A 60,948-nucleotide genomic window follows, 5' to 3' on the forward strand; every position below is an offset into this window, starting at 1 on the left:
TTTTTTAAATGAAAAAAACCCAACAAAACCACCTAAATTTTATTTTGCGTAAAGATCACACTGAATAACAAGAGCAACCTTTTAACTTTGGAGCAACTGACTGCCCTTCTGGAGAATTTGCCCCGGCCCATATAAACCCACCTGACCTGCTGGTCTCCAGTTATCCCACCTGATTCTTTCTAAATATCGGCAGAATGTTTGCTTTTTCCCCATTCCTTTGAAATCATCAGATACTGAGATCACCAGATCAGAGTTTCAGTTGATTATTTTAATATTCCTGAATACCAGCTCTCCAAACCTACTGAGATTTAAATGTTGAGGTTGTCCGCTGCTTTTAACCTGCTTCTTTCTTATGAAAGACTGGGGTTCACCATCCCACCCTATCACCTTTCTCCATGTGCCTGTTGATCCCCAAAGGACAGAATGGGCACATGAAGTCTGCTTTCTCTAGAGAGATGTCACAACCTCCAGGCTGCCTCATGAGCCCTCTGAAATGCCACATCACCAGGGTGTACAAATCCACAACCCACCTTGAAGACCAGGTGGCGTCACCCGCAGGAGCGGGCCAAAGATGCTCCCGTGATAAAGGGATAAAGCTCATGAACCAGACAGGCAGCGGCTGTGCCCACCGCACAGTCCAGCCCTGCCCAGCCCACCAACCTCTCCAGCACTTTGGAAAGTGTCCCCCAGGTACTTGAGGGGCTGCAGGCACGGCTGCAGGCACGTCCATGGCAGGAGCTGCAAGCGCTTCTGGGGTGGGGTGGCTGCACTCCTGGCTGCCTGCCATCCCAACGATGGCTTCATCTTCAGTTCTTCCAGGCTACACATTCTGCACGTGGCAGTCTCCAGCACCAGAGGGGACAACAATACAGAACCAAGAGCAATCATACACAGAGGAAATTTTCCTCTCCGGGGGCTGAACGTCAGAGCTCGGATCTCCCTGAGCAGAGGGCTTCTTACAGGCAGGGCTAGCAGGAGCCAGAGCCTAGTGCCCAAGCCAGACTGCACCCCAAACTCACATGGAAGATCAGCTGCCCGATTCTCCAGCCCTGTAAACCTCAGCTGTTCACCAAAGGCAACGGACAAAGGTCCCCAGGCTGGGCTCTCTCCACTGCATGACCTGAGCACACTCACAGGAACAAGGAAAAGCGGTACAAGCTGAGAAAGCTCCTTTGTAGGAGCCTTTGAGGGGTCTGCCTCCCTCTGGTGGAGGGCAACACACAGAAGAGGGTTTTTTAACCACCTCAACTGCACAGCTGCAACCACCTCCATCATGCAGGGGTGAGCCCTGCCTGCCTCCCTCGCATGCGGCTGCTGTCCCAGGTCACCAGCGGCAGGACCCAGGCTCCAGTGCTGCAGCCAGCCAAACCCTGACGTGCTTGAGACAGGGAAGAGACACACAAGCAGCAAGGGAGATGTCAGGGGCTGAGGTCCAAAACCATTTATTGAAATGAAAAGTACAGAAAGTTCACATGAAACCAAAGCTGGATACTCAGGAAGACGGATGCTGCTTTGTCAGGTTTTTTAAAGGGTTGCTGTATTTCTGCTCTTTTGAACAGCCTCTTTGTCCTATCCCATGGGATGCTACTTTGGGAAGGTAAGACATTTTTTTTCCTCCACTGGAGTGGCATAAAAATAAATGGGTCAACTCATATTATATACATAAGTCTAGACTGTATTTATTTTCTGTGGGAAAATATCACTCTATCAGTACTTAAAATTAAGTAATCATTATACTTATTTTCTTCATTTTACTGATTTTTTTTTTCCCAGTAAATCTGAAATCTTCTCCTTAGGTTAGGCAGCTCCACTACTTATCTGCAATCTTTTTAGGCACAGATGGAAGCCATGGCTTATATGCCAGCCTGCTCTTGCTGTTTGAGAATGACCCCCACTGCCTGTTCAGGTACTTCAGACACCATCACCCAGGAGAAAACCTGTTTATCAGCCAACCTGGGCACGTCGTACGCAGCGTGTTCGCTACAGGAGGTCTAATCTAGATCCTAACAAATGCGAACACCTGGGACACAGGGAAACCTGGTGGTGGGGAAGGACCAGTGCAACACAAGAACACAAGTCAGGGTTTACTTTCTTTATAAAACAGGTAATATCTGTACAACATGGCCACAGCCACAGGTGCCTGACTGGGATGGCAGGAAATTTAATACCAGAGGTGAAAACCTTTCCTGTCTCTCTCTTTTTTTTTTTTTTTTTTTGGACACACGAGTCTTGCATCTGTGCTGGATCATGCATGTAATTGCAAAGCTTTGGTGAAGCTTCACGACGTTAGCCATCAGAAACCCATCTGTCCTTCAGGGTGAGGGCTGCCGGCTGCCTTCCACACACTCTGTCAGGGACTACCAAACCATGGCAGCCGAGTGACGGCCATGGAAGCAGCCTAGGTTTCCAAAAGCCTGGCAAAATGCACCAAAAAATGCACTCTGTTAACAGCAGAACTGCAAAGACTGGTGTGATGGAGAGCTCGCTCCCTGGCTTCTTGGCAAACTGCGGGATTTGCCACAAACGTCACACCTTCAACTCAGTAGCCTGGCTGCCGATAGAGAGCAATCCTTTTTTTCTTTCCAGAACCACAGTTAGTCTCGAAATGCCATTTAAAAGACAGCAGTGACCATAAAAGGCCCAAACATTTCAAAGTTGACTCTCAGTAAGATATGCAGGCAGGATGGGCAGACACTCACCACCAGGGAAACAAGAGCAAGGAGGTTGGGTGGGTAGGATGAGAGATGGCAAGTGACAAATGTGCTCTGAGATCCTCCAACTGAACTAGAGCCACGCGAGTCTTGGACACCACGAGATACAGACGAGGCTACACACACCGGCTGACCCGCATCGCAGCCCAGCTCGCTCCTGTGCCCTGTGGAAACCTGCCCTCCAGCCCTGCTGCCTGCTACTGCCCTCCCCAGGCCAGGGACATCTCCACGGGACTGGCACATGGAGCCTTGGCAGGGGCAGCATGGTGGGGAAGTTGATAAGAAAATTTAAAAAAAAAAAAAAAAAAAAAAAAAGCAAGCAAACACAGCCCAGCCAAAGCAACCAACATCAAGAGCATGGCAGGGGGAAGGTTCATTATCTGCAACTCGAAGGCAGCTCCTTCCCCAGGGAATAGTCCTGCTTTGTCCAGTCTGATCTTTCTCTCCTAGAGACAGAAGTTGCTGCTGGAGGCGTCAGGGTGATCTGGCAGCACTTCTGCCTGGGGGTGCGGCTGGCAGGGGGGAGCTGAGCTCTCCCTCAGCACCGGGCAGTCTCTGGGGAGTCCCATGGGAGTGCTGGGCAAAACACAGCTGCTTTCGGGCTAGGAGAAGAGAGAGAAAACAGAGTGTTGAGGCATTTTGCAGCATTTTGCTTGTACTGATTGGGCTGGTGCCCAGAGGAGGCTGGCAAGAGGGGGAGCAGGTCTGCTCCTGCCCTACCACCCTCAGTGATACAGGGGTTTAGCAGCGACCCCATACACATCCCCACACCTTCCCCCATGTCCCCTCTTGCAAATGGCAACCCACCACTTCATTGACAACAGGCTGAAAGCACATAGAGGGCAAGTGCAGCTGGCACTAATTTTCACCTGCTGACCTGCTAATTGACCTTTGCAGAGCCTGAGCAGGTATCACAGCCCTGCAGCTCACTCATGAAACCTGTCTGTGAATCACGGGCACGTGGACTGCCTCTGAAGCAAGCACCTGGGTCTTGCACCCTTACTGCACTCCTCCTGGCAAGCCAAAAACATGCCAGCCACATGAGGTGGCCACTGAGCTCTAGAGATGTGTCGGGGCTGTTCTTCACTGGTCCTACAAGCTCCCAAATCCCTAGGCAGGACCAGAGTCAAGGTCTTCAACAGAGCCAGAAGCCGCCTGGTGTATCGATTTGGAGGAGATGGAGAATGGGAGGACCTGAGGTGCAAGGTATGGCCTTCAGGAAGAAGCAGAAGATGCTTTGACAGCATCTAATGGCCCCAGAGGTTAATACAGAGATCCCTGTGAGACAGCAGGGCATCCTTCCAGTAGCAGAAGATGCTTGGCAGCAAGGAACAAGCTGCCCTGGGGACAGTAATCACCAGGGCAGACCTGGGTAAGCAGGGAGGCAGGACAGACCCACCCCTGACATCTCACCCTGCCTGGTTGTGCCACAGGCTGGGGAAGCATCACTGCAGAGACAGGCTCCTCCAGGACCTAGACCAGCTCTCCAAGCTATCAGCCCCAGCCCAGAAAGATCATGGCCCTTACAGACATGCATGGCGTCTGCATCAGGGAGAGGGAAAAGGGCCAGGCAGTTTTCACTCCCTATGCCCTCCCCAAGCAGCCCTGGTTTGGGCTGTCGGCACCAATCCCAGGAGAGTCGCTTTAAGGACAGCCCTGAAGGGCACCGTGATGCTCAGGTCCAGTGCTGCAGACCTTGCATTGTGATGCTGGAGGGCTAGCAGCAGCCAGATGGGCTCTCGATAGGGGTTGTGTACAGGCCAGTGGACACTTCCACAAGGGAAAGACACTGATACAGCAGATCTTTATCTCACACATGCTTTGTACCACCCTTCAAAGCTTACCAGTGCATAGCTGGAATTACTCCCTGTACAGAAATGGCAATTAAACAAACCATATGGAAATCAGACCCAGAGACAGACACCTTTTAAAAGGAAGAACTCATACTCTGCTCTTTTGCTCTTCAACTCTTCGTGCAAAGAAAAGTCCCTGAAGTCTTCCTTTCTGGCCATGCACCAGCTAGAGCAAGGTGATTCCTGTCTACTGCCCAGGCAGTGCATACCTCCCTGTGCTGAGACCCCCAGGAAATTCCAGCACAGAAAAAACTGAGCACGAAAGCAGAGAAGCCCTTACCCTGTGCCTGCTCTCCTGGCTCAGTGTGAAGGCGTATGTCCCATAGGAGTTCACAGGAGTCTCCAGCAGGCTGAAGCGCTCTGCAGATGAGCTCGGAAAAGGGTGCTGGGGCATGGAGGGAACAGGGCTCGGCTGCTTCTCAGGATTAAGCTGGTATAAGGACGGGGGGGAAAACCCAGAGTATGGAGCCATCTCTTCCTGGGACCCCCTGCTGCCCGTAGTTTCCATGCTGCATAATCTGTTCAGGTTAAAGCGCACCACCGGCGCGCCAGGCCCTGGACTTAAGCATCCCTGATGCTGGGAGATCAAGTCTTGGCTGATGCCATAAAAACCAGGCTGAGCTGGGGACCCCAGGAGCGGGCAAACATAGTCCTGCCATGGGCTGGGGCTGCTGCTGGGAAGGAGGTGCAGAGCGGAGCCAGGGCTGTGGCCGCGCAACCCATTCATTGGCAAGTGACAGTGTTTCAGCTGGCTGGGTGGTCGCATGTGGCCCTGGCACTGGCTGGGCAGGGAGAAGGACCGGCAAGCATCCTCTTGGGTGGGACGCGTGGCCAGGAAGTCACCCTCCAGCTGCGGAGCCCTGGGTGGCTTCTGCAGGCAGGGGGCTCCCGGAGGTAAGCCAGGTGCCTTGTCCCACGGCGGGGTGCCCCGCGCCAGCTGGAGGAAGCGGAGCAGACCCTCCTCCCCAGCTGGCCTACACTGTGAGCCATCAGACAGCTCTTCCTCCTCCTCAGCTGGCTCTGGCAGCAGCAGGGGCGGCTGCCCTGGCACAGCGTGGAGGGGCTGTTCCCACAGTGGAGCAGGGGGCTGGCCTGGGGCAATGCTGGGCTGTACCATGTGCTGGGGCAGGTACTGCGAGTCCTCGTCCTCCACATAGGCCTGGTACGTAGCAGTGCCTCCACGTGGGCTTGGGGATGTGCCTAGCAGGGGACAGACCTGTTGTCCTCCCCCGTGCTTGTTCACCAGAGTGGTGTGGATGTAGGAGAGAATCTTGTTGCTGGCAAGACAGTCGTTCAGGGATGGGGTGCAGTCAGGGTCCATATTGACCATCACCATTTTCTCATCCAGGAGCAGGAGCTCCAGGTCTTCAGCATTCAACCCCAGGCCCTCCAGTGCACTGAACAGCTCATTGTTGGAACAGCTCTCATCACTCTTAATTGAGAGCGAGTCCAGGGTGGCCAAGAGAGGGTCCTCCTGCTGCAAATCCACCAGCTCCTCTTTGAGTCTGTGCCCGCTTGAAGAACCTGGAGTAGCGTCCATACTCCAGGCATCTCCTCCTGCATCCAGCAAGGATGTGTCCTTGAGGTGGTCCATGAAACTTCTGCTGAAAGAGTGGTTAGGTGCGGGAGCTGGATGGGAGATGTACACCGCCTTGTCCTGTTGCATCACGGCGCCCAGCAGAGAACTGGGGTCAACGCCATCCTTCTGGGAGCACCCTCCGTGGCTCTGGGAGGTCTTCTTGGACTTGCTGGTTTTCCCTTTGCTCTGGAAAGGGTCAGGGAAGCCCGGGAGAGGGTAAGCACTTTGGTATAAGACCGCCTCTCCTGTAGCAAAGGTAAAGGGAAGATGCGTGGACCGTTTCCGAAGGTGCTCTCCTCCTTCTTCATCTCTGCAGGGTAGAAAGAGGAAACTGGGGCTTGTGTATGCACAAACACACGCTGTGAACTGCTTCTGCAATGGATAATTGTGATTCCTCCAAGCCAAAGCCCCTTTGCTATGACCAGCATCCATGTACCGAGCAGAACCACACACATATACATTTATGTATGCATTTACGTACACATACACATACATATTTTTATATATACAGACATCATAAAAACACACATCTGTAGCATAACCAAGAGGATAACAGAGCTCTGCCAGACAGAAGTCACACCTTTGCCCTGCTCATCTACGCTGCAGCCACCCCTTAGGACAGGGGTGTTAGGCTGCTGCCACATGGCAGCCACATTTGAGGTCCTTGCTGTTCCTGCACGCACCTGTCCCTACAGCTGCTGGAGAGCAGCCACCAGTCTCCTCAGGCTAAGTCTGGACCGGTGCCCAAGACACCAGGGCAGGGATGTGAGGTGCAGGGCACTCACTGCTCAGTGCTCTCCCGTACTTGTGGGGTGGCCTTGCAGAGAGGGATGTGGCTGAACAGCATCAAAGCACAGTATCCTATGGCTGCTCCTTTAAAACGCACAAGAAGTAATGATGAATTGAACATCCTGCCCTGCTTGGGGCATCCCAGAGCCCACACTGATGGAAAAAAGCCAGCCTGTCCCCATCGCAGCCTGGGCAGACCCAGATGGCACTTACACGAGGGGTCTCTGCGTGACAATGATGTACTCTGGCTTCCCGTTCTTGTAGACGAGCCGCGCATTGGCCTGCACCCACTTCCAGCGGTTCTCCTTTGTCAGCAGGCGGAAGACCGTCAGGCCGCTCTCACCCGTCTTCATCACTGCCAGGAGGAAGCATGCGTGCCAAGGGCTGTCAGCACGTCACCGGAGGCAGGGCTGCCTCCAGCGATGCTGTCGTTTCCAGCCGGGATAAGCAGGTGGGGTCACAGCAGTAGCATGACTGGCACAGGCAGGGGACACCATCCCAGGTAAATACCCTTCACTACACACCACCCCAAGCCCCCTGCAGTGACATGAGCATCACAGCAAAGCATAAAGCAAAGCATCCTATGGGGAAAGAGCTGCCAGGCTTGACACAGCAGCCAGTGGAGCTTCCCATATCCCAGTCCACTCATCAGCCTCAGAGGCTGGCATGAGGGACCAGGGAAGGGACTCTTACTCCTGACATGGTTCTCGGCACAGTACAGCATGTCGGCAGCGTGGATGAACTGGTAGCCGGTGCCGCGCATCCGCAGCTCCGCTTCGGTGTAGCCCAAAACGATCTTCCCCCTGTGGGAGACCGAGAATGCACCCAGCTCAGAGGCAGAGCTGGGGTGGGACATCACCCAGGCAGGGTATGGACTGGCACGCTGGAAGCCCGCAGCATCGCCCCTCAAATCAGCTCTGCTGCTTACTTGGCATCGCACGCCAAGGGGGTGAAGTCCAGCTTGTGCTTTGTCCTGAAGATCATGTTCTTGGTTCGGATCTGCAGGATGGACGGGGGCTGCAAGGGGGTGGAAATAGCGAAAAGAGCGAGCTGGGGTGGCAGTGCAGACCCGTCTTCAGACCTTTTGTTCTGCCCGTGAAGGAATTTCAGCCTGCCTTGAAGGTTTAAAGCCTGGGAAGAGAAGAAAAGCTCAGTGTCACACAGAAAAAAACTCGGCGGAGAGAGAAGGGAGGGAGGACAGCTGCACAGAAAACAAGCCATCTCACTGCAGAGTTGATGCAAATAATCCCTTGCGACTTGTCCCTTGCGATTCCAGTGCTTCCTACTAAAATAAGATGGAGGATCAAAGTGATGCTACGCTGAGCTCCCCGCAGCACCAGCCCACTGCCTTCTCCCCCTGCAGCTACTCATTGCCAGCCCTGGGCTTGGACGCACAGCAGCTGCAGGACCGAGCGCATGTTGCAGTTGCATCAGCGCATCATGCAATGCATGGGCCGCTTTGCATTTTAACTGAGCTATATCACAGCCCCATCAGGGATCATAGTGTTGCTTCTAAACAACAGACAACCAGGACTTTTTCTTCATATTGAGTTTCCAAACTGAAGCAGGATGAGAGAGAGAAACAGCATTGTTACACCTGTGGTTATGAAGGTAAGAACCCCATTAACTTGCAGCAGAGAGGAGAGGGATGGACACCACCTACTTGATCTTAAGAGATGCCTTTAACACAAAAACCTGGCAAAATGTGTGGAGGAAAAGCACTTTCGTTCAAGATTCAGCACCTCTGAGAAGAGAGGAACAAAACCCACACAGAGAGGTTGTAGGTACAGACCAAACCTATGAAAAATCAGAAATATCAGAAATACCTCAAAAAAATATATTTTCAAAAAATTTTTTGAAATATTTAAAAAAAAAAATCATAAAAAGCAGAAATATCTCCTTGTTGAGACAGGCAGGTGTTGCACATGGCATAAAGGAGCACTGGGTCTTTCAAGGCCACCTTCTATGCTCCAGCAGTGGCACGGACCCCTCGGGGTGAGCCTGCACCCCTCCTGCTGTGGAGGTCACAGCATGGGTCTGTACTCACCAGGAAGCCGGAGGAACTATCCAGGAGGCAGCGAAAGCGGCACACGAAGCTCCTTTCCAGAAAGGAGGAGTTTTCTGGGGGCAGCTGATCTGGCTTGCAGGTGATGGCAGCAGAGCCGAGACTCTTCCCCCCTGTAGGAGAAAGGGACTGGGAAAGGAGCAAGCAAGGGTGCCCAGCAAGGGCTGGAGGTCCCAAGAAAGGGCTGGAGGTCCCCAGCATCAAGGACTGTGGCAGTTTGTAGAGCATAGCAACAGAAACTCAGGGAAAGCCACAATGTTTGGATGAAGCCATGTCTTGAGCCACAAGGACGCCAGCCCCATGCAAGTGATGGCAGGGAGCTGGGCTCCCCGGCGTACATGGGGGCTACACATCTTGTGCCAACCAGGATACCTGGCTCCCAGCCTGCGTTTACCTTCTGCAGAAGGCTCACCCTCGGGAGCATGGGGTGTGTTGAGTGCCCAGTGGAGGTTGCGCCGGAATTCCTGCTGGTCTTCAGTGTGGATCAGCTCAAAGACGCTCTGGTGCATGACATCTGTCTAGAGGAAAAAGCAATGCATGAGCTCTGTGGCCTGCCCCCAGGCACCAGTTTTCACGTCCCACCTGGAAACAGCCTGTCATAGCCCCAGTGGGCCACATCTCACCCAATTTCCCTGGTGCTCAACTAGGTCCCTGGCTGAATGAGGCTTGACACCTTCCACCAGAGCGGATGTTGGTGGGAACAGACAGCACATCTAGCTCTAAGGACCCCTTGCCCATGTTGGGCCAGACCTCCCCCGCATCCTAAAGAGCCACTAGCATCAGCAATACAGCTCCCCTCTGACAAGCTCATCCCCATAACATGGTGTCCTCCAAAATTCTAGTGCTGACTTATAGAATCAGATGAAAACATGGGTTTGGGAACAAAACTGCAGCAAAGCCACCGCAGCTCTACACTGTTACTAAGAGAACGAGACACCTGCTCCAGGACTTGCTCCCTCTGCCCAGGTGGACAGTCCTAATCTACCCCAGATGCTGGGGAAAGACAGCTGTGCGGGAGCAACACCAAACCACAGTAACTAAAGGACTGTAGCTAAGTCCCACTTCCCCATAAATCTGACCTATTGCCTTCCAGGTTACCTGGGTGCTCAGATAACCACAAGCATTGGAGCCTTACAGGATTTGCCAGGGGTCACCCAGAGGAGTGGGTGCCCAAAGGCACACTGGACAGAGAACCCCAGACATCTCACCACGGCATTACACAACAGGGCCACGAACCTCATAGCCTGTCAATGTGGCTGGCGGAAAGCGTCTGTGGGCCAGCAAAACTGCTTTGACACCTCCCCACAACCGTGTGTGGCAACATGGGGTTCAAATTCACAAGACCAAGGAAAAGCCCCACACAGTCCCCCAAGAGCCTGTGATCCCTGCAGAGCTTCCTACTCACAGGGAACTTCAGCTATTCTCCACCACCAAGGAAAAATCCACTCTGCAAACCCACCACAGCAAGTCAGAGGCGTCCCACCAACCTGATGAAATCCCAGATAGTCTTGAATTGTATGTGAGGAGTAAAATATCAGTCCTTCCGATGTCACCACCAGCACGAAGCCATTGAGCGCCTAGGGGAGAGAGGAGATTGGCAGGTACATGCCACACTCGCATCACTCTTTTCTAGCTGGATGGTGAGTTTCATTCTGCTTACACACTGGTCACTCAAGTCCTGGCTGATCCCAGCTAGCAGGCAGCTGAGCCACTGCCCCACCAAGAGAAAGGTGTAGGAGAGGAAACAAAGCATGGGAAAACCTGGAAGGAAAGAAAGTTCTTCCCAATGGCATCTTGCTGTCACAACACTGGGTACTGCCCTGGCTCTCACCAAATCCACCAGTGCACTGTTCAAGCAGCTTCTTGGTTTCATACCCTTCCTGCAGGATGGGAACAGCACCAGAGACCTCCATTCTTGCAATTGCCAAGGTGCCAGAGCACATGAAGCCTAAACACAGGTTTTCGCAGACCTGACGAGTCTGCTCTACCTAGCAGTGACCTCTGCCTGCAGCTCATTCTCAGATTATCCTCCGCTCTGCCTTGCTTGGGCAAATTCCATTGAAGGCTGGACAGAGAAAATTGGGGATCAACACCGGCAGAGTTGTGCTCACCAAGAAAACAGATGGTACCTTTTGCTAGGTTTCTCTGAGGTCACGTAGCTCTTCCATACAGCTGCCCGAGCGTACCCTAATCCAAACTGATGGAAAACTTTGCTTCCATCCCAGAAGCATTTGCTCAGACTCAGACTTGGACATTTATACTCATCCTATGCGAAGAGCAAATAAAAATCTCAGAACAGCTTGCAGAACGAAACCAGACACCATCAGGAACTGGTCCATGCTGGTATTCTGGCAGAAACAAGCCTTTCTGACAACCTTGAATCAAAACAGCATTTCATGTCAGCTGCATTTAATGTTGACCTGCATCTACCTGGGTGGCTCCGCTCAGGTAGTTCCCATCTTCCCCATAGCCTGGGAGGGTCTTGGCAGCCGCACATGGCTTAGGACAGTGTGAGGCTGGAAAAGCCGGGGGATGTTCAGTGGAGCGCAAACCCACCACAGATCACTGTGTGCTGCCAGCGTTGGCTGGGCATTCCCTGCTGCTGCTTGGCCCATGTGGATGGGGATACTCCTGGTTTGGGAGAAACCTGCCCAGCTCCTGACCTCGTTTGCATCCCTCCTGTCCTGCCCAGGTGCCAGAGGAGAGGCCCGGAGAAGGACTGTGTTGTGCCTGCCTGGGCTGTCCATGGGCAAGGAACAAGGCCTGGAAAGGTGTTGTCTCCACTGCCCACTCCCTCCTCCCGCATCACTCACCCTGTGGTCGAGGTGGCCAACCCAACACTGCAAAGAGCCTTAACTAGTGAAAACGGAAAAGGTGAAAGCTAAAGCATAAGATTGGCTTTTGAAATCGTAGCAAAAACATCTGATTTCTGAAAAGCCATTTTCTTTCAAAGCAGGAGGGAGGACAGGCTGAGTCTGGTCCCTGGACTTGGGGGAAAACCACAGAATATCTGGCTGACCTTAGGGTACCTTTTTCTTTCGGCAAATAAATGATTTACCCCAAACTCACATCCAGTGACAACGTGCTGCAAGGTGCTCATCCAACCTGCGCAGCACCGTCCTTCCAAAGAACCACAGGGCAGCTAACGGACCAAGCATCAGTGTTTGTGGGGGAAAGGGATGCCTGCAGCCATCCACGCCTGGGATGCACACATTAGCCACAAGATGCTCTCAGCCACGCTCCTCTTCCTCTGGAGCTCGCTCTCTGCGTGGTGTACAGATTTACACATTGTGAACACCCCATCCTGGAGCACGTGCTTGTTTGTGCACGCCCTCCACCCAAACAGGCTGAATGCCATGCTCTGTTTTCACAAAATAAATACTCAAGCTCCTTTGCCCGTGCAGGCTCAAAGCACTAAGCCCTCTCCACAGAAAACAGCAAATGCAGCCATCAACCCAGTTTCCAATGCATTTTTAATGCTACACAACTTACATATTTTACAGTTCACCGGCCCCTTCATCCTCTCCTCAAGCTCCAGGACTGCAAAGTCAACATCCAAGGGAACACTGCATTCCCAGGCAGGAATGGGCTGAGCTGACTGGAGCCTCCGTCTTCCTCAAGAGGAGCTCATCAGCTTAACAAATTTGGGAAGTAATTTGGGTGTTTTCTCCAAGCCAGCAGCCCCAGGACTGGCAGGACAGGGCACGGGAGAAGGGACGAGGGTGCTGGCTGACAGTGTTCTTTGCACCTGGAGATCCGTGAAGATTAGAAGGTGCATAGGAGCTTCCCTACCAGTTTGGGAGTGCAGCTGCTGTTCCCAGGAGCCCTGGCTTTTCATCCCTTCTTGCTGGCACCAGGCAGGAGCTGATCTGCAGAAGAGCATTGCTAGCACAGGCACCGTCAGGATCCAGGGGAGCACCTCAAAGCGCTCCTAAGCACTGCAGGCATGCACCAGCCTTTGCCAACCATGGGGGGCAAGCCTCGGTGGTGCAGAGCCCAGTGCTTTGAAGACCATGTCATCACTTTGCCAGGGCTGGGAGCAGGCCCACAGCAGTCTCCCCTTGACCCTGAGTGGAGTCTGTGAATGCTCTGTGACTCAGCTTCCCCAGCTCTGAAATGATCCCGGTAGACTTCCAGCAAACACCTCAAGCCCACGGTGCTACCTAAGAGCAAAGGCCATGAAAACCCAAGAAAATCACCGGTTTAGCTCCCCAGAAGCCAAACAGCTTTCACAGCCGTGACAGCACCACCCAGCCACCCCTCCCTAAGGGCAACAGGTCCCTGTGGGGACACTCCTGCCAGCTCGAAGCAGGAGCCCTCTAGAAGGCAGAAGTCCTCCTGCAGTGTGGATCCCAGAAGGTCTATGGCTGTCCAGCGCCAAAGCCATCCTGTACCACTAACCTGGCTGCAGGCAAGGAAGCCACAGTAGCCAGCCCTGGCCTGCTTCCCCCACTTCGTAATGTATAGACATCAGGATTAATTAGGGTCTAGCATATAGTCTCAGCCAAGTCCAGCTATTGTTGCTGCCAACTCCTGTTTCATTGTCCAGGTCTGCGTTTCTCCCCCCTCTCCTTCCCTTTATTCCGACACAAACGGCTCTCTCTATTTACTGGGGTTGATCTCAGTGTGTGGGAATCTGCTGCAGAGGTTAATTAGTGTTGCCAAATGCACTTTAACCCTTTGAGCAGCTTCGGAGGCATTGCTTTGCCAAGTCAGCAGCAAGCAACATCTTGCAGCACTCTGTCCTTCCCTAACTGCACTGACCAGCAGGCTGATTTAACACCCTGCAGCCAGTGATGTGTACCTGCATCGCTGTGCACTTGGGCAGATGTGGTCCACCCAGTCCTCAGCCTTGCTAAGGCCTTGGCCCCTTTAGAGGGATTTTCATGCTTAACTCCAGTTTAAGATACCTTCCTCTGCTGAGATTGCTGCTGGAGAGTCTTGGCGCAAAAGGACAGGCCAAAAAAGTAAGGCTGAAAAATCAGAGGAGACGAAGGGAAGAATCAGGGTGGACCAAGAGACGAGACAAAGGAAGTCTGTACGTCAAAGGTACAGAAGTAGTTTTTTTAAACATGCAGGAGCATTTCCTTGTGGCACTGAGGCAGGTTCTGAGCCCCTGCTGTGTCCAGCATCACACAGACGGGCCCCTGGAAGAGCCAAACATAAACCCAGAGCTTTTAACAACCAGCTTGGTACCTCTACAAGGGTGGCATCAAGTTGATAACCAGGACATCAATCCCGGGTAAGCCCTGCTGAGCACACTGTTGTTATATCCACAGCAGAAAACTCCCAGTTTTTTGGTTATTAACCACCTTGGCTTTAGCATTTCTCTCACTAGACAATTGAGATCCTGGCTCCCCAGCTCTCAAGCAGGACAGTAATTATACTTACTGCTAAGAGCTGAGCAAGCTTTTGGAAATGAGCTGAGGCTGACCAGCACGCTCACCCTGCTCTGGATGACAGCCAGGCAGGGGACAGCGCTGCAGCCCATGCTTGGGTGCGAGGCGGTGAAGGAAGGGGAGACCCATGTCCTCGCAGGACCTCACGCTGCTGGAGCCTGACCTCTTCCTATTCACCGTGCATGGTTTGGAGACAGGAGGTCATCTCCCGGTGTCTCTCAATAAACCATGGAAGCAGCAGGCTCTGCCCAGCCATGCTCCAGCGTTGCCTCCAGCGTCACCAAAGGAGCCAACTATATGCCTCTTGCAGAGCTCCCAGGATACATCCATGTACCCTGTGTATATGGGCTGAGGATATGGCCCATCAGCACCTATCTATGTACTCGATGTCGTGCATCACGACCTGAAAACCAGGGAAGATTTCCATGACATTTTCCTCCCTGTTTTCACCAGTGTTTGGACAACATCCCTGAGTTGGGACCAGTGTGCCCACGTTGAAAATCACACTCAAAATGTCTTCCTCTGCTTGGCTCCTGTGTCACACCTATGGCCCATTTACACATGAGGGCAGAGAAGCAGAAGAGCTGAATCTCTGTGGTCAGAAGTTTAGCACTGCTTCCACCGAGATGGAGGGGGTTCTGACACCCAAACGATTTACAGGTGGCAATTTTCTCCAGGAAGGATGGGAAAAGGCGAGGAGAAGCAACACAGTTTCTGCCCCAGGGACCTGAAGAGGTCTTCAACCTCTGCTCAGTCAGAAGCACACCACGTGCTATGCCATGTGAAATCACTGTTTCATCAAAACATCCTGCAATCAATAACAGAACAGCCTGCTCTTTGGGCAAAATTCAAAGGAGCTGGAAAGGGGACAAGAGGAAAATCCCTTGAAGGTGTCTACCAGGGAGAGGTGGCCAGCAAGAAGCACTAACCTGTAGGAGCAGCTCGCCCTCTGGTACCGCTGCTGAGCCTGGAGCTTGTCCGTTGCTGTAGTCTCCATCCCTCTCCACTTCTTTGGCACTGTGATTCTTTAGAGCAACTGCACGAAGCAAAGGGAAGAGACTTCAGTGCTGCAGTAACACACACAAGTCACCACCATGAATGTCCAAAATGTGGACCTGGCTGCAAAGCTGGGCAATGCACTGCCAGAGGTAGCTGTGATGTACTGCCAGCCCTTTGCTTCACCCCTCAAAAGAGTTGATTTTAACAGGACATTTTTTACCCACTCAATAACCTCAACAACTTCCTCCCCCCCTTCCCCCCCCCCCCAGACCTTTAACACCCAATATCCTTAACTTCCTTCCCCCCCCCCCCCCGTCCCACCCCCAGACCTTTAAAAACCTACAAGTAAAGAGCAGTTAAAGCCAGGGATCAGACAGGCATCAGCAGAATAACTACAAGGTCCTGCATTTATCATCAATTACCTGCAACCAGTAGCACAAAAGGACATGTTTAGTGAGCTCACCAGCTGGAAATCTCTCTTATCATTTAGCAACAGCAACCACGGAGGTCCCCAGTCCTGCTATGGACACAGGGTCAACGCCTCACACCACTCCTTGCAAACAGCAAGAGCCAGCCCTTGGTGCCACACCATGCACACCCCACTGGCTCTTGGGGCACGGCAGCAGATCTGCTTTTGCTGGGGAGTCACTGCACCCAGCATTTCTTTGCAATGCTGAACCAGAACGGATCAGCCCATGCATGCCCCGACTCTGCGAAGGACAGCTGAGCAACAGCAGTGAAAGACATGTGAAAGGCATTGTGGCAAACCTCACTCTCTTCCAGGATAAGGAATGTGCCATTTTGAAGGGTACAATCTGGACAGTCCGGTCGACGATGTCTCATTACACCTCAGCAACATAGCGGGTTTATTCAATCAAATTAAGGCAAGCCACAGCTCACAGTGGGAGAAAAACAACATGGAAAAATGCACACATGGATACTAATGTAGACATCCGAGATTGCGGGCAACCTAATAGCAATTGATGCACAATAAATATGGATGAGGAAATCTGTCAGTTTAACTAAAAGATGTACCTGTAAATTTTGTACTGTGCTCCCCAAGAGAACAAATCCCAGGGATATTTTAGGGTGGATAATATTTAAAGATGACAACAAGCCTATGTATGGCAGGCCTGTCCAGGGGATCGCGGAGAATGCAGCAAAGCCAGGAAGCTTCTTGCAAGCACCATGAGGACAGAATGCAGCATTTGGCTGCTGATAAACCAGCTGCTCCCACCAGAACTTGGGAGGAAAGGTGTGAGGCACCAGCAGCAGCTACCACTGCAGCCTGCCCCTGCTCAGAGACAGCAAAAGCTCTTTTGAATTTGCTTTTCTTGGCTCCTGTGCTACATGTGTCAAGGAGCTGCCACGCTCAGATGCAACAGGAGCATCAAGTGGACCCTGGAAGTAATTTAACACCCCATAAAGCTATCAACAGGAGCAAAGCCACAAGCCAAGACAGAGTAGCAAGTCAGAAGGCATGAGGCACCAGCCACCAGCATGTAAACAAAACTAGGCTCTGTAACGCTCAGCTCACCTTGTGCTTTGCCAAAGCAGCTGCTGAAACTCAGCTCCTCCATCCACATGGAGCAGAACCTGAAGGACCTCAATGCTTGCGTGCAGAAGCTCGTAGGTGAGCAGCTTCCCAGGCGCTGTGAAAGGTGGATGCTCCAGACGCATCTCTCAGCCTTCCAGGACCACGAGGTCCGAAGCTGAACCCAGCAGCACCCATATTCACAGGGCAGCCACAAGCGGAGGGGCCGGTTCAGTCTCCAAAGTGGAGTCCCCCCATCTGTCAGCATCTCTCTGCTGGGACAGGCAAGCATGTAGCAAAGGAATGCCATCTCCTGCAGACCTGCTCTCTTCTACTGCCAGGACTCACCTTCCATCCCAAAGTCCTCTGCATCCTCTGTGGGTGTTTGCCAAGCATTGGTTCATAGGTAGGTGGGAGGGAAAAAGGATGCTGTGGTCTGCAGAGCCTCACTGGTATGTATGTGAGGCTTTTGGGACAAAATGCACTTCCACCAGACACAGGACCATTCCAAAGACCGACATTGATCCATAACCAAATGCAAAGCATGTCCTGGTTCTAATATTGCTTCTAATGAAAAGAAAAAAACTGATATGGCAGAAAAACTCCTGCTTCTGGGAGGTCTGGGAAATTCCCCTCAGGCTCAGCCTGCATAGATTATTTCAGGAGCTATCTGAATACCGAGGGGCTGACAGCCCAGGATTAAGTTTATGGCACAAGTTTGTACAACAGTGCATCGGTCCTGAGCGTGCTGGGGCAGACATGCACACACTGCTGCTGCATCCCAACTGCTCCCCCACCCTGACCGCTGTCCCGCTGCGAGCGCTGCTGCCCAGGGACCGCCCGGGGTCCCCTGCATGGGTTGGAGCCCAACAAGCCTGCACAAAGTCCCGGGCACAGTCAGGCCACTGGGCAGAGCCGTGTGCAAGCATGGCGGCCACATTGCCCAGGCAGGGTCCTGTGGTGCACATGGAGCAGGTTTCTGGCAGCGTCCTTCCAGCAACTCACTTTCCTGATCCCTGGGATCAAAACGTAGGAGCTATGAATTATTAAAGGTCTTCAGTCCTCTTCTGCTAGCTCCCAGATTGCTGCGCTGGAGATGCAAGATAAAAATAAACCTGGGTGATTGATAGAAGAGCAGCTAAAGGGTGCTGCCCTCTACTCAGAGGTCTGGTTTAATGGTTTGATATTTCCCCGCAAAAGGAAAACTTGATCACAACCGCTGCCTAAAAATAGACTTTGCTATCAGCATCTGGGCTGCTCCTAAGCTGTGGGGCCAGAGGAAACACAAGTTAAAATCAGAGGATAGCCCACTGTCCTCTGTGCAGATGCCTGACAGTAAACCCAGCCTGCTCCTGCAAACAGGATTGAACCACTGGGGCCAAAGGGCTGCTGTCGTATAAACCAGAATCCCCATGGGGATTTTCCCCATGACTTTCACCAAACAGCGTGTTTTCCATCCAAGCCACCCAAGGAACCCCAAAGATGACCTGCTCTTGGCTGCGGACTTCTCAGGCTGGCCTCCTGCCTGGTGTTCCCCAGCTTTGTCTCTCCATAAATAGCCCCGCACAGCCCCTCGGGTCAGCAATTCAGCAGAACTGTCGCAGCGCATCAGCCTGATGGAGCGGAGACAAGCCAGAGAGCCACCACAGCATCCTCCACTCCTGCCTGGCTACCCTGGGGAAGGGCAAGGCAGGAACGGGGCGAGCTCAGCACCGGGGGAAAGGTGGCCTTCCCAATACAGCACTTGCCTTCACGTTGGGCAGGGAGACAAGGTGCAGTCTTCACCCTCACTGTGTAACTGGGGACAGGCATTTGCAGGAGAAAAAAGAAAAAAAAAGAAAAAAAAAGAAAAAGAAAAAAAAGAAAAAAAAGAAAAAAAAAAAAGGAGAGAAGTGGCTTTTCCTGGGCTCCCTCACTCCAGCCACCAGCATCACCTTTGCCACTGGCAGCTGTGGAAGGAGAAAGGTGAGGAGAGAGAAGTTGGTCACCTGAAAGCAGCAAAGCTTGCACATTTTTCCTGCTATTTCTTCAAAGAAAGAAAAAATAATCTTCTGCCAGTACCCACAGGCTATTTTGCCACAAAAAAGCCTTTAGCAGAGAGGAAGAAAATCTCTCCCCACCTGGCTCCATCTCTGAGGAATGAGCTCCCTGCCTCCCCACAGGAGGAGGATGCTTTCTCAGACACAGGTGCCCATGTTGCTCGCCAGGTCTCTGCTGCCTGGCCCTGTGCTGTCACCCCCCCAGGAGCAGGAGGTCTGGGGGGCCAAAGGGGGTGGGTTTCCTCCCTCCATCTTCAGGACGACGTTTCCCCTGGTGCCCAGCCTGGGAAGCTGTTTCACGTGATGCTGAAGGGACACCTTGCCGCCTACCACGTTTGCCAGTGAACTCCTGAACCTGCCAGGGCTTTGCAGACCTGAGAAATCTCTGCACCAACAAGCGGGTATTAACATTTTTGAGAGGATATCTCCCAGCCCCCTTCCCTCCACACAGCAAAACCTCCAAGTGGGAACAGGGTTTCACATTGGCCGCTGACTGCAAAGGAGGAAAATGAGATGACTCGGTCCTAAATCTACTGCAGGTGTTGACGCAGAAGAAGTAGCAGAAGGAAACCCAACAACTTCATGGCTCTTCAAGAGCAGCGAGGGGTCGTGTCTCCCCACCACTGCTGGCACCATTTAAACAAGGCGAGGAAACACCAAACCCAGCTGCAAGTGATGGCTTATGGCACATGGCAATTATTCGTCTGCGCAGGTCTTGGACACGGAGAGAGAAGAGGGGTTTTGGTAATGGTGCTCCCTTGCAAGCATTCTGCCATAGGGCTCAATGCCCCAGTGTGTATCAGACACTCTCCAGGGGAAGGAGAGATTGGTTGATTTATTTATTAATGAAATTGCCTTCTATCCACCTCTCTCTTTCTGTCATTTCTGCTAATTCCCTGAAAAGCAGGTCTTCCACTCACATGAGAGTAAAAAACGTACCGTAAGATATCTGTAGATCTTCTTTTCCCACCCACGTCTCCAGCCCTGAGACACTTGGGCAGAGGGACTTGCAGCTCTGCTGCTCAGTACACACACCCTCACATTAAATAGCCCCTCAAAATTGTTTTCCTGCACTTTATTGAAGGAATATATTGCAGGAATAAACAGCAGAATATTGGAAACTTAGGGAAAAAAATCTCTTCAGGTTTCTTTTGAATAAACTGAGGTTGTTTCACTTTTAATCTAGAAGTCGCTTACACAGAAAAGTGTTTTCCACCCAGTAAGAATGATATTTTCCTTAAAAAAAAAAAAAAAAAAAAGAAAAAAGGGGGGGCTTCCCCCTAGCATAAGAAAAGTTTTGCTGATGACCTCACACAGGTCCCAGGTAGGAGGCAAGCAATGCCTGCCACAGCCCTCTGGCAGCATGGGAGCAGGCAAGTTCCCCTTCCTACTGCAGCAACCTAAGGTCGCATGTATCAGATGTCACCCATCTCCCTCCTCCCTTGGGTTGCATGGTCCCTCTGCTCACACGGGCTTGCATTGCCTGCCCCCCTCCCCAGGGCACTGCTGGGGAGATCCTCCAGGACGTGCCCCATCCACCCACGAGAGCAAGTGTATCCACCCAAAAAAGCCGAGGAAGAGCCCAACTCTCTCCCTCCAGCATGACGCATGAATTCTGCAATGCTCCAGTAAAACCAGCACAAGAGCTTTCGTTTCCACTGGTGGGAACCCCGCAGGTGAGACAGCCACAGCTCAGCAGGAGTGTGCAATGCAGAGAAAAACGGCATGATGCTAAGGGAGCAAAATTGGGCCCAAATGCCTTCTTGGTTGCCACGCTCAAACCGGTGGAAAGCTAAATTGCTGTTGTGAAGGCAGGTGAAGCACTGTGACCTCCTCTCTGGCTTCTCCGATGGCACCTACGCTGTCAGCATGCCAAATCTGATCATTGCTCTGTCATTTAATCCACATGTTTTACAGTAAGCTTACATGTCTCCAACTATTTTGAGAAGAACACGAACATGCACTTAGTAAAGTATATCCTATTCTGGGATTTTTTCTTGTTCTTGCTGAGCATGAACTGAGCTCTTCCTAGCCAATGCAAAATTATTCCACTTCCGCATACAAGCAAGACTTAGCGGATGCAGCCAGCAGCTCCTCCGATGTGGGGTGTTTGAAATGCATTAGAAGGAAAGAGCATCACGGAAATGTTGAGAGAAGCAGGCAGAGATTTGCTGAAACGGGGCAGCAAAGCCATCTCCTCTCTGGCCTGCTGAACCATCGGTTCATTTCTCACCACTGAGCTGTACGGAGCCCATTTTCTAGCAACCGGCAAATACTTCTTGAGTTTCCCTTTGCTTATTCATAATGGATACTACAGTTTCACTTAGTATTTCATAATACCTGCCACAGCTCCCTGTTGAAACAAATTTCATTAAATAGATGAATTATTTATCCCTTGCCTGAACAGTATGTATACACCACCTTCCATGAGCACGCGTGGTGAATAATGGATGTCCTGTTAAAAGATCTAATTGCACTTTTGCAATTGTAGGCTTTGACTACGCGTAGCCTTCTTTTGCGTCTCTGAAGGCACTTGGATCTCAAAGGGAGAAGCACATGCAGAGGTTTAAACCAAGGCAAAGAGGACAAGGACCTGCCAGGCTTTCCCTCCTTGCAGCATCAATAATGGTTTGAACGCTCCCGCTCCCACTCATCCCCCAGGAGCTTCATGTGTGTGCCCTCCCAGCCCAAAACCTTAACCTGGAGTTTCTTGCCAGCTCTGCTCCCATGCTTGCATTTGAAGAACACTTGAGAGACCCCGGTTGCTTGTAGACAGCAGAGCAGGCAGCCACCAAGAGCCCAGTGTAAACCCCAGGGACCTGTGACAGCTTCCTACCAGCTACTCTCATGAGAGCCAGGGGGAAATATTTGGCAAGGAAAGCACGCAGCAGGAAAATTGCCTACCTAAGGGAAGTCACAAGACTTTCCCAGCTTAAATTGCTCCTTCAATGCCAGCTCATTTCCTAGGCAATTAAGAGAGCAGGGTGATCACAGGACTAGGCTTTATTTTCTTAAACAGTCCCTTGGGCTTTATTGCTACAGCTATCTGCGGTAGCCGAACAGCTCAGAAGGTGGGAGAGCAGAGAAAGCAAACAAGCAACATTAGTCATCTCTAAACACCTGCACATCAATAAACGCACGTCCCAGTCTTACATCCTCAACCCTAAGCAGAGGTTTCAGGGGCATGGTTGTACGGTCTATAACAACTATATCATTTAAAGCCTTTTCCAGCCTGACCTGACAGCCAGGGAGCAGCTTACGCACTTTTTGTGCCATCACAGCTCTAGCAGTAACTGTCTGGATTCGTACCGTAGTTTAAAGGGTTAGGCTCAGCCCTGAGGCTGCACATCGATCCTGCAGGTGCCACCTGAGATTTTAAGAGGACTCTGGGAAAATCCCCAAACCCTCAACACCTGCAGGAGCATTATTTTTTTATAACACATGGGAGAGGCAAACTGCTTGGGTTTTGGATATACAACACTAACCTTCTGTATAAAGCATACTATGCATAGCTCGAAACCACATACAGCCCAAAATGAAGGCTACATGTACCCTCTGATCCACGATGACAGACTGTGGGGCTGATAATCCATCTTGAGCCAAAAATTTCTAACGCCACAATACATGCCAGGGTATTTTCCTCCTCCCAGCCGGCAATGCACCTGAGCTGCCCAGAGGCCGTGCCTTGGCTGCTGGCAAGCCCAGCTCTCCGGGTAGGATGCTGCACACGGGCAGAGGTGCATCTGCATCCCTGAGGACCCCCATTTCGAAGCAGAGTTAGCCCATTACTGGCTTACAGCAAGGCTCAGCAGTGAGGTTCAAGCGCACACCTCTTAGCACCATGGACCAAGCTTTTCTTACCCTTCATCCTATGGTTTATAAATCCCGGACTTGATTCAGAGCCCCACATGAAATGAAGGCTGCAGGTCAGTCGCTGGACGTTGGTGCCGTAGCAACCACAGACACCTCAAAAGTGTTTTTATTTAAGCCGAGTGAGCAAACATCTGTGCTCCCAGTAGCATGCTGCCCTGTGCTGCCTCCTCCCCAGCTTCAGTTTGAGGAACAGCTGGAAAAGCCGTCCAAAAACAGCCCATGAAAGCCCAGCTGAGATCAGTTCAGGCTACCACTGAGTCCTGGCAAAGCCCTGGTGTGCAGGCACCTGGGACCAGAGCCACATGGGCACAGATCCGTGACAGGCATGGGACCCTCTGGGGACACCAAGCTGGCCCCCAAGGGCAAGCGAATGCTCAGGGCAGGCTAGCTCTCACACCCCAAAAGGGCCTGGCTCACTGTAGGATGAGAAGCACAGCTTGGACAACCTTCCCAACACGCTGCAGGAGCAAACTGTGAGAGATACTTCTCCAAACTGAGCCCTTGCCCATTCTGAGGTCTGCCAATTGACTTCCTACTGGGTGTTTAAGTGGACCAAGCAACACAGATGTTATCCAACAGCCACATGACAAGGCGCCTTTGAGGCATCTTCCTTTTTGCTAACAAATAACCACGCAGGGCAAGACCCAGCAACAAACTTTCCCCTGGAGCATCTTCCCTTCTTCTCTCCCCCCTTCCAGAGGGTGAGGAAGGCAGAAGAAACAGGGGGACCCCCCCCCCAGTAAGCCAGCAGCATTTGCCAGGCCCTAGCATCAAGGGGAGGAACAGCGAGGGATTAGAGGGGAGCAGCCTGCCAGGCACCGATGGGCTAAGCTGCTGGCGCTCATCTGGTATGATACGCCGTGCAGACCCTGGCGTGGTGGTGCCGGCTGCAGGGAACAAGGCTGCTTGGTGGCTTGGCTTCACTGCACTGCTCTGAGGATGGTCCTTAGCATCAGAGGAGAGAGAGGAGGGGACTCCCGGGCTCAGGGGAGATGCAGACCACTGCGCCTGGTTCCTTGGCTCTGGCAGTGGCAGCCCTGCAGCATGCTTCCACCTCTACCAAGCCACATGCACTGAAAGAGCCTCCTGCAGAGCAGGGAGGAAGGTTAAGACGGTGAACAAGAATTAAAAATACTTGTCTCACCAAGGGGGAATAGAGAGACCTGGATAGGAAAGGAGAAGGTAGAAGCCCTTACATCAACTTGCACTGACATTTGGGTAGGACCCTCGATTTGGAAGCCAACTTCATCTCCTTTTGATCCTCCTGGTCCAGGCTAACGGTGCTGGGTTTGGGTCAGTGCTGCTTTACCCAGCAGGATGGGATGCGGGATGGGCAGGGCTGGGCTCCTCACTGGAGTCCACCTGCCTGGCAGGCTATCTCTCTCAACATCTTAAGTTGTCCCATGGCCCTGCTCCCCCACTTAAGTTCACCTCTGTCATGGTAAGCAGCATTCCCACAAACCGAAAGCATTTGTATACACTTTGAGCTGTAAAGCCAGGCAACAGGGTAAAAGAAAGGCACCTGGGCATCTCACAGAGGACAGCAGTGCTGCTCCATCACAGGAGAAGCCTATTCCACCGTACCACGGATCAAACGTGGCACACTGGGGTGTGCTTGCTGGTGGCACAGCTGGCTCCCCACCATCCTCACTGGCTCCCTGCACTATGCCACAGGAAAATCTGCTGTCCTGGGGCGGGCACTCTGCAATCCCAAGGCACTTTGCTACTTTATGTCCTGAGGGCCAGAGGGTCCTTCAGATGGTCAAAATCAGAGAGAACCGCCTGTCTGACATCAGGACATCTGTCCGCCCAACTTGCAGCCCAGTGTTCATCTAAACAGTGTTATATCGTTATTGCTGTACAAGGCAAAAAGCAGTGCCTCCTTCCAGGAGAAGACCATGGCCAAGAGCTATTATGGCCAAGTACCTTCCTTCCCCAGAGATGCTGAACACACGTGGCAAACTCCTGGCACTAAACTGCTTCCCGCTTTGTTAAACTGGAAAGATTTGCCAGATCACAAAAAAGGAACAGAATTAGTAGACAAACACACACACAGATGCTCTTGTCCTTTGGAAGAAGACAATCCGGCATCAGGGGCTTCACAGCAGAGACACCCAACCCAGTACTTGGCACGTCACCCTCAGGAAACGTTTGTTTAGATAAATAATGCTGCTTAACAAAGACAATGTTTGATGGTCTCTAAACTACTCCAAAGATTAAAGAACAAAACACTGAACGGCCTTAAGTCCTCTGATTTCTATCACCTAACAGCAGGCCTAAAGTCATGCTCCCAAACAGAGCAGAAAGGGTGCAGGGACAGTTTCAGTTTAGGCCATCTAAAATATAAAAATCTACATGCATGAAGGAAAAACATGTCTTTTTAAAAATCAAAGACCTCCTGGCAATATCTCCCCAAACCAGTGTTCAAAATTCCTCTGTTCAGATAAAAGCGCACTCAGATGCTTCTTGCATGCAGTATCTCGACCATCTCCAACAGCTAAACAGCGGGTCTGCTCCCACCGCACAGCTCAGTCAATCCACCCTGACCTGTGCAGATTGGCCAGGTATGTGTTTAAGGAGAGCTGTGAAGCCTGCTCTGCATTTCAAAGAATTTATCATGTGGCCAGAAGATGAGTGGGAGCCCAAAACAGAATGAGAGAAGCTCCCAAAGATTTTACCAGTGACCAAGACCTAGAACCCACCTGTGCTTTAGTCACTTATGCCCATACCAGTTTCCCCATACACAAGCCATGCATTAAATCAAGATGCTGAAAAAAATTTAAAAATAATTAACTTTCAAATAGCCCGAAGAAGGAGACATACAATGAATTATTTAAGAAGGGGTCTGGAGAAACAGCAGCTGGCATAAACCTGCTGGGTGAATTGATGCCAGTGATCATTCTCACCACCTCAGACCTGCTCCAGGAAGACATGCTGCGTAGGTGTTTCTCCTCACAAGGCATGGCAGCACACTCTAGTTTCTGCCCTTGCTTTTCCTTGGTCTTCTTTCAAGGAGTGCTCAAGCAGGGACACACTTGAGCGAGGGAGAGGTCAGCTCTTCCTTCCTCCCTGGTCAATAGGAGGGTTTGCACTGCCTGTTTCTGAGCTGCCTCCTGACGGCTCTGGGACAGGCTGGCTGCTTTCAATAAACACAAAAAGACCCCAAACCACTTGCATTTTCCGACCCAATCTCACACAGAACTTGTCAGCATTCAGCAGCTAAAACAGCCTTCTCGGGATCCCCTTTCACATATCCAAGGATGCTGAGCGGGAGCTGGAGCAGGTGAGCCCACCCAGCTCAGCAGTGAGCAGGCAGGCAGGCAGACCTGGCTGTCCCTCCTAACCCTGTTCCCTGACAGACCAACAGAAAAAAAAACCCTAAACATGCAGATGACCAAAAAGAGGAAAAAGAAAAAGAAAAAAATTAAAAAAAAAAAAAGAAAAAGGCAGGAAAGGAATAAGCAGGGTATTTTGAACAGCAGCAGTCCAAAGTTGAACTTCATCTCAGCTCCAGCACAGCTTGTCAGAGAGCAACATCACTCCAGCATTCACACTGAAAGGGACTAAAGTCACTTAAAATAATTTGATTTTGTAGATGGGCTTGCCCAGAGCTCCTTTTAGAGATTTTTTTTTTTTTTTTTTTAAAGCTGCAGAAGAGACTCAAGGAAGGTCTGCAATCACTATTTGCATCTGAAAGGATGAGGCTTTCCTCCTTCCCTCCCACACCTGAATTACTGTGACCTGCCTTAAATCTGACAGAGGCGGGTGCCATCCCATGGCTTCAGACACACGCACTCTGTGGTTGGGAAGTTGGCATCATGAAATCAAACCAGATGGAATGACAGAAAAAAAGAAAAAATGAGAGAGAATCTAAGAATGGGATTTCCCGGTTTCTCACAATGCAAAACCACAGTAACCCACCACGCAGGGAACGCGGGAGTGTCGGACCCCTGGAGGCACAGCCCTACCAGGATGCTCGCAGGGCGGGGGACCACCCCCCCAGTCATCCTGTGCTCACTGTTGCCCAGCCGAGCTTGGGCGGCATCCCGGCACAATCACCCTGCAAAGGATGACAAGCCCCAGAGCAGCTCCTGGTGTGATGCTTTGCAACAAGACCAGCCACTTCAAAACTGCTGTTTTAAGGAATCGCTACCACCCCTCCGCTTTTACAAATTCTTTAAGCAGAAAACTTTAAATTATTAACGTTTCAGGGGAAGAGTGAGGCCCGCACTGCGCCACGGACTTCCACCCCGCGCAAGAACAAGCATGCTTCAGAAACACCAGCACCACGCTGGTCCTCCTCTGCTTCAGAGCACCGTCACAGACGATGGGTTTCGGGCAACACATTCAGCGTCGCAAAGACTGACGCAGCAGAGCTCCATACCAGGGCAAAAACACTGTGGAAAACACAGCCGATACAGTCAAACAAATTGACCTGATGCTGCAAGGCAAACAACTCCTCTCCGAGGCCATTCATTTTTCATTTTACCCGCTTGCCAATCCTACAAGCAGGGCTTAAAAGAGAATGGAAAAGGGAAAAAAAAAAAAAGGGGGGGGGGGGCATTCAATACATTCAATGATTTGGAGTTAAAAAGAGAAATTATGGTGTTTCTGATGGCATATGCAGCATTCTCAAGCCACTGCTATTTCACCAGGAAAATCCAGGGCTGCCTAAATACCCTCCTGTGGGCTCCTATTAATTACAACAATTATAGCCCAGTAGAATATAGACATGCCTTTAACGTGGTCTATTTTAAAAGGTTCCCAAATAAACTGTAACCGCACCACAGGTAATTATTATTCATTGTCAGCACACTGAGTATTTCATCAGTCTATTATAACAGGGGAAAAAAAAGTCACTTGCATTGTGAAACTTTCCAACTGGGCTGCACAATACGCTGCTACCCTCGCAGCTCTGCTTGCCAAAGCCTCAGCCCGGGATCACGCTGAAACCCTCCAGCCTAAACCTCAATTTTCTACTCCAGCGGAACCCACAAACAAAATCAACTTCATCTGTCCAGATCCCTCCAATTCCAAACGAGTGCGAGCTCTGCTTTTGCCGAGGCACGATGCATCCTGAAGCCTCGAAGCTTGAGATTGCAAAGCAAGAAAATCCGGTGTTAGAACGGGAAAAAAAAGCACTTCTAGGGGAAGAAAAGGGGGATGCTCCCGGCGGCGGCGCCCCTTACCGCTGAAGAAGCTCTTGGCGCGGAGGTAGCCGGCGCTGAGGCGCAGGACGGACAGCTTGTCCAGCCCGGCCACCACCTCCTCGGGGAAGGGCAGCAGCGCGGCCAGCCGCTCCAGCTCCCGGTTCAGCCGCTCCCGGTGCCGCTTGGAGGGGTTGGAGGTGCCGCCTTCGGCCGGCCCCGGCCGCACCCTGCCGGGCAGAGCCGCGTTACCGGGCGCCCGTCGGGTCGCGTCCCCCCCTGTCCCCCTCCCTCCCCGGGACCCTTCCCTCTCTCCCACTCACGCCCGGGGCACCGGCTTCCTCCGCTTGCGACCCGCGTACATGGCCGGGCCCGGGACAGGGCGCGGCGCGTCCCCCGGCCGCCGCCGCCCCAGAGCCCCGAGCGGCAGCGGCCGCCGCAGCACCGAGCCCCGGCAGCGGGAGGGGGGCGGCCCCGCCCCCGCCCCGCCCTCGCCCCGGGAGAGGAGGGGCTGGGGGGGAGTCGGGGCTGAGGGGCGTGGGGGGATTTGGGGTCCGAAGGAGGATTGGGAGGTGGGGGGGAAGTGGGGGTGATGGCTGGTGGATGGGGATGATGGGTGGATGGGGCTGAGGGGGGATGTGGGGGTGGTGGCTGGTGGATGGGGTTAAGGGGGGATGTGGGGGCAATGACGGGTGGATGGGGGTGAGCGGGGGATGTGGGGGGCTGAAGTGGGATCGGGACGTGAGGGGGGATGTTGGGGGCACTGACAGCTGGATGGGAGTGAAGGGGAGATGGGGGAATGTGGGGACAATGATGGGTGGATGGGAGGGAGGTGGGGTCGTGGGGGCAATGACAGGTGGGAGGGATGAGCAGGGATGAGGGGGGCTGAAGGGGGATTGGGGGGTGAGGGGGAAATGGGGCAGTGAGCCCCACCACCCACGTGGGTGAGGGGGGTGAGCACTTGGGTCACTGCAGTCATGCTGGCATGCCAGGATGACTGTCAGCGTGACTGTGTGCATGCCACTGCAAGGGTTTGTGTCTGCATCAGGGTGTGTGTCCGTGTGTCTGTGCACAAGTGTGCATGGCAGTGACACCCAGGAAGCTGTGCGTGAGTGTCAGTGTCAAGAGTGTAACCGTGCCTGTGAGCCCCACCGCTGCACAGGGCAGTCGGGGGCGCAACGGGGGGACGCTGTCACGCCTCTGCTGCTGTGCATGCCCATAGCGGCTGGTGACAGTGAGAACAAGTGTGTCACACACCCACCCTAGGCTCGGCATACGTGGCTGCACGCTCATCCAGAGGCAGTGGGTGTGTGCATGCCCAGCCACAGTCCCCCCAGCTCTGTCCTTCCAAAATGCTCCACTGAGACACATACAGCAACAGGGCCAGGCACAGAGCAAGGTCAGAGCATAGACACACAGGGCAGCAACCTGTGTTTTCATTGCCTGTAACCTCGTAGGGTGTCCACAGGTGTCCACATTCCTCCCTAAAATTACCCTGCACAAGGCAAAGCACAGCCCTTCCCAATCTGTGATCCCAGCCCCGTGTCTCCCCATGGTGCAGGAGGAGGGGGTGAGCCAGGACTGTACTCCTCCTTCAGCCAAAGCCTAGAGAAATCAGATGCGGGGCTAAGCCGAAAGGAGGCTTATTTCATCAAATACTTGCTCAGTCAAGAGGGAAATGGAGAGACACTGTTTCAGGTCAAAACAAACCATCACCACTATACAAAGCAAATTGCCTTTTAATATGTAACCAAATACAGTGGGTGAGTTTCAGGACATCTTTTTCTCCTCAGCATCATCCGTCTGCCAACAGCAATACAAAGAAATCACAAAGCGTAAAATGAGACACTGCCACGAAAATAGATGTTATATGCACATACACAACATATAAAGCAGTAATATACAAGTAACAGAGCACCAGGGGTCTGTCCCTGCCCCAACCTGGTGGGGTGCCCCTGCCTCAAGGCACACTCCTTGCAGGACCGGGAGCCCTCAGCACCCCCTGGCTGGGGCTGTGCACTGTTTCATTGCCTTACAGGTGCCAGGACAACAAAGGCTGGTGAGCAGAGTCCATCCTGCTGGTGTGCTGATTTCTAAGGCTCCGTATTTGGGCCAGTCAGCTCCTTGCCCCATCCTAGGTGCTCCTCCAGGCCACTTCGGAGGGGTTTGGCACGTTTCCAGCATCGCTCTGCTCCCAGCCTGCAGCCAGGACCTCAACCCTTCCTGAGCACCATCTTGCGCTGCAAGCAGCCCTGGGAGCCCTGCCACGGCAGGGCACGAAGGAAGAGACCCAGGGAGATGAGGCCACCCCACACCAGGACACATGCAGGCTTGCTGCTGGGCTAGCCCTGCACTAATTATCTGGTTTTACTCACTTGGCAAACAGTACATGCTTAATGCTGGTATGAGAAGCAGACATGATGCTCAGGGTGATGGGTGCAAGGGAAAGATGTGGAGGTCCCCAACCTCTCACCTCTCTGACCAACCTGGCTTGCCAGGTCTGGTCTTGAACTAAACCCACTCACCCCCACTGCCCCATCATTGCTTTTCCTGTGGGTTTTCCCTGATGGATCTGGGAGAATTTGCCCCATGGTGGGGAAAAAAAAAATAATTCACATCTTAGGTTAAAAAATACAAAAGAAAGAGAATTCAACAAAGTGGTTGTGCTGGTCTCCAAGGACAATAGTTTGAAGGGCACAAAGTCGGTCCAAAGTGGAGAAGCAGAAAGCAGTCACTGCATCCCTTCCTGCCTTTCTTTCTCAGTGCTTTGGCAAAACCACACCATCCTGAGCAACTGCAGGAGTAAACCCCATCCTTCCTCTATCTGATGGCACTGCTGAGCACAGGAGAGGAAGGCAAGGACAAGCCAGTGACAAACTCAAGGGGAGCTTCGCTAGACCTTCCCTGCCCTGCTGTAAGGGAATGTCACAGCCTGGTACCCACTTCTCCCAAACTCCCTGGGAAGGTTGCTGAGGCACCCAAAATCCCAAGCTGCCTCTGCTCTCACCAACTCCACCTCCCACAGAGACCCTTCAAATGCTGCTGAGCTTCTCAAAGCGCTTGGTAACATCCCCTTTTCTAAAGGAACTGGGTCAGCAGGGGCTCGGGAGGAGGAGAGGAGATGGAGAGCACAGGAGGCAGGGTGCAAGGAGCAGAGCTGAGGGGCTGAGACAATGCAGGGGACTGAACAGCAACATGACAAGGGTGGCCCACACACACAGGCAATAAGGAGACCACGCTGCATCATGAAACAGCAATTCAGCACTGTGGTGCCTGTAAGGCCAGCAGATCTGTCTGCAAGAGGTTGCCAGGAATGGCAAGCAGAAGGTCTTTTCCTTGACCCCAAGAGTCTGACAAACCTCCCTGCTGGCAGGGCTGCATCTCCCTGAAAGACTTTTCATGGAAAAAAATGCAAAACATTTCGTCCTAGGTTGCCTGAAAGCTCTGCTAGGGCACCTTGTTTCAGGCACTGGAAGACAAAATCCTGAGCGACCAGGAAGCATGAGCCACCACTCACAGGTGTGCATGGCCACAAGAGCTCGTAATTGCTGCTGGCTTTTCAAAATGTGCCTCCCAGTTCACAGTGAGGCTTCAAAACAGTGAGGCTTTTCAAAATGTGCCTCCTAGTGAGGTTGCCTACAACCGATGCTGTGCCTGCATCCCCCCAGCACCACCCCTTGCTCCATCCGTTTGAGCCGGTGCAACCCTCAGGTCCTGCAGCCCTCACACCTCACCTTGAGCTGGACCTCACAGGCACAAAGTGGCTGCCCACCCACAAAGGATGCTGATGGGAAGCCAGGGCCCCGCTCGGAGGAGGGCGGCACTCCTGCACCCACCTTCGCAGGGAGAGCTGCCGAGCACCTCAAAACTGAGCCTGGTGAGGAATGTGATGCTCCAGGGTGGCTCTCACTGGGACAAGGCAAAGTGCCCAGCTGCTGGGGAAGGGGTATTTTAGAGACATCCCTGAGAAAGGCGCTCTCATGTCCAAAAAGGTTATTTCTGTACTGGCACTCAGGCAGCAACACGTGGTCCAGCTGGTGGGTGCTGGGACCCACGCCGGACCCAAGCAGGAGTCTGCTGTGTTGCACCAGACCTGCCCCACCACATCTCTGAGGAGCTGTCCCAGCCTGCGGGAGCCACAGCTGGTGCTGCATGAACCACTTGTCCCGCTCCCCTTCCCAGGAAAAGCTGGGCTCCACAGGGAGCATAGGGGGCTGTTTGGGGAAGCCACTATCCCCTGGCAGCTGGCTGACTCCTAAGGGTGGTGATGCTCCTGTAGGGAGAGCAGTATCCTCATCGTGGAGGTCCCCAGCCCTGGAGAACAAGGACTTATGCGAGCCCTGTGCAGGGCAAGGAGCAGGTTGGGAGGGCGGCAACCACAGCCCAGCCCCCAGGGGGCTCTTGGGGCTGCCAGCCAGCAGAGTTCCTGACTCCAGGTGTGTTCCTGCTGCTTCCAGCTGTTTCGGAGCTGTGGCCATCCAAGTCTCTAATGGGCAACCTCCAGGAGAAGCGCTCTGTCCCAAAGCATTGGCTGGGTTTGCCCGGACTGGGACATTGTGCCACTGAGTCACCAGGGCATTTGAGTGCAATGGAGGCAGGCAGCTTGAGCCCACCAGCTCACACCCAGGCTGGCTCTGATCATCAGGAATAATGTTATCTACAGGAGCAGAGGTGGTAACTTCTGCTTGAAGCACTTGTCCTGGGTTTGCCAGCTGAAGTGCTATGGAGGACTTGCTGTTAGAGACCAGGACATCCAGAACAGTCCCTCCCACCAGCCCGGATGGGTTAAATGGGACCTGCTGTTCTGGTTGAGCAGAGACAACCTCGGATGTAACAGAGACTAGAGAGACCACAGCATCTTGGCCTCGTGCACCAGGTGCCTGGGGTTCTTGTGGGGCTTGAAACGCTGAATTAGTTGCCCAGCAGTGCTGGAAATGAGCTGCAGCACTGTTTTCCTCATTGCAGGGTGATGCACTGCAGTGTGGGAAGTCCATGCTCTTCCCAGCATCCTCCCTAAGGAGCATCTGCTCCACATAGGATGTCACCTCGGTGCCTAGCCTCTCACCAACCTCCTGAGCTGGCGGCTCCTCCTCTTCACCCAAGCTGAGCAGAGCCTCCTCCCACTGCTGCAGCTCTGCATTGTCCACACTGAGGCTCTGGAGGGTCTGGCAGATATTTCCGTCCGCCTCACTCTTCTCAAAGAGGGTTTTGATAACAACCAGGAGGGAGTCACTGTCCTCCTTGGCATCACCGACTTCCTCATTCTGGCTCAGCCCATTGGGCTCAGCAATGGGATCTGGCAAGAACTGAGGCATGTTATCAGTGTGGGAGATGTATATGGACGCATCCTGCTTCATCATGGCCCCAAGGAGAGAGTTAGGGTCTACCGAGCGCTGCCCCATGCAGGAGTCTGCCTGTGTCTGCAACTCTTCCTTAGCCTGGAAGGAGTCCAGGAACTCGGGAAGGTCATTCCCGTATAGGACTGCTTCCCCTGTGGCAAAGCTAAAAGGCAGCTGCAGGTTTCTCTTCCGCAGATGTTCCTCCCCTTCTTCATTCCTTCAGGGCGGAGGGAAAGAGAGATGGAAACAGCATGAGCCAGGCAAAACCACCCTCCCAACAGTGAGACAGGAGCTCACAGGCTGCCCTGGCTTTTCTAAGGAAAAGGGTGCTGGATTGGGCTGGCTATGATGCTGCTGGTGGAGGACTGGGGCTCTGGGGAGCCCACGGGGAGGTCTGCATGGCTCAGGGAAGGCCTATGTGTCCAGGGCTCACCCCAGGCAGGAGTGAGCGTGCCTGCAACCACCTTCTCAGAGCTGTTTTGCTCATGCCCCCCTGCTACAGGAGAGCACGTGCTGCAAAGTGCCAACCATGCAACCCAACCACCCTTTCCTCCACCCTCACTGCCTCCACATGTCCCAAGCAGCCCCATGGCCACCCACACCAAGAGCAGAACACAGCTGGAGACCCAGTGATACTCACGACAGGGCTCGCTGCTGGGCAATGATGCAGTCAGGCTTGCCCCCTTTGTATACCAGCCGGGCATTGGCCTGCAACCACACCCAGCCGCCCTTCTTGGTCAGCAGCCGGAAAACAGTCAGCCCGCTCTCCCCCGTCTTCATCACTGGGACAGGGAGAGAAGAGAGGCAGCACAGACACGGTTACTCCACGGGGGCAGACAAATGGCATGGGCAAGATGCCACAATGTTGAGCATCACTTTGCGCCTATGCTATGGGGGCAGAATAGGCAGGACGCAGCCAGTATGCGATGCCATGTGCGGTGCTGCTCCCCTGCCAGCTCCCCAAGCAGGTACCACTCAGGAGGGGAGAGCCTTTACCAGAGCTGCTCCAGATCCAGGACAGACAGCCCACCACGGAGCAATGGTACTGGCACAGTCAGAGCTGCACCGGTGCTGGGGAGCTGCAAGCGCCCCCACAAACACACCCACCCCGCCGGCCGGCCCAGCCAGTGCTGCTGCTCCCCCCAGCACTTACTTCTCACATGGTTCTCCGCGCAGTACATCATGTCGGCTGCATGCACGAACTGGTACCCGGACCCCCTCCTGCACAGCTCCGTTTCTGTATACCCCAGGACAATCTTCCCCCTGGGAACAGTACAGAAACCCAGTGACACCACGGATGGAGGGAGGTATCCCCCAGTTGCACCCCACCAGCCAGACATGATGCCCTGCCCAGTGCCCAGGCAGCTAGCCAGAGCCTCCCACTTTGGGTGGTGCAACCCTCCATCCTGGGCTGAGCTGCATCCCCTCTTCCACAAAACCACTCCATGCTGGGTTTGCTGGGCTAAAACACAGCAGCCAAGAAGTACTGGCGCCCAGTTAATCTGCTCCCTGTGTTACTGGGGGGCTGTAGTGGATGGACAAAAGCATCAGACACCTTGCCACCGGAGCTGGGTCAGAAGTGCCCTGCTCCCACAGGCTCTGGTTTTCTGTCCAGCACCAGGGATTTTGCCACAGGGAAGGTGAGAGATGCCCTACCAGGAATCACAGGCCATGGGAGTGAAGTCCAGCTTGTGCTTTGTCTGGAAGATTAGCATCTTGGTCCGAAGCTCCAGGATGGAGAGTGACTGGAGGGGAGTTGCGATGGCAAAGAGAGCGAGTGGGGACCTGTCCAATGCCCTCTTCTGCTGCCCAAGAAGGAACTTCAAGCGCCCGCGGAAATTCAAGGCCTTAGAGGTGATTAGAAAGTGCAGGTGTGAAGTGAACAGGGCAATGGGAACTGGCTGTGCTCCCGCCCCTATGGGACACGACTGGCCCCTAGGGAGCACAGTGGGGGTGGAGAGGTGTCCCAGCGTGGGGCTGCATTACCAGAAATCCCGAGGAGTTATCCAGCAAGCAGCGGAAGCGGCAGGTGAAGCTCCTCTCCATGAAGGAGGGCTTCTCGGGCTGGAGGTGCTGGGGGCTGGATGCGGCGCGGCATCCAGCTGGCAGTGGCTGGTCACCAGGAAGGGCTGGGAAACCAAAGGGAAAATGAAGCTTTCCAAGCTGCGCACCTTGAACTCATGGCCTTGCAGACCTGCTCCTGGTGGAGACTTTGCTGCTCAAGTAAACCCATGATCTTCACAAAAGGGGTAAGACCTTGCCATGGGAAATTACCAGTTCACAATGGTTTCTGGTCCTCACAAGCTCAGCTTGCCTCCCAGACAGGAGCAAGGCAACAAGCCACCCCCAATGAAATAAATAGGATTTCAAACGCTGAAAAGCAAAAAGGCTTGGAAAGAAATGTCCCCAGCCCTCCAGCACAGCAAAAGACAGAACGTCATTGCTATGGGCTGCTTTTGGTGACAACCAGGGTGCCAGCCCCTGGGACAGTTGCGAGTCCCAGCAGGGGGGTGGGCTATGGGATGCTCCTCAGCACAGGGCTGTGGTTGGTGGCTATAAATGCCACCAGAAGGGTTTTCCAGCACTGGATGGCCATGCAGAGGCAGCTGGCTGGTCCCCAGGATTGACACTGGGGACCGCCCCAGCACTCACCATCGGCAGCATGCTGGGTGCTGCTGGACACTGGTGGCCCATGCAGCTGGCAGCGGAAGGCGGCTCTGTCATCCGTGTGGATCAGCTCGTACACGCTCTGGTAGATGAGATCCGACTGGAATAACACAAGGGGAGAAGAGCATCAACACCTGCCCAGACTTGCAGAAGGGTGTGGAGGAAGACACGGCAGGAGGATTTCCTTTATGGGTACTGAAAGTAGAGTGATTGAGTCTAAAGAAACAGGAAAACACAATCAGCTTTGTGTGCCGCATGGAGAGCAAGGACTGAGAACCAGCTGCTTTTAGGGAGTGTGGGTCAGGAAGGAGGAAAAGGGAGCAGAGAGTGGGTCTGCCTGTGAAAATCATGGGAAGGGCTCTGAGGTTTCTAGAAGCAATATAAATGGCTGTGTCCAAGCAACTCTGACTGCTCAAGACTGTCACACTGCCTGTTTCCCCAGCATCCTCTGGCAATAGCTAAGCAGAGCTTTCCAGCCTGTTCCCCACACCGGCAAGGCTGAGGTTCTCACCCAGTCCTTCCAAGGATGTTTCACACTGACTCTGACTCCTGACCCTTAACCAGGGTCCATGGGAAATGCTGAAGCTCCAGCTCCCTCCCCTGCCATGGGAGCCCCTGCTCTTTGAGAAGCTTTGCTCTCCATCTGTGGGGTGAACGCTACAGCAGCAGCATTTGCGTGGCATGTCTTCACTTCTAGTATCTTCCCAGGACCAAATTCAGACAAAGAGCCAGAAAAGCTGTGGGTTGTCAGAGGGTAGTTTGATTGTGGGGCACAAATTGCTGGTCTGCAACAGCATGCAAGATCTCTCTTGCGTTGCCATCCCTAGCTCTCTGCAGATTAGCAACTTGATTTCTTCCACACATCAATGTCAAAAATCTTTTCAGGTTGATCAAAACATCTTGACCAAACCAAGCTGGTTTTTTTTTTTTTTCTTTTCAGACTTATGTAGGGGGTTTTCCCATTTCAAAAAAAGGCTTTTGTAGTTTTTTTGTTTTTTTAACTCCAAACCTGTGGGAATTGGCATCCCAGCGCAAACCATCTTCCTTCTGTGAGCCACCAGGAAAGATGGGCTGTAAGGTTGGCCATGCCACAGAAACACCAGCAAGTCCTCACACCACCTGCCTCCCAACACAGCTCCCTCTTTCTAGGGCCATGTCTTAGACCAGACTTTCCCATTCTGGTGCTGCAAGCGGGTGGTCAGCGTGACCCTGCCAAGCCCATGGGCAGCTCAGGCCACTGACTGCCATGTCCCTGCCCTCAGAAACGTGCCAGAGCAGAGCCTCCTGCTTAACCAGACATACAGGTACTTTGAGAAGACCACTCCCTGCCTCTGACAGCTGTTTTGACTTGGGGCATCAGCCCATGAAGATCCTTCTACAGTGAGCTGGGCAAGGGTGCAAAGAGAGGACAAAGAAGAAAACACATCAGTCTCTGCAGGTGCAGCAGGAACCCATGCAACAAAATGGGTTTGGCAGCCTCACAGTCCTCCTGTTGACTCAGTCCTTTGGCCAAAGCAGCTGGACATCAGGGGAACAGGAGGTAACAGGCTGTATGTGGGGAGAGCCCTGCTTTTCCTTGGCATCCCGTGTAACCCACGGTACTTCAGGGCACTGACACTGCTCACCATCGTGATACCCTCAGCCCTCTGTAAGTGAGAGCATATGTGCCCAGCAGCATGATACAAGAAAAACCTCACACCCCTCTTACACACAAAGACAAGAGGATACAGAGGCTGCCATTGCTGAGCTTGCATCTGTTCCTACTAAAGTCACAAGCATGCTTGTTGGCTTTCACAGCCCCCAAAGATCATGACTCATTTGAAAACGTACATCAAAAATGACTCAAGGGAGCTGGGAGGGGAGAAAAGAAAGCCCTGGCATGGCTATCAGCACCTCCTTCCCAGACCTGCACTGCATCCACCTGATGAAAGTACCCACCTGATGAAAGCCCAGGTAGTCCTGCACAGTAGGGGAGATGTAGAAGATGTAGCCATCTCCAGTCACAGCAATAACAAATCCATTAAGTGCCTGAAAGCATAAGTTGAGCCCAGAGTTACTCTCCCTAGCTTCAATTCAACTGATTAAAGATGAACTTCTCCAGGTATTTCTTAAGCATTTGGGGACAGGAAGGGACCTTCTTTGTCAACAAGGAACCCCCCCGAAAAAGGAAAACACCTTGTGACCATGCAAGATTTTTAATCCTGGTTAGTCGGGTTTTTTTCAGGGTTGGCATGAACAATGATCAAAGGTGGCCTGACCACTTTTTCTAGACCCATCATTGAAGCCCTCTCACCTCAGGGCAGCTCCTGCATCAGGAGGGACCAGCTAAGGAGAGGTTTCATGGTGGACCTAGAGTTAGTTACCTCCTACCCAGCCGTACCACATGGGTATAGCTATACTCCTCTGTGGATCTGATTTTCTCTAACGAACCTGCCTACAACCTCAACAATAAGCACCAACAGGCAGTTGGGAGGAAGGACTGCCCCAAGCCATGCAGGAGCCTGGCAACTCCAGGAGAAGCCTAGCATCAGTTCAAGCATAATGAAGCCTTCAGAGACAGTAACCAAACTCTAGTCAGTCACCGACCTGACCTATTTATCCACTTGTTCATTTTAAGGATGACCTCCAAAAACACTTTAGTCATCGCTGCTCACCTTGAATTTTACAGTTAGGAGGTTATACAAGCTTATTTCTGCATTTCTGTATGTCTTCTTCCCACACTTTCTCCAGTCATGCCCCAAAACCTGCCTTTTAATCCTCAGCACCCGAGGACATTGCTGTCCCTCGGACTTCTGCTCTCAGCTCCAAAGGTACACGAACAACTCATCACAAAGTACATGAAGTAAGAATAAATCCAGTCACCGCTAGCATTAGAAAATGGCAATGCAGCTAAAATCAACACCCACCTTGAAAGCCAAAATCTGGAAATTCAGATCCCAGATGTGTGAAGGCCCTGACATCGTATCTGTGATGCCTAAAGTGGCACCCCCCAGTCCTTATAAGCATGCAGACTGTTTGACACATCTTCGAGGAGGTGACAGCATCCTGTTCTCATCTGTCTCTCATTACACAGGGCCACAACCCCTTCTCATCTGACTTTGTTCTTGGTCCTGACAAATGTCTCAAGAGGCCCCATTGCTCTTGAAGGCCTTCAAACACATCCTGGCATTGAACTGCCGCTATGAGACACCATACCAGGGAAGTTACTCTCCTGTTGCATATGTTCTAGATGACAGAAAATAAGGCTTTAAACACAAAAAACCTAATCTCTATATAAAACATCTTTGTGGTCATACCATCTGCCAACTTCACTTCTTGCCTCGCACTCTGCAATTACATACACATGGCCTGCAGCTAAAGCCATACCCAGCTGGTAGCTCCTTGCTTGAAAAAGACCAAACCCATGCCAAATTAGAGAAACTACTCAAAAAATATGGGAGATCATGGCCAGGGTGGAGGGAGGGGAGCTCATGCATCAAGTGAATACCCAGAAAAAGAGGCAAGATGAAGATCCAGGGAAGCACTGCACTAGGTAGTAATTCCTGCCCCCTGCTCTTGTGTGTAATAGATTTAATTTATTAGTGAATAAAAGGAGAGAAATTAGGAAAAGAAAACCCTAAGTGGAAGTCTGGGTTTAATCAGGATGTGGGCAGAAGTCTCAGCAGGTCCCATAAGCATCAGGCCAGGACCTGTCACAAATATGGACTCTGCCCTCACTGCCCAACTCGGCCATGCTGAGCTGCCCCTGGGGGGAACCATGGGGACATGCCATTTGCTCGAGACCATGCTGGAGAGAAGGGTCCAGCCACCCATGCTGCTGCTTTGGCTTCGCTTACCCTCTCCCCCCATGCAAAGAGGAGGCAGAAGCAATCTGCTGACATAGTTCATGCATTTACCCATTTACAGTGACACTCTGAGGCTCACATGGGCTGGCTTTTTTTAGTAACTTGGATTATTTAAAAGGCTGCTGGGTTGAGCATTTTGCCTGATACTGTACAGATCCAGCTTGCAGCAGGACCAGTCCCTTTCCTTTGTGTGCTGCAGCCCCCCAAGGGGCCCTGAGTCAGTTTTCTGCAAATTACAGTATCAGATTAAAATGCTCTTGGGGGGGGGGAATCAAAAACAAACAAAAAAACCCCAAACCATCAGGCAGCTCAGCTGGGGGATTTCTGTCACATTAACACCTCACAAGCTCTCCAGATGCCTTCAGTCACCCAAGGCTGCCAATGCTCTGGTGGCTCAACAAATTGCCATCATATGGCCCAGCTCAAACCCCTGGAGAGCACTCAGGAGCAACTCCATCATGGGACTGGGACAACCATGGTCTCCCTCCTGGCTATTGCATTATTCCAGCTGTTCCTCTGTGACTATCACACTTGCAGACAGCTGAGAACACTCCTGGGAGCGAAGCCCACATGGGAGACTTCATGTGGTTGAAGATACATCGCCAAAAGTCACGCTGGGCTCCCAGGAGTCACCACCTCAGCAAAATCCCCCATGGGGGCTCCTGCTGGGGCTCTGCTTACACCTGCCTACCTGTCTGTAACGGTGGGTATTCGTGTAACACTGTGCAGGACCAGGGTTGAAGGCACCAAAGTGAGACTTTAAGGAGAGCCAAGCATCCATCTGCTAGTGTTTGAAGAGGTGGAAGAAGGGAGAAGAGGACTGAAGACCCGGAAAGCACAGACAGATGCAATGTCAGGAACACAACCATGGAAAGATTAAAGGTCTTGCACAGACTTGCCCTGCAGCCCCAAGTTGACATGCCCAGATGTTTATTCTGCAACCAGCCATTCCATGTGACCTTTCTATCCCATTTCCTTCCAGCTTACATTTATAAATTGCAGCTCAAACAAATGGCATTCTGGCCAGCTGATTCACCAGCTCCTTGTTGTCTGAAGTTCATTGAGAGCTATTTTGTTAGACACATACTGGCCTTTCTACAAAGCAAAGCTCCTGTTGCCCACTGATTTTGTCCACCACTGTCTTCCAAGATCCATCATTCCTTCTTTCCCCCCCCAACAACCCACAAACTGAACCTGGGCTTTTTCCATCCCAGGCAGGCAGTGAACTCATCCTAGGGAGCTCATGCGATGCCCCAGGTAGGGCAAACAGTTCCTGGCGGATGTTTCATCCTGCAGCTATCACCATTCTCCTCTTGGCATTTACTACAAGGAATCCACCACCTCGGAGACTAATCAGGGATCAATCCTTACACTGTTAGATGATACCCCTGTACCTCTTGGTTGGGGTGGATAAGCTTGTGCATGTTGGGTCCATGAGCTGTAGTGGGTCCCAAGGAAAAATGCCAGGTTTGGGCTCAGTGATGGCTAACACCTGCAAGCTACAGGTGCAGACAGCACCTGATGCCTTTGAGAGAAAGGCACAGCCCACCACCCTGAGCCCTGCTCTGTTCACAGATGCAGTTTATGGTACAGCCCCTACAGAGCTGCTGCAGTGTAACCAAAGTGGCAGCAAGCTGCAGAGGGGGGTGCGAGGGAATGGCAGGGATGGGAACCCATCCCAGCCAGGCAGTGTCACTGGTCCCTGTCCCAAGGTGTTCAGTGCCTGCAGAAATCACAGTGAAGCAGCTCCTGGCAAGGCAGAGTCCCCTCTGGCTCCACAGATGGGACCCCACGCCCCATAGCTGCTGTACGGTTCAGCAGACACAGACCAGCCGTCGTGCCCAGCGGATGGCGGGAGCCAAAGGAAGATCCCGAACGACTGAGCTATAGCACAATACCTGGAGCAGCAGTTCCCCCTCAGGAAACCGCTCTTTGTCAACCTGTGGGTCTGTCCGTTCATTCCCTCCTGGGGCTCTGGGCTGATCCAGCACACAGTCGCCAACATCTGTAGCTGCAGCTGCAAGTAAGAGGGCAAGAAATCAGCATGGAAGGGGCAAGCCAGGAGCCTCTCCCTCCTCCTCCCCACCCCAGTGCTGCTCATGCATGACTGCACCACACTACCCGATGCACGTGGACCCAGCTTGGAAGAAGATGAGACTAGCAGGGGCTGGAGCAGAGACCCTTTACAGAGCCATCCCTAACTTGCCCAATGCTTCCTCTAAGAGATAACAGCCCCTTCTTGGTCCCATTTCTGGGAAACCTTGCTTCTGCCAAGGTCTGAGGCAGAGACACAAAGGATAGAGGGGAGGAGAGCATTTTTGGGCTGCCCAGGCTAGGAAACACCGCCCAACACAGCAAGAAGTCTTCAGGTTACAGCCTGGTAGAGCTGGAGTTGGCTTCAAGCCACCCCAGTGCCACAATGTCTGCTTTCTTGCCCTTCAGGGCAGACAAAACACAAGGGCAAACCTTCCCAAACCATCTGAGATGCCATCAAAGCACCCATATTTTTTCTCCCACTTTTGGCTGCTTAGAAGCAGATCAGAGGGTTGGTGGCCATGGTGCTCCCAGGGAGATACCTGAGCAGCTCTCTGCTCCCAGAACTCGCTGCCGTGACCTCCCCAGGCTGATTCACGCGCAGCTTCATGCTTCCTCGCTAGACGCCTTCAAAGCAACACCCGTGGGTGCAGCCAACATGAAACATCCTGCCCCGGTCGCAGAACCTCAAGCATCATGGGACACACAGAAAACTGGTTGTTCAGGGAACAGGAACAAGGACAGTGGCTCCCAGGGACATCCTCAGCGTAGTACTTTGTCTGCTGGGGAATTATCCTTGAAAAACCTCAGTCCAAACTCAGCTTCCAACAAAAGGACAATTTTCAAGGCATGTTTGTGCGTGAACTCAACCAAAAACCCTCAGGAAAACCTCAAAGCAGCCCCCATGCAGGAACCACCCCACCTCTGCCACTGCCACAAGCTCCTGCAGCGCCCCGTGGTCGGACAGAACTCACACGCCCTGTGCACAGCCACATCCCAGCAGAGCATCGCTGCCTGCCCCGTCTGAGCCCTGGGTTTCTGAGGGTGCTGCATGACCTTGGCTGGATCCAAACGGAAAAGGTCTTCTGAATTTGGGGGAGCAGTAGGAAATGAGGAAAAACCCCAAACCATCCCAAGTCTGACCACACATTTAATTTTCTCCATGGCAGAATCTCTCACCTCACCATTGAAAGATTTTGAAGTTCGTTATTTTTTCTTCCCAGTAGCACAGAGTTTAAAGCCAAAACAATTCCAAACCTAGAACCATCTGAAACTGCTGATACGAGACATTTTGCTTTTCATCAAACCATCAATGTGCAAAAGCATTTTCCCTGACAGATCTGCTTTTTTGTATTAAAAACCAGTTTGAGGTCAAAACATTGCTCAGATCTATTTACATGTGGAGCCTGAGTGACAACAAGCACCTGCCCATGCAGGCTTTCAGCAGCTAGGTGCATGGTTAGAGATAATTAGCTAAGTGTCTTGCATAAGCCACACTGTTGCAGTCACACAGGTTTAAATAAAAGTGGAGAGGATGCTCTGAGCCCATTAAGCAGAATTAGCCTCGACCTCTGTCACTGATAGAACTGGGCTACTTCAGCCTCCCTCAAACCTTGAGTGCTCCTTGGAGATGCCCAGGCAGCAGCTGCATCTTCTGCCCTTTCCATCCTGCGCCCTCACTCGCTGGAGGAAAGCCCACCTTGTGGGCACCTCCCACGGGACATGCCTTCCCCTCCCCCTCCCCTGTGGGTCAGTTTAGCCCATGCCACAAATCTGCATTGCCCCCCGTGTAAGCTCATGTTCCCATTTCTGCAGGGGACGACCCTCTGCACAGACACTTTCCAAATCAGCAAGATGCGGATCAGCCAGGCCAGGGTACACGAAACCTCTGGGAAAGGTTGGGAAAGATGAGGTTCAACACCAGGAAAGCAGTCACTGTGCTCAGTTTGCTCATCAGTCAAGGTAAGCAGGAGTTTCAAAAGGCAGGTCTGAGGCAGTCACCAAGCAAAAAGCCTCCTCGCCAGATTGCCAAGTGATCCCCAAGGAAAAACATCCAAAGCCCATCTGGACCATGGGTATGGCTTCAATTTGCACATGATGGAGCAGAATAGTTTCAAAATGAAACATTGATTCTTTTTTTAAATTTGGATTCTTTTGAAGGGCTGACTCCTCTCTAAAGCATTGAAATGAGGCAAGCTGGCAGGGTAACTCAAAAAGAAACCAAGTTCTTCCAAAACAAAGCTCCAAAAGGGCAGAGAACGTTTTGAGAGGATGCATGTCCTGAGAGCACACGGTCTCCAGCTCTCTCCCAGTGTCCACCACGAGCATCTGCAGGGAAAGATGCAACAAGCTGGGGAGAGCTGCTGTGGGCTTACAGAATCCAACACAAAACACCTATTTGCTTATTTTGTGCTTTCCAGCAAAATTATTTCTGCCAGCTCTCCCACCAGTCTTAGCAAGGGGCTTTTATCTCCCATCAGACACACTTGTTTCCCTTACTCTCAAACACAGAGTGGTCCATTTCTGCACAGCTGAGCTAGAAAATCCTGCAGAATCTATCTCCCATGGGGCACACTACGGTGACTTGGTTTGGGAAGAAGGCCTGGAGCACAGAGAGAGGGTAGGAAACCCAAAGAGATGGCGTCTGCCAACTGCTTTGCCACAAAGCATCACTGCACAGGGGCTGCAAGGTCCTAACTACAGGGCATGGACTGTAACTGGTGCTTCTAAGTATTGGTGGTGTAGAGCAGCTGGTGTTTACATCCAGCTCAGTCCTCACCATCCACATCCAGAGACCAAGGAGATGTTGAGGTCAGTGCATGAGGCAAAACACATGGCAATCTCCACCAAAATAACCCAGGAATGTGTGACATGAGCTCCCTTTACTTTCGTCATCACTTCAACACCTGTGGCCTGGTCTTGTTCTTGCAAAGGGCTTCTCTGCTTCAAGAGACAGCCACCCTGCTGGGGATGGCCAGGGGTAGAGTGAGCTCTCAGTAGCCACAGCCATTCCTTAGTGGTCTAGATGATCTGAAGACCTCCTGTACCCATTTTCAGGTGGTGACCCTCTTCATGTTCAAACATGTCATGACTGGGTGTCCTTCTCAAGCAACAAGTTGGGAGCAAAGTGTCCCTGTGGCTCTCCCCCTCCAAATAGGTCTCTGAACTCATCCTCACTCAAATTGCCAAGAACCACAGGGTTTGGGAGCAATCCCAAGAGGTGCCTGAGCACATCCAGATAGAGGACTCCAGGCCCATGTAACCACCAGGGGTACAGAGGCTATTCCCAGTCACTTTTTGACTTAGAAAGGGAAAAAAACCAACCAAACAAACAAACCAAAACCACTTTTAATCAAAGTGCAGAAAAAAAACCCCACTCCATCTGCAACATGGGTAACCTCATGGGAGGGAGGGATTAGTCCTGAAACGGTCCCCATTTGCTTGAGACAAGTTATTAGTCTCTGGGGAATTTCACCAGCACATAAACCCACGCTCACCAGAAACAACTTGCAGGATGATCACCCCATGACAGGCAATGCTGGCTCTGTCTCCCGATGACACCGGGTGGTGGCTTGGAGCCTCCTTCCCCTCCTGCTGGCTCCCCGACACAGCTGGGGGAAGGTGATGCAGAGAGCATCTCCGGGACATGCTGCAACTCTGGAGCGGAGTTTGCGGCAAGGTCAAGCTGGAGCTGGCACTACCAGGACCAGGGAGGACCGACAGCCAGGCTTCTCCACCCCAGCAGAGCAGGCTACGTGATGGGGGGATGCCACCCCCTGGAATCCCACCGAGAGCCCTGGGTCCCTCAGCCTGATGAAGTCATGCCTCCAAGGGGCTGATGGCTAAGATGCACTGACAATAACTGATGGCAGAAAGGAGACCCCTGCCTGCTGCAAGGCAGGAAAAAGCAGGTGGCAAGCCACATTAAAAGCTGGCTAATTCACCCCCTGTTTAACATATTCATTGTAATGGACCATTACATGTTGACACTTACTTCCACATGAAGCTGCTGAAACCATGAAGTTAATGATCCCATTAAGAAACAGGTCCAACATGTATACAAGCTATAATACACCACAGTAAAAGAAATAGCTATAGATACAAGGACGATGCACATTTGCTGTTTGTGCCCAGCTTTTTCAGTCTCCTGCTGTGCATCTTTGAGAATTAATGGGAAATAATGCAAGATTAAAAAGACCATGACAAAACTGATCTGCAGTTACTAGACAAATTCTAGGCATTAGCTGAAGCAATTTGGTGATCATTTATGTTTTCAAAGTGCTGGGATAGAGGCTACTGGTGTGTAATGTTTAAGACAGGAGGGGGAAATCCAGCTCTGTCCTGAACCCCTACACCATCCAGAGCACTGGAGGAGGCTTCCTGCTGCTGGTGTGATGCCTGAAGACTGGAAGGTTTTCATTCAAAAGGAAGCCAGGGGAGATGTCAGCCAGGATCAGTAACGTTTTCAGCATTAATGAATCTGGACGTGTCATCCCTTTGGGTTGGCTTTCTTGCCTCTGCAAGGAGGTTTCTAAGCCCTCCAATGTGGAGGAAAGACCTCAGGGATGAGAAAGAAAGAAAAAGGAGCGAAGCAATCTAATCTCTTCACTTTTTGTTCATCACATTCATGAAGAAAAACACAGCAATGCAGTCATGGAGGCTAACACATCCCTTGCCTCTGGTATAGTTTTGTCACTAAAAAAAAGTTATTGGTAAAAAGTCCTGGAGTCAGCTCTGCTCTCATGGACCGAGTTACACCGGTGGGAGATGATGGACTTCTCCCATAGCAAGCATTTCTCTTTGAGCAGACTCGAAATGCCTGGCATCAAGAAACCAGGAACTCCCAGCTCTTCCAGCAACACCAAGCCATACACAACCATTTTCCTCTTGGACCTGATCCTAAACTCCATCAAATTAGCACCAACCTTTGCCTCAGCTGTTTAACAAAGGCGTCATGCCAACCAGAGCAGGCTCATGACATCCAAGGAAAACAGGCAAATGCCAAAACCACAGATTATAAACCTATTAGAAAAAGTCATCCAGCTTTTTTCTGAGGAGCACAGAAATGCCCAGGGGAGCACTGGCAGCCCTGAAGCCCACACCACCCTCTCCAACCTGCTGCTCCTGCAAATGCTCCCGCACGGTCCTGCAGGATCTTGCCCAGGGAGGGACTTAAGCTTGACTCCTTTCACTGCATCACTTACTTCAGGTCCAGACCCCTGCAGCTCTGGCCCACAGTGACAGCAAACAACAAGGAGATGAATAAAAAAAAGCTAATTTAATGCTGACTGCAGTGAGAACACCCAGTGAAACCTACTGCTAGCTGCTCCACAGCAGAACACTGCAGAGTTGCACAGCAGCAGAGGTGGGAAGGGTCCTGGTGAGATCTCCTAGGCCAGCCCCCTGCTTGAGAAGGGTCAGCTGGAGCAGGTTTCCCAGGACCACGAGCAGTCCCTGGCACAGATGGCAGATGAGGATCTTGGATCTAACCTTCCTAACTGCACCAGTGCAGGAAAGCCAAATGTCTGAGACTGCTGGTAGGAAGTAGAAACCTGGGAGGATTCATCCTGCACTCCTCCATGGGCAGGTGAATGGAGACCCACTGGGACTCCAGCTCCCATAGTGGCAGGACCATGCCACCCACCACATCCTCACAGGATCCATCTCTGCACTGGCACCTGCTGGTGCTCAAGTGCTTGCCTGCAAGTGGCAGGTCTAGGCCTTGCTGTGGAGCTAAGAGGTTGTCATTGTGGCTGAAAGGTAGCAGCCAGGACCACTTGGACCTTGAACAGATGACCTCTTGCTCAGCACAGACCAAGCAGAAGATCCCATCATGGCTGTCTGGAGAGCTCTAGGTGCCCAGGGGAAAGGCTGCATCATGCAAGACCTTCCCCAGGTTCATCCTAAATATGTTGCAACGATGACATGGGCACAGTCTAAACATACATCCATATATATAAATGTCAGCTGCAACACTGACTACTCTTCATAGCCTGTGACCTGCCACCTCTGGCACACCAGCATGAAGAACAGCCCCTGAAGCTGGTCCCACCTGGGCAGCTCCTACCTGCAGCCTTAACCACTTCTCTCCACCAAGCAAAAATGCTCAATAACCTTGTAGGCATACCTCTAGGTCTCCAGCTGTGCTTGCAAGGTGCAGAGTGAAGCCTGCAAAGGAGCCAGGCTTGCCACATGGTGGTTGGGTTACAGCTCCATAGGACACTATCCTGCCCTCTCTTCTGCTTGGGCAGCAGCCCAGACTGGGTATTTGGTGGAGGTTTGGCAGGAGATGAAACAGAACAAGGACACATGTGTGGACCACACATTCTCAAAAACACACATGTGGAAAATGGCATCTCCTGCCCCAGGCTGACACTGGGCTGGGTGGGGGCCAGAGAGTTACAGGGAGGTACCCCACTATTTGCCATTTGTTATGAGCTGTTAGTCATCTCAAGCTTTGCCAACCTCCAGAGCATGGTCTTGTACCAGGAGAGGGTTTTCCACTGGTTCTCTCTATTGCAGACCTCACCACCTGGGTGACCTTAATCTAGGAAGAGGGCATGGCAGCACATACCCTAAACACATACTCTCCACCTTGCAGAGCATTTTAAGCCCCATTTTCTCGCTGCTCTCACCCTTGGCAAAGCCATATCTGCAACCCCCAGCATCTGCTTCTTTTGTTATGTGAACCCTAGGAAATGAACCCCAGCACAGATCTCCAGCTAGCTGGAGGTTTTCCAAGCCACTCAGCGCTAAACAAATCCATCCAAGCTTTCATGAGATCTCACTGCAGCAAGTGGAGCTCCTGACACACCATACAGAGCCCAGAGCATCACGGCAGCCAGCAACACTGAACATAGAGACAAGCTTTTCTGCTTGGGCGCTTACTCTCAAAGAGACAAGGATCAGAAAAGTCACTCCAGATTTATCTGGGAGACCATCAGACATGGGTCCAAGTAGCAACCACTGCAAAATGTTTTGCAGACACGCTCAGTGCAGGTCTGGTGGTGAGGTTCAGCCATTTTTTATACAAGTGACAAAACCTTTAAGTGCCTTTAAGTCAGGTTTTGATAGCACCAGAATTGTCATTGCTATCTACCAGCACTCAAAGGCTGGATCTGATGAGCAAAGCTTGGAAGAGACCAAGCGCCGAACCTCCACTTTGCCATATTTTACCCATATAACCTTGGGCAAGATTGAAACTTTCCTGATGCTCAAAGCAGGCTCTGACCCTGGGAGCATGGAGGTGCTTCATCTAGTTTAGGAGAAGAGTGAACGCAGGACTGCTCAACTACAGCAGGTCCCCCTCTGAGGTATAGCCAACTGCACAGGACAAGCTGTCCCCCTAGGTGTGCATCAGCCACAAGCTGGTGACAAGTGCATGCTGCAAAGCAAAGGAAGAGGGAAATCTGGACTTTTGGGTCTATTCCTCCTCCTGACTATGGGGAAGAGTTGGACCCAGGGGACGTAGCCACCACCATCCTGCTGGCACTTGGCACGCATCACCCAAGGGCCACCATGGCTTGAGGCACACATCTGCCATACGCCAAGCCTGAGACACTGCTGCCTTCAGCTTCACCAGCAGTGGTTTATGCAACTACCACGCTACTCCTAGGAGAGCGGGGAGACCAATCCTGCTGACTTTTGTACTGTAGAAGAGCTTGGCTAAAATATGCCGAGATTTTAGCAACCAATCTCAAAGTCCAGTCCCACCCAACCCCAGGGGAAGGACTGGTTCAGGAGCTGACAAGCATGGCCAGTCCAGATGATTTCCCTGAACATCCAACTCCAAACTCGCATGCCAAATTTCTTTTTTTTTTTTTTTTTTTTTTTTTAATTTGCTCAGGGGAGACTGATAACAGGCAGAAGAGAGCTGTGCAACATCTGCAGCGCTTGCACCAGGGGACAGACAAATTACAGCAGATGTGTGTATGCCCCAAATGGGCTTACAGAGGCATGGAGCTTCGAGAGCTTTCCTCTTAATGCCTGAAGCCTGTCATTTCCAGCAAACTACAAGTTTTTCTGGTTTCTCATTAAAGCACGGACAGAAGAGAGAGAACGTTTAAAAACAAAGCAGATTTAAAAGATGACCCAGTGAGTCACCACCCTGCAACAGCATCTATTGGTTTCCAAACAGCCTTGTGCTCCAGAAACAAGTTCAAATCCCAAAAGCACTTTCTTTCAACTTTCAAAAATTAAATTCTTGTGAGCTTCCAGCTGCAATCCTGCTGCCTGTTCATCCAGCTAAAGACCCCAAGCGTAAATCATGATAACCATGATCCTCCCCAGGTGAGAGAGGGGAGGATGCAGAAGCTCCTGTGCATCTGTTGCTGACCCACAGTTCTTGTGGCCTTGGCCACCGCCCTTGTTGGTGCCCAATGACCAGCTCTTCCTCACACCTCGAGGAAGGTGATGGTGAGCTAAAAACAGCATTACGGAGGAGTAACACAGGGATATCCAGGAGGGGACATGCAAGTTTCACACCAGGCAGGCACACGAAAGCCTGAGATTTGGGAGCAAATTTCCTGGACAGTTTGGCCACTGATTCCTCTTCTGCTTTGAGTTTGTTGATGGGGATGGGTGAACACCAGCAGGAAGGGGTACCCCAGCCAACACACCCTGCTCAGCACCAGCCCGCTACACAGAGTGGCCAGGCAGGCAGAGCTCTGGCACAGGCCCCAGATGACCTGGGTCTGATCCCACCCAGACGATATGAGACAAGTCCCTTTCCCTAGTATCCACCATGTAAGCAGGCACTGATACCAGCATCCAAAACTACTAAGGGTTGCCTTCCACTCTGTCCCACCCAGGACACTGCCCCAGACCCTGCTGCTTGACTTCCTAAACCCCATTAAATGGGTCTGTCCCCAGGCCACAGGCACATAGCACCCACGTATCAGAAATATCACAGAAGACAGAGAAGGTTGGAAACCGCTTCCTCACATTTCTGCTCGTGTAAGCAGCCAGGCAAGTTGCAGACAACACAGGGAAGCTCAGTCCTATGGCTGAAGTGAGCATGAGAAACGCAGCACAAGAAAATGAGGATCCTCAGGGCACCACCCTCAGCCCACTTGCAATCTCCTTTCTGAAAGGAGAGTTTGGACACTAGGTATAAACGCAAGCCTGCGGACAGATTCAGAGGCTAACGCAGCCAGCCCAGAGCATGGTTTCCTGAAGGATGACCAATTCAGTTGTGTGGTGCTGCAAAACTCACCTCTAGATGACCAAGCTTTTAACATGAACCCATCACAAATCCTCTTTGCTTTGTCCATCAGATAAAGCAACCTTACAAAAGTTACTGTGCAAACATTTACAGTACGCACAAAAATCTGTGCAATTCCAGCTCTAAATCCAACGTGCAAAATCGGAGCTGGTCTCATTCCCTCAAAGTGAGACCCATGCTTGGTCTGAGATGCAAACGGGTGAAAACACCAGGAATTGGTCATTTTTTCCATGAAGAACAGTGAACCCCAAAACCAGCACAAGGTCAGAAAAAGATCAGAAAAGCTGTAGAGCTTGTCAGAAAACACTAACCATCCCTGCTGAGCTTTCAGCCCATCCACAGAAGTTGATACCATTTCTGTCCTGCCTAGAGGAGGTCTTATAAAACATTTCTAAAACAGATCCTTTTCCACCAGCTGCTGCTTGTTCATGGCATCTGCATGGCAGATGATTTATACTGACCTGGGCCAGCACCACAGGTGCCACGTGCATTTTTATGAGCCTGCTGGTTACTGCAGCCCTGTCCACTAGCAACAGAGGGGAAGGCTCCAAGAAAACCTGATGTTCCTGGGAAGTTATCAGCAAAACCCACATGCTGGACCTACACAGGTCTCTGAAGCTGTCCAGGGAAGCCTGTGTGCTGTTTTTCCTGCTTCAGGTGGCCTTGCAGCAGATCAAAATGGGATAACTCAACAGCTCAGACCAAAGCTGCAGTCAGACAAGCTCAGCCCGCACACAAACCTGTCATGGCCAAAGTGAGCTTCTGGACACCAGCACAAAGCCTGGCCAGCTCAGCCCAGGCCAAATACCAGTGAACTTTCACTGATAAGTCAAGTGAGTGTTGCACACTCTGCAGGACAGTTCCATCTCTCCATCTGGAGAAGAAGGTGTGTGGATCCTTCCCCCACCCCCACCCCCCCCAAGAAGAAACCAGCCAAAGACCTGTCACCTCTGCAGAGTCTTCCTGAGATAGTTTCCAAAAAAAGCTGTGTAGCAGGAAGACACCAAACAGGGGGCAGCAGCTAATTCCTCCTGCCTTTCACAAACGATTGGTCTATCTCCTGCCCCGAAGACTTGAATGTCTGCTCCAAAGACACGAAGCCAACAGGAGGCAGAGCCTCGGATGGGCTTTTTGGCACATGCTGCGTTTCTTGCAAGAACCATCTCTAGCAGTACATGGGATTTTTACTTTTAACCTGTGGCACAGCCCGGGCAGACATTCTTCCAGGGTCACCCACCAGCATCCACCTCCCTGCCAGACTGCTTATAACCACGTACTTTGGCTCCACATAGATTCTATTAACCCTTTGCCTAGGAGAAAGGGCAAGTGCCCAGACTCAATAGAAATGCTTGAAAAGAGGAACTCTCTATCAATATGGCACCAATTAAAGCTGCCTGGAGACAAGGGGCTTGGGCTGCTGATGGAGAGAGGTTGAGGCAGCAGAGGACAGGGATGCTCACCAGACAATGCCATGCTCTCCTGCTGCAGGACAGGAGCCTGCACGAAGCAGAAAGCAGACGACAGCAAAACTGAACCAGAAAGCACAGCACAAGGGCTTTCACCATCTCGCCCCAAAATGCCTGATGTGATACACCATGAGCAGGCTGCTGTGACTTGCAGATGACATGGGTCTTCATCAGGCAGGGCTTGAACCGAGGTCGACCTTGATGAATCGGTGGGACGATCTGAAGTCAAACAAGATGAACTTTAGGGCAGACACAGGCAAAGCAAGGTGAGGGAGTTGGAAATCACAGGCATAGTGGACAAATGGGAGTAATTGGCCTGGCAGAACAGGTCTCCAAGGAGGGGCAAGGCTGCCACCGAACATGAACCCATTCAATGATGATTGCTTTTCCAAAGCAGCTCTCACACTGGGAAGCATGTGCTGAGCACAACCAGTGGGAACCACTCCTGCTTGGAGGCAGGGATCCCAGCTGGAGAGCTTGGCATAGGGGTCCCCTCCTGGGGACCAGCATCCCCAGCTGGAGAGGGCCCTGGGAGAGCCCCAAGGGACTGGGTATGGGGCAAAAGCTAAGGGAGCCAAGTTTATTCAGTCTGGGGGGGAGAAGACGTCATAGGAGCCTCGAAGTATAGAAAGATGCTGATGGCTTCCTGCCCTCCACATGCTCTACCTTCACCAGGGTCCATCACCCATTCCATCAAGCCCAAGGCACTGGAGATGAAACATTCCCCTGTCCATACATCCTGATCCTCTCTCCATGCCATGCCATGCACACACACCAGTCCGTGCCTCCCCCAGCTGCAGGAGTCACCCCAGCCCTCAAGCACTGCTTCATGGTGTTGCAGCAATCACTTTTGTAAGCAGGTTATGAAAGCAATCCCTGGCAGCCTTTCAGGCTTTATTTGCACTGCAGCCTGGAGTTCGTGTCCTGCTGGCAGGCAGGGGAGTGTTGTGACTACCCCTCCAGCCAGGCTCTGCACCCCCATTTTCCCCTCTTAGCCCAGACATGTGCTGGGTGCCGCAGAGTCTGGCTGTATCAGTAAGGAGGGCTGATTGCTGCCTTTCTCTGAATGTCCATGAAGAAAGCAATGCAGGTTAATGCTATGCCAGCACTGCCTTGGATAGAAGGACATGTTACATCCCCAAATCATCACATCTTGCCATCATGGCATTAGGCTGCCTACCCAGCTACCCACCCTGCATCTCAGACAGGCAGGGACTGAATCCTATTTCCCAGGTTTGTCCCCCAAAAAGCAGACAGTAGAAGAAGAGACACTCAGCAAGGATCGCTGTCAGTCCAGCCTTGCCTTTGAGGCCCAACAGCATCCAAAGCACATCCAATGCTGTGCATGCAGCAATCAACCCTCTTGTGCAAAGGCAGCCAGCACAAGACATTTTCCCTCTGCGGCAAGGTGCCTCTTCACACCCCCATCATGTCCTTTGGGGTCCTGCTCCAAGGAAGGACCTCCCCAGTCACCTCCGACCCAGCCACAGTCAGCTGGTACCAGCACAGGCTCAGCAAAGCCTTCAGCAGCCATCAACACTTAGGAAGTTGTGCCAGAGGTACCCAAGGAACAGCTAACACCACAAGAAAGGTCAGGCCAGTGCCTGGGACCAAAGAGCCAGCATCTCCAGAGCGAGAACGAGGGTCTATCACACTCACAGCCACACTGGGTGGTCCACCAGCCACCCTCGAGTCCTTTGCAGAGGCAACAGACTGTTGTGATGCTCCAACACTGCCCCAGGGATGGGAGTTGGAGGAGCAGGAGGGAGCTGCTCTGGTTCCCACCTGAGAAACCAGCTCTGCCAGAGAGATCCCACCATTGCAGTCCCATGGGTGACCTACCACTTCAGGAGTAGGAGCTGCAGCTCCTGGGCCTGGGAGAGGCTCCTCAGCAGGCTATGGCATGAGCACATCAGCACAAAACTTCCCTGGGCTATGGCTGGGGCAAGAGGGTGGCTAGCAGGTCTGTGCACCTAGAGTAGCTCAGCTGGCCTCCTCTTTGCAGTATTTTTCTTGCTCATAAAGGTGGCATGACATCAGGTGATGTGTAGTGTGTATGAAGGATCCCTGGTCCTCAAACCCAAGGTCTGCACAATAACTCTGGAGCTCCCAGCACAAGTATATTCACGAGCAGTAACTACCTTGGATACATCAATGACTGCTGAAAATCCAGAGGGCAATCACAGCTGTGACCTGCAAGCAGGAGGAAGGGAGTTACGCGCACATGGGAGCAGAAACACACCAAAAAGCCCCTGGTGCCAAGAGTGGAAGCAAAAAAGCAGCAACGTCCAGCCACAATCACTCTCCCACTGCAGTTGCTGCCCTGTACCAGGGTCTCCACAGCAGCAGGGCCGCAGAGAGGCAAACACAAGGAGACCGGTTTTCCAGGCGCATCAGCTAAACCCTCCATCCTGCAAGTCTCTGGGTATGAGGCATCACCCTCAATCTCATAGAAATGCTCATTAGAGAAGTATAATAGACCCACCACAGCTGACCGTAGTGGGGCCAGGGTGGCAAGCGCAGCAGTAAACCACCAACATATGAGACACCCACCCCCCCCACCCCCCAAGGAAGAAAGGGGAGAAAAATGAGCTGATGAGATGCCAAACCAAACAAGGGCCTTAGAAGCAGCCTTGCCTAACCTGCCACCCTCAACAGAGCAACCCTGTGCAACACCTCCTACCCGTGCCTGCCCAGGAGACACACAGCAGCCCACAGATCCTGGGGATATTCAGTTTAATTTAATTATAAACTGCAGTTGCAATTAGATGAGGGAAACATGACTGTTCAGCAAGATGCACACTGTTTTAATTATTGGTCCCTTGACCACAGGCTGGCGAGAGTGGGACACAGAAGGGTTTTTGTACATAAAGGAGGGGTGGCATGGCTGCTAATGACAAGTAGATGGAGGAGCTTTGCAGGAGGTGTCAGCTGCTGGGCAGGCACCCAACTGCTCCCCTCCATCCACAGTGCCATTTCTCTGTCAAACACCCCCTCCAAAAGTGATGGGGCCAAGGTCCTCTGCTCCCTGTGCTGCTCCTGACCTCCCTGCCCCAGCGTCTCCCAAATCACTCACCTGCCTGCTCTCCACCTCTGTGACTCAGTTTCCACAACTGAACTAGGTGGTCTCACTTTCCCAAGGATGTTGCTTTTCCGAGACACCAAGCACCCACAACTGACTGAAGAGGATTAGATTTGGGTGTGCAGTATCCAAAAATGAAGGGGATTCCTTTGAGAGGGGAGATGGATAAAATCTGTGTCATGGCAGCAAAAGGTCTGAGGGGTAAATGTCACATGAGCATAGCACCTCTCAGCAACCATTGCCCACTCCTCTACATTTCTGGAGACAAGGTACTTTCCTCCTTGGTTTTCTGGGGCATTTTCAGGCCAGTACCTCAGCTAAAGATCCAACACTGATGCATTAACAAACAAGGGTCTGATACCACAACTCATCATCATCCTACCTTCAGGAGACACAACTGCCCATCTCAAGGCAAACATGGCTTGGGGTGGGATGTGAGCCGTGCAGTGGGGATGGAGCTTTTTGCCCCTTGCAACACGGACACTTACCCATCAAGTAGCTCTTCACCTTCAGGTATCCAACAGCCAGTCGGAGAATGGAGAGTTTATCGAGCCTGGTACATACATCTTCGGGGAAGGGCAGCAAGCCAGTCAGTTTGTTCAGCTCCTGGTTGAGTCTGTCTCTATGCCGCTTGGAGGGGTTTGACTTCACACCCTCAGGGGGTGGTGGTTTGGGGCTGGAAGAGGCAAAGGAGAGTTTAATCAAACTGGGCCCACCTGACAGGCTCTTTCCAAACCCAGTGTTGACTTTAGTGCAGCCGCAACAACAGTAAAACATCAGATGGCCAAGGTAAGGCCATGCGGCAGCAAGAGCAAGCTCCAGCAAGCCCACAAGCCAATGGCTGGAGGAGACATGGCCATCCCAGCTGGCCACCTTGTGCAGCCCCAGGCTGTGATGTTCTCCAGCTGGAGTGTGGGGTGATCCTCAGATGGGCACCTTAACAAGCAGCCTGGCTGAGACAGCTCAGCTGGATACTACAGCCTTGCTCCCACCACTGAGCCCCAGCAAGGAAAGGGACACCAAGGGCAGAGATCTACAAGCCATCAGAGCATCTCTTGGAGGTCTGGTTAGACTTTTCCACCCACACTCTGCTCTGTCTGCCCTTTCTCCTCTTCTTCCTCATCTCATACCCTTCCCAAGCAGCAGGTCCCTCCCTGGCCATGCTCCACATGCTCGCACCAGGTCCTCACCATGGCAAGCACTACCTTGATTTGCTCAGAGGATTCAGAGTAGTCCTTGGCAATGAGCACGCTAACAGATAGCAAGAATGGAAAGTGGGAAGGTCCAAAATGATTTGTTTATTTGAATTTATTTCAGTTAGCTTCTTCTAAGTTTCCTCTGACTGCTCAGAGCCTGAATCCATTGCCTTACTTACTAACGTTACAAAAAGAAGCACACGTGAAAGACAATGACAGCACTTGGACAAAGAGATACTACATAGGGTGGTTAGGGAACAGCACTTAGAAAACAGTAGCTTTTTAGAATTTGTTTTCTTCCAATCTTCTGATTTCTGATCCTTTCAGATGGGCATTTCCAACCTAAACCAATATCTGATGCCAAACTTAGGCTCTGAGACCAACCTTCAGTCTGCAGAAGGAGTAGGGTCCACAAGAGCAGCTCGTCTGTCTTAAGCTCATATGGGGACCTGTCTCCATCAGCTGCAGTTATTTCACAAGCTGTAACTGAAGTCCCAGCCACAGCAGTAAGAGCTTAGTTAATGGCTTTAATGAGTCTGAGATGTCACCTTGTCTCCTTTGGTTTTTAATGTCAATTTGAATTTTCTAGCTTGAAGAAAAACCCTTCAGACTCTCCCTCTATATTTGACTAGATTGCATCCCCTAACATGCAGCTCATACTGTTTTGATGTAATTTGTCTAACCACAAACTCAGTCTCCACAGGCATCCTTGCTTCATAAAGCAGCTTCGGATAACAGGATCTGCCAGTATTTAGCAGCAATTTAAGCTCTCCCCTCCACTACCACTCTCAAATCTCATCTGGCAGGACTGCTCACATGTGTGACAAGAGAGGAAATGAGTATTAAATGAAACGCGTAAGGTGCCTGTTGAATTTTCATTGCAGAGAGCTACCAAGGGGTCTTCTCAGCACAGATGGAAAATTGTAGCATTTCTCTGGAAAAGCTCAATCATGCTGTTTTATAACATAAGCATCAGGAAGGATATACCCTGCTTCTCTAGGTGGTTGGGTACAACTCATCACCGAACCTGTCCATACAGGCTGGGCAAGACACACTGGCACTGGTGCTTTTATGTACTCCATTAGCCAGTGGCTTAAACACTTTTGAAATCACAGTCACTCATCAGGAAGGAAAAAATGAAATAGTTTTCCTTTGACTTTCTCTCTGATAAAAAAAAAAAAAAAAGAGAAAGGTAAAGAAAATTATTCTGGGTTTCCTCAGATATCCTTTAAAGAACAGTCCTCTGCCCACTCACTATCCAAATCTAGCCCACAAACAGCCAGAAAGAAGAGAAAATGAGACCAGATATGAGCAAGGAGTGCTGCTCTTTATAGGAGTGGGTAAAACTTATAGGAGTGGGTAAAACTCTGTTACACAGAGGTGTAACAAGGTGTAACACAGAGGTGTAACAACTTATAGGAGTGGGTAAAACTCTGTTACACAGAGGTGTAACAAGGTCTCTTGGATAGTCCAGCCAAGCACTCAAAGTGCTCTGCCTGAGACACGTGGGGTGACACAGCCAGCAGCGAAGCTCCACAAGGCTAAAGGAGGGCACCCCAACATCTCTGATCCTGTATGTCCCCAGCTGCAGCACACAACACGCTTCATGGCCACCCTCGAGGGGAAGGATGACGAAAAGGGAAAAGGGCTCTGGTGATGCCAGGCAGCTCTTTTGGCAGCCCATTTCCATGGGCAAACACTGCACCCAGGAACTCCTGGGGCCAGAGGCTTCACAGTTCTCCATCCCCAGGGATGTCACAGGGAAACAGCTTCCAGGTGCTCATCGCTGACAAATTTGTTCACTCTCTGCCAAGCAGTTATGAAGCTCCCTTGAGGTCTGTGCAAGCCAGCAGGCAGGGCCAGGAAAACCACCAGCCCCCATCACACACACTTACCAAGGGAAAGGCATTGGCCTGGGGCACAATCACGTTATTAGCCACCAGAGAATCTGTACAGGTGAGCACCACAGGAAATGACATTTCCCCCACTCACAGAAACAGTGAAGCTTGGTCTAGATGTTTAAAATCTGTTTAAATTCCCTGCCTTTAGGACTGTCTCCATCCCCACTGCCCAGCTGCCCCCTCTTTGCAGGGCGAAGCTCTGGCAGTCTCTGCCAGCCCAGGGCACCATGCAAAGCTGTCCTGGGAGCACTGCTACCCGAGCACAACACACCAAACCCTGGTGTTCAATGAAGCAGCTCAACACCTATGCAACAAGCAAGAAAAAAGCATTTTAAAGAGGTCTGAGCCCCCATCCTGTTTGCAAGAGCCCTAAATGCGGCACAGTCTTATGAAATGGATACAATGCAAAGCTCAGCACGGACGTGCCACAGAGTTCGCGGTGAAGCTGCTGAGAAAAGCTACTGATCCCTGTGTAGACGGGCCAGAGCAAAGCCGCAGAGGAAAGCTCTGCTCCCAGTGGGGCAAAGGCTGCACCACTGCTGCAGTGTTGTTTTTCCTCAGCTGCCCTTTGAACGGGGAACCCAGCAGGAAGTTTACCACTTTTGCAAGCTGGCAAGTACCAAGTGGTATTAGCTATTAACAACAGCTGAAGTTGCCTGAGCTGATATATTGTCTCCCAATTTTTATTAATTTTTTTTAATAAGTAAACAGCCCTGAACAAACTGCAGAGGGACCAGAGAATTCCCTAACGCCATCCTTCCCTCCCCACCTGGCTGGCCGCACATCCCGCTGCTCCCAGCCCTGCTCTGCCTGGCCTCTCCCAGTAGGACCCTGCTGCAAGATCTGCCCAGTCACAGAAGAAAATAATCTCTTTCGATTCCCAAGGTTGGCCCTGCAGTACCAGGGATCGAGGTCCCCTCTACTCCAGAGAGGCCTTCTCCCGTGCCCTGAGCCACATGAATCCAGCCCAAACCCTCAGTCTGGCCACACCAGCCCCACCACGGGGCTGGAATCGCTGCTCTGAGTTGAGCAGGAGAAAGTTTTGAGGCAGAGCAACTACCCTTCGCATTTTCACACTTCTTTAACGCTCCGTAATAAAAACCCAAGAGAGGCTCTGGCTCAGCTTCTCACCACAGATTTATAATGTTGGTGCTCCCCCCTTCATCCCAGGCTTGGGCTCACCTTAACATCTCACCATACATCTGGAACATTGCTGCTCCCTCCTTCATCCCAGGCTTGGGTTCAGCTCATCTGCTTCCCCCCACTGCCTCCCAGAAATATATATACACCTTTATTTCCTATACACTTGGTAACCTGAGGTCAACAGGCTGGTGCAACTTCAGAGCTGGTTATGGGGGGAGGCATGGGGGTCCTAAAGCTAGGAAACTCCAGTGACACATCAGGGGGGCATTATGCAACAGCTGTTGAGCAGCATGCTAATTAATTAATAGGGAATAGGACTCTTTCGGTAAATAGTAATTGCTGTATGTTTGATTTATGCAGACACTGAAACATAAGCCACCCCGCAACTCAAACCAGAGTACAGCTGAGCATCTCAAACTCCCCAATGAGCTTCCTCACAGCAACACTGGGGATGCAGGACAATCATGGTTGAGATTTTTATTTTTTCACCAGCATGCCAGAGCTTATAAAGCATTAGCTCCAATTAACCCTAATTAAAACAGAGTAGCCCAAGCATGCTGTCTCTCTCTCTCTTCTGTTTCTTCAACGCTCTCATCAGAGCAGCTTAACGCAGTTCCCCGCAACCAGCTTGGCTCTCGGAGACCGGTTTTCTGCCACCCTGCCCGGTCCCACACACCTGCCCCAGCTTCCTCCACCTTCCCAGCGGCTGCCAAGCTGCCGCCCCCGGGTGTTACCGGGGGAAACACCCTCCCCGGAGCACGCCCGACACCCCCCTCTCTGCACCCACCTCTTCGGCACCGGCTTCTTCCTCTTCCTCCCGGCGTACATCCCGCCGGCAGCGCCGAGCACCGGCAGCGCCGAGCACCGGGCGGGCGCGCAGCCCGCAGCCGGCGGCGGGCGGGGGGAGCGGGCGGCCGCGCCCGGAGGCGGGGTTTGGGGAGGAGGGCGGCGGGGCGGCCCCGGCCCCTTCCCCGCCCCGGCCCCCGCACCGCCCCCCGGGGAGCTGGGACCGGCCCCCGGCGATGCACCGACCGGGGGAGGGCGGATCCGAGACGCCCGGTCCC

General features: G+C 52.1%; 2 protein-coding genes across 2 annotated transcripts; both read right to left on the minus strand.

The window, feature by feature from the left end:
• Positions 1 to 3,157: 3,157 nt before the first annotated feature.
• LOC309591220 (aryl hydrocarbon receptor-like) lies at positions 3,158 to 28,358 on the minus strand (the record flags this gene model as incomplete). Its single annotated transcript, XM_082313251.1, has 11 exons — positions 28,312 to 28,358; positions 28,031 to 28,218; positions 15,326 to 15,432; positions 10,485 to 10,574; positions 9,392 to 9,515; positions 8,980 to 9,110; positions 7,861 to 8,063; positions 7,626 to 7,735; positions 7,146 to 7,287; positions 4,845 to 6,453; positions 3,158 to 3,313 (listed from the first exon to the last, which is right to left on the minus strand). The coding sequence occupies exons 1-11, from the start codon at positions 28,350 to 28,352 to the stop codon at positions 3,158 to 3,160; spliced, it is 2,901 nt and encodes a 966-aa protein (XP_082169377.1). The 5' UTR covers positions 28,353 to 28,358.
• A 3,337-nt stretch (positions 28,359 to 31,695) lies between these two features.
• On the minus strand, positions 31,696 to 60,712 carry LOC309591219 (uncharacterized protein; the record flags this gene model as incomplete). Its single annotated transcript, XM_082313250.1, has 10 exons — positions 31,696 to 33,544; positions 33,968 to 34,109; positions 34,481 to 34,590; positions 34,984 to 35,174; positions 35,314 to 35,456; positions 35,980 to 36,094; positions 37,933 to 38,022; positions 41,738 to 41,856; positions 56,133 to 56,320; positions 60,672 to 60,712. The coding sequence occupies 10 exons, from the start codon at positions 60,710 to 60,712 to the stop codon at positions 31,696 to 31,698; spliced, it is 2,988 nt and encodes a 995-aa protein (XP_082169376.1).
• Positions 60,713 to 60,948: the final 236 nt, after the last annotated feature.

The sequence above is a fragment of the Platalea leucorodia genome (assembly GCF_965183815.1).
Source record: "Platalea leucorodia genome assembly, chromosome: 5".
Classification (NCBI taxonomy): Eukaryota; Metazoa; Chordata; class Aves; order Pelecaniformes; family Threskiornithidae; genus Platalea; species Platalea leucorodia.